The 72,089-nt window shown below is 42.4% G+C and overlaps 1 protein-coding gene and 1 non-coding gene across 2 annotated transcripts; both read right to left on the bottom strand.

Annotated features, from left to right (window-relative positions):
* Positions 1-12,421: 12,421 nt before the first annotated feature.
* Trnas-cga (transfer RNA serine (anticodon CGA)) lies at positions 12,422-12,496 on the bottom strand. Its single transcript has one exon. It is a non-coding gene; the product is annotated as a tRNA-Ser (tRNA).
* Positions 12,497-22,928: 10,432 nt separating this feature from the next.
* Positions 22,929-43,879, bottom strand: LOC126175031 (beta-1 adrenergic receptor-like). Its single transcript, XM_049921533.1, has 2 exons — positions 43,771-43,879; positions 22,929-25,855 (listed from the first exon to the last, which is right to left on the bottom strand). The coding sequence occupies exon 2, from the start codon at positions 25,829-25,831 to the stop codon at positions 25,286-25,288; it is 546 nt and encodes a 181-aa protein (XP_049777490.1). The 5' UTR covers positions 25,832-25,855; positions 43,771-43,879; the 3' UTR covers positions 22,929-25,285.
* Positions 43,880-72,089: the final 28,210 nt, after the last annotated feature.

Genomic DNA, 72,089 nt, shown 5'->3' with positions numbered 1-72,089 from the left:
CTACTACAGCTTCAGGTTTCCACCATACTTTCAGACACTGCCAAGTATATCTCGCTGAAATTAGTACTTCTCTACCGGTATGCTGCCTGCCTCCTGGATTACCGCAGTAGCAGCCAGAATGGTGCACTGGAGTGCAGCACAATGAGACTGGCGATACAGCCACTCAACCCTCCACGCTGATGTGGTACCAAGGCGCTGCACACCGCCGTTTGTTGTGAGCAACTCGGCATTCTTCAGTGCCACAGCTCCTACCATGTGTCCCCCCTGAAAGGGCTGGATATTGCTTTGTAAACCCTGGAGACGACATTCCTGGGTGCGAATGTCACACTACCATAGACATCATCTCACCACTGTCAATTGACATCCTCACCAGGTGTTGCCACTGCCACGACCGAAACACTACCAGTGTAGTCAAACATGTGCTGCTAATAAAATGTTTTATTTTTCCCTTTGATGCTAGGTGTCTATGTAACCAGTGGCCTGCTTCCTTGTCCTCGCCACATCACCATGACCCAACCCCATGCAGAAGTGGTCCTACTCCCCTGGACCGCTTCAGTTAGCGCCAGAAACGGGATATTCAACCTCGTCACCTCTTCAGTTGGTGACAAGAGTGGGGTTGACAACGCTTGCAACAACTGTCGGTTGATAAGGAAAATTACTTTAATTTCAAGGGACTACAGTTCGAATGAATGCAGTCATTTTTGTTGATATTTGTCATTGACTGTGAGCGTCATAGAGAGTCAGTGGGGCATACGACAAATGTGTAACTGTATTGGGGAACTCAGTATGTGGTGGGTAGTTGCAGGTGGTGTATGTCTTAAGAACGTTACCACGATCGAGGGGTGTGGCCCATTGTATAGGATTGTCAAAGGTGTTAACCATGTGTAGCAATTCTGAACGTGAATCTGAGTGCTATCAAGGGGTATTCATTATTTTCAGTGTGTGGAGTAGCAATTATGAGTAGCCACTCACAAGCAGAGTAGCTAGTATTAGTAAGAGGTTTTATGGCAGTGTTATGTTTAAGTATTGTGAGGTGACGGGGAAGTTGTGGCGCCCTGAAAATATTCTAAGTTTGGAGTTGGCGTGGCCGCATCGGCCGCTCGGCAAGCTGGGGCTCATCAGCAATCGCGTGGTGCCAAACATCAGCCGAATCAAGAAGGATAGCCCCAGCGCGTGGTCCAGGCCAACCACATGGCTGGAAATTCCATGTTGGCGCTGTGTCGAGAACTGTGCTTTGTGTCAATGAAGGAGGTTTACATGCCGGGAGTGCCAAAGATGGCGGAGTTTGTGAAACCATAATGGCAGATTTTTCACAGTTCATGAAGAAATTAATAATAGCCACAGGACTCATGATACCTTAAGAAGAAACATGTACATTACCAATATTTGCATGACGATTCTGATGGTGTAATCAGATTTTTAATATCTTTATTAGATTAAAATTTAGTATCTGACTGTAAATTATACAAGTATACGCAGCATCGAATATCCAAAATCTAAATAGTTTATCCGATTTTGACGATCGACGTGTCTCTAGAAAGATATTAGTGTAAACCTAAATCGGTGTGAATTCCAGGCATGTAACTTGAATAGTACATAAGTTATTGGAGGTCAAAGTGGGCAATTACTATTGATCCGTCACGCCATAAGTACTCCACACTTACACGAAAAAACGGTAGCAGCATGCTTACAAATATATTTATTTGTCTATGTCTTTGTTTATATACGACATATACTATTCATGAAGAAAATGGTCAAATATTTACTGTGTTTTAGAAAGCACAGAGACATTAGGGTACTGGCCTACTTTTGTTTCTATTCTTTTGATATATGTTTATTTGATTCGTTTATGTATTTGATAATGTGTGTTAGAGCGTGTTTATGGTCGAGCAGTAGGAATTTTTATTTAATTTCAAGTTATTTAAATGTAAATCCAGTATTTCGTATGTGTTTCAATATATTTGTGAGTGTGCGTTGGCTTGGAGGCATGGAGGGAGTGCTCTAGCGAATCACAGCGATTTTTACTATGGTAGGAAGTACCGAAGTCAATGGAGAGACTGGATGGAAGTGGGGGAGGAGCATTGGGTGGCGCAGGACACGGGGGAGTGCTGGACGGGAAAGTGAGACGAACACTTGCAGGAAATACCTGGAGAGTGCTGAGAAGTTTGCGCGTTGTCACGGGAGATAGAAATATTTTGTAGTGCCGGCTTGTGCATTTGTGAGATTTCCGTGGCTTCTGCAGTGAATACATAGTATGCGTTTAGAAGTGAATATCTAGCGAGCCATATTGTTGTTCATAACTAATTACATGAAGTAGGAATCTATTGTTTCTCTCTTATTCAAGTTATATTTTATTTAATTGCTCTACCATCGACACCAATAAGTGTTTTGCCGTAATAAATGGACTTCTTGAAAGTACTTCTCCTATCGTACTCATCATTTAAAGTCGTTAAAATAATACCTGCAGATTTTATTTAATTGTAAAAATTTCATTTACAAATTTCTACCTTATATTCAAAATTGGCAAATGCCGAGTGATAGGAAACTTCGACCATTCGATTCATGTGTATATTCATATTGTATACTGTAGACTTAGCAGTATTTGGCATGCAATGCAGCAACTACGTATCCCAGCCCCCAGACAGCGAAACCAGCCAAGACTTTTAATATTTCAACTCTTGAGTTTGAGGGTGAATAGTTGAGGGCCACATTTTTTCTCGTTTTCTTTTTTCTTTCAGATTTATTTTGTCTTGTTGCTACATTGTGTTTATTGAACAAAGTTGTCATGACGCCAAAATATGAGAATTGTAGAAAATATGTTTTAGTTTGCGCCTTTTAGAAAAGACAGTGGTTTTGAGCAAGGAATATGGCTCTGTATATAAGCATGCAAAGTAGTGAGAAGTGTTGGGATAGTACTACATTTTAGGGTCTTTATCGTATATCCTCGTACAACTGATAAAGTATGATCATGTCGTGATCAGTACCACAGTAACAACCGTAGCAACACTTCAGCTTTCAAAGTGAGAAGTTATTGAGAACTTTAAGAAGGAAGTAGTTAAGATATAAGCGTAAAATATGAATTTGTCTACGAGACTGGAAACGCCTCTGGATGGAAAGAAGGATATAGCTTCTAGCAAGTCATGGGAGTATGAGGAACATTTGCGGAGGAAATCTGAAGAAACAAGGAAGTAGATAAGAAGGAAACGATTAAGAAAAGAGCAAGCAAAAGGACGGAGAAGGAACGAGTCGAGAGTTGGGGGAACAGTCCTGTGTCTAGTTTACCTGTTCCTACAATACGTCAAAATATCGTTTATACAGTTAAAACTGTCAATCCAGTGGGGAAGCAGGCCGTAATTGGACGCCTAGATGACGTGTAGATGAATGGAAAAGTTAAGATAATAGATAAAAATGTTAATGACGTTGTCTAGAGGTGTTGCAGTACGTGGAGTGTTCACATTACTGAATTTAAGAAGAGAAATGTGAAAATATCACGTCCAAAATCGTATGAAATTATGGAGTGAGAATTAGCTGTCGTAGCAGACAAAATAAATTTATGTTGTGCCAAAGTGAATAAGTGTGAGGATAATAACATGGGTGATTTAAGCTTAATAATATGTACAACACTTTGTGGTAGTCGGTGTAGCTTAGATGCCGTGGAGCCTGGTCCAGATGTCCAGAGGGGGGCATGTGCAAATGATGTGCCAGAGTAGAACTGCAGACGATGATGTTGTACTACATAACTCAGGGAAGGTACAAGAAGCTATTGATGTTGATAGTTGTGTTGCAGATGTCGTGGAAAATACGGTACGGACACATGTATTTCCATAGAAGCAGGTTGACTGTAGGAAAAGGAAGAGGAGAAGATTTCGTAAAGTTAGCTATTGGACTGACAACGTGGAATCTGTTGACAATTTCATGTGTGAGATTCGCAATGTTGCTATACGAGGACTCGATGATTGTAATGTCAGTGAAAGATACAAGGAAAACCTGTGAGTAAATGTCTGTCCGAAGAGAACGCAAGGTGAAACTTGTAGGGACAAAATTCCGGCTAGGGAAAACTGTCACCATTGGATCACTGTTCCAAGGTTCGTCCACCTTAAGGGAAAAGATGATCATCCACTAGGAAAAAAACGGTAAGAATTCGTATTGTACAGTGGTACTAGGCACCAGTAAAATTGTAGTACCAGAATGCGGAGCGTTTCGAGGAGACTACAGTCTGTGATTAGCACTACAGTGCTAAGTGGAACTACCTGTCAATGTACTGTAAGTGGTAGTTTAATGTATGGTTCATGTATGAGGATGGGTTCGAGGATATATTTTCTGGGGAGCAATAAGAGGAACTTTTGCAGAGAAGTTGTGCATGATGTTCCACAATAACGGGTGAAAAAAATTATCATATTGATAAAGGAAATGCTGAGCTTAAGGTACGGTACGCTGTCGAAGATGGTTTCTTAAGGAAAATTTATTAAGACAGAAAGAGTTTTGCCATGTCTTTCTTTGTTTGCAAGCGATTAGTAAAAGATAATTATTACTGATTGGTCGAGCATTATAATGCAAGTCAAAATTAGCAGTATTATCCACAATATAAGATATTGTGAAACACTAAAGAGCTGGTCACGGGGCCGATGAGAGATGTGGGAGCTGTTAAACAACACATGGAGAGATGCCGTGATGGAATGGCTAAGTACAAAGAGACAATATCAGTTGTTACGGTACTTTTAAAATGTTATGAGGTAATGTCAGTCTGTTGAGAGCGAAAATGGAAAACGTAGTCTGTTAGTTGTAAAGGTAGACTTGGGATAATGGTGAAGTACAAAAGAGGGCGTGCTGAAAAGCAACATCCTTGAGTTTTTCTTCTGTTCCCAAAGTCGATTGAGGTACTACATGTCACATTTATTACTCACTTTACTTTCCCGCTTCGCTAACGCATGTTGCAACACTACGTCACCCGAATTTCAGTGCGTAAGATGGTGATGTGTAACGTATGTTGGTGCATGAGAATTATCGTACTGTAATCCACCAGAAAAGTGAAATAGCGAGTTCTGCAGCGCCCTGTCCTTCGGCATGACAATGGCAGACCACCTACAAATACTTCGACTAATGCAATAATACAACTGCTTTGGTTCACTGTAATTGATCCAGACTTGGCCCCATCCGAGTTTCGTCTTGCTCCAAAACTTACAGAATACCTTAGAGTAAATTTTCTGTCCGAACTGGACGCACACTGAGACCTGTACGGACAAAATTCCATCTAGAGGAAACTATTATGTTGAGGTCAAGCAGTGGTGAGGATGTGGCTGTGTCAACAAAGTCAAACATTCTACAAATGAGTTCCTAGCCAGGATGACTATGTTGAGAAATAAATATGTAGACATGGAGACTGAAGATACAGAATGCTAATAAAGTTTGCTTCGTTTAAAAAGCTTTAATAAATTTCACATAGAAAAAATTGGTGGTATAACATTTCACTTTGCCCTCGTATGAACATGGAACCAAAGGCGTAAACCTACAGAAGAGATCCACAGCCTCTGAAACTTCTGCTTCAAGCCACCTGGTCTTTAAGAACAAATACTTGTAAATATTCAGCCATGTTCTCCATGGATGCTGAATTCTGTTGCAGACCAGTCTATGGTAGAGATCCAGCGGCTTGGTCATGCAGAGAGGTGAGACAATGTAGCGCCACAACCATTTTTGTTGTGATGCACAGAAACCAACAGTTCAGCCGTAGCTGTTGGAGACAGCTGGCGGATGCTAAAGTGACGCCTTGACACAGTATCGGGGCTGTTTAGACCGCACGATGCGGACTAGTTCAAGCACTGAAATAATGGAAGAGGTTCTGCATGGTGAGCCAACCCGTCCACAGCTTTGTTGTTCTGAGCATTTCTGGAAGCAGAGATTTGGAACAACAAAAGAGCTATGAACGAACATTTCAGCAGAGGTGTCAACAGTCCAGCAGCGGCTATCTAGAGGGGAGGTTGACGCCGAACTACTGGATGATCTGGGCCAGCGTGTAACCGCTACACGTTAAGGTTCGGGCAGTGCCAAATCCTTCTCCTTGGTACTTCTCTACCCGTCGAATGCCTCCTGGCCCACCCCAGCAGCGACCAGACTCCAGACCTGGATGATAGCAAAACGATACCAGGACGGTACAGCATGCCAGTGCGACGAACTCACACATGCTAGGGCGACCACAGGAGGCTGGAGTTCCCTGCTAGCACCTTGGAAGTCAAGAGCTGTTTACCCCGCTGCTATATAAGCTCTGGAATCAGCATTCCGCGTCGCCAACCTAACTGCACGGTAGCCATCAGCTCAACACCACCATCTACATCTACATCGGCATCCATACTCCGCAAGCCACCTTCTATTCCAGTCTCGTATTGTTCGTGGAAAGAAAGATTGTCGGTATGCCTCTGTGTGGGCTCTAATCTCTCTGATTTTATCCTCATGGTCTGATCGCGAGATATACGTAGGAGGGAGCAATATACTTCTTGACTCCTCGGTGAAGGTTGTTTGTTGTTTGTGGTGGTCTTCAGTCCTGAGACTGGTTTACTGCAGCTCTCCACGCTCATCTATCCTGCGCAAGCTCCTTCATCTCCCAATACCTACTGCAACCTACATCCTTCTGAATCTGCTTAGTGTATTCATCTCTTGGACTCCCTCTACGATTTTTACATTCCACACAGCCCTCGAATGCTAAATTTGTGATCCCTTGATGCCTCACGACATGTCCTACCAACCGATCCCTTCTTCTAGTCAAGTGTGCCACAAACTTCTCTTCTCCCCAATTCTACTCAATACCTCCTCATTAGTTACGTGATCTACCCACGTAATCTTCAACATTCTTCTGTAGCACCATATTTCAAAAGCTTCTATTCTCTTCTTGTCCAAACTATTTACCGTCCATGTTTCACTTCCATACATAGCTACACTCCATGCAAATACTTTCAAAAACGACTTCCTGACCCTTAAATCTATACTGGATGTTAACAAATTTCTCTTCTTCAGAAACGCTTTCCTTGCCATTGCCAGTCTACATTTTATATCCTCTCTACTTCGACCATCATCAGTTATTTTACTCCCCAAATAGCAAAACTCCTTTACTGCTTTAAGTGTCTCGTTTCCTAATCTAATTCCCTCAGCATCACCCGACTTAATTCGACTACATTCGATTATCCTCGTTTTGCTTTTGTTGATGTTCACCTTATATCTTCCTTTCAAGACACTGACCATTCCGGTCAATTGCTCTCCCGAGTACTTCGCTGTCTGACAGAATTACAATGTCATCGGCGAACCTCAAAGTTTTTATTTCTTCTCCCTGGATTTTAATACCTACTCCAAATTTTTCTTTTGTTTCCTTTACTGCTTGCTCAATATATTGATTGAGTAACACTCCCTTCCCAACCACTGCTTCCCTTTCATGCCCCTCGACTCTTATAACTGCCATCTGGTTTCTGTACAAATTGTAAATAGCCTTTCGCTCCCTGTATTTTACCCCTGCCACCTTTAGAATTTGAAAGAGATAATTCCAGTCGACATTATCAAAAGCTTTCTCTAAGTCTACAAATGCTAGAAACGTAGGTTTGCCTTTCCTTAATCTTCCTTCTAAGATAAGCCGTAAGGTCAGTATTGCCTCACGTGTTCCAACATTTCTACGGAATCCAAACTGATCTTCGCCGAGGTCGGCTTCCACCAGTTTTTCCATTCGTCTGTAAATAATTCGCGTTAGTATTTTGCATCTGTGACTTATTAAACTGATAGTTATGTAATTTTCACATCTGTCAACACCTGCTTTCTTTGGGATTGGAATTATTATATTCTTCTTGAAGTCTCACGGTATTTCGCCTGTCTCGTACATCTGGCTCTCCATATGGTAGAGTTTTGTCACGACTGGCTCTCACAAGGCCGTCAGTAGTTCTAATGAAATGTTGTCTACTCCCTGGGTCTTGTTTCGACTTCTGTCTTTCAGTGCTCTGTCAAACTCTTCACACAGTATCGTATCTCCCATTTCATCTTCATCTACATCCTCTTCCATTTCCATAATATTGTCCTCAAGTACATCGCCCTTGTATAGACCCTCTATTACTCCTTCCACCTTTCTGCTTTCCCTTCTTTGCTTAGAACTGGGTTTCCATCTGAGCTCTTGATATTCATACAAGTGGCTCTCTTTTCTCCAAAGGTCTCTTTAGTTTTGCTGTAGGCAGTATCTATCTTACCCCTAGTGAGATAAGCCTCTACATCCTTACATTTGTACTCTAGCCATGCCTGCTTAGCCATTTTGCACTTCCTGTCGAGCTCATTTTTGAGACGTTTGTATTCCTTTTTGCCTGCTTCGTTTACTGCATTTTTATATTTTCTCCTTTCATCAATTAAATTCAATATTTCTTCTGTTACCCAAGGATTTCTACTAGCCCTCGTCTTTTTACCTACTTGATCCTCTGCTGCCTTCACTACTTCATCCCTCAGAGCTACCCATTCGTCTTCTACTGTATTTCTTTCCCCCTATTCCTGTCAATTGTTCCCTTATGCTCTACCTGAAACTCTGTACAACCTCTGGTTTAGTCAGTTTATCCAGGCCCCATCTCCTTAATTTCCAACCTTTTTGCCATTTCTTCAGATTTAATCTACAGTTCAGAGTCCACATCTGCCCCTGGAAATGTACTACAATTTAAAACCTGGTTCCTAAATCTCTGTCTTACCATTATATAATCTATCAAATACCTTTTAGTATCTCCAGGATTCTTCCATGTATTCAACTTCTTTTATGATTCTTGAACCAAGTGTTAGCTATGGAGGTATGTTCTCGAAACTTCAACAAAAGCCCGTTCCGAGCTACTGAGCGTCTCTCTTGCAGAGTCTTCCACTGGAGTTTAGCTATCATCTCCGTAACGCTTTCGCGATTACTAAATGTCCTGTAACGAAGCGCGCTGCTCTCCGTTGGAAATTCTCTATCTCTTCTATCAACCCTATGTGGTACGAATCCCACACCAGCGAGCAGTATTCAAGCAGTGGGCGAACATGTGTACTGTAACCTACTTCCTTTGTTTTCGGACTGTATTTCCTTAGGATTCTTCCAATGAATCTGTCTGGCTTCCGCTTTGCCGACGATTAATTTTATATGGTCATTCCATTTTAAATCATTCCTAATGCCTATTCCCAGATAATTTATGGAATTTACTGCTTCCACCTGCTGATCTGCTATATTGTAGCTAAATGATAAAGTATCTTTCTTTCTATGTATTCGCAGCACATTACAGTTGTCCACATTGAGATTCAATTGCCATTCCCCACAGCATGCGTCAATTCGTTGCAGATCCTCTTGCATTTCAGTACAATTTCCATTGTTACAACCCTTCGATATACTACAGCAGCATCCGCAAAAAGCCTCAGCGAACTTCCGATGTTATCCACAAGGTCATTTATATATATTGTGAATAACAACGGTCCTACGACACTTCCCTGCGGCACACCTGAAATCATTCTTATTTCGAAAGACTTCTCTCCATTGAGAATGACATGCTGCGTTCTGTTATCTAGGAACTCCTCAATCCAATCACACAATTCGTCTGATAGTCCATATACTCTTCCTTTGTTCATTAAACGACTGTGAGGAATTGAATCAAACGCCTTGCGGAAGTCGAGAAACACGGAATCTACCTAGGAATCCGTGTCTATGGCCCTCTGAGTCTCGTGGACGAATAGCGCGAGCTGGGTTTCACACGATCGTCTTTTTCAAAACCCATGCTGATTCCTACAGAGTAGATATCTAGTCTCCAGATAAGTCATTATACTGGAACATAATACGTGTTCCAAAATTCAACAACTGATCGACGTTGGAACTATAGGTCTATAGTTCTTGAAAACGGGCATGACCTGTGCCCTTTTCCAATCCTTTGGAACGCTACGCTCTTCTAGAGACCTAAGGTAAACCGCTGCAAGAAGGGGGGCAAGTTCCTTCGTTTGCGTAAAATCGAACTGGTATCCCATCAGATCCAGCTGCCTTACCTCTTTTGAGCGATTTTGATTGTTTTTCCACCCCTCTGTCATCTATTTCGATATCTCCCATTTTGTCATCTGTGCGACAATGTAGAGAAGGAAGTACAGTGCAGTCTTCCTCCGTAAAACTGCTTTGGGATAAGACATTTAGTTATTCGGCCTTTAGTCTGTCATCCTCTGTTTCAGTACCATTTTGGTCACAGAGTTTCTGGACATTTTGTTTTGATCCACCTTCCGCTTTGACATAAGACCAAAATTTCTTAGGATTTTCTGCCAAGTCATTACATAGAACTTTACTTTCGAATTCGTTGCACGCCTCTCGCATAGCCCTCCTCACACTACATTTCGCTTCTTGTAATTTTTGTTTGTCTGAAAGGCTTTGGCTAAGTTTATGTTTGCTGTGAAGTCCCTTTGCTTCCGTAGCAGTTTTCTAACTCGGTTGTTGTACCACGGTGGCTCTTTTCCATCTCTTACGATCTTGCTTGGCACATACTCATCTAATGCATATTGTACAATGGTTTTGAACTTTGTCCATTGATCCTCAACACTATCTGTACTTGAGATAAACCTTTTGTTTTGAGCCGTCATGTACTCTGAAATCATCGTTTTGTCACTTTTGCTAAACAGAAAAATCTTCCTACCTTTTTTAATATTTCTACACTCCTGGAAATGGAAAAAAGAACACATTGACACCGGTGTGTCAGACCCACCATACTTGCTCCGGACACTGCGAGAGGGCTGTGCAAGCAATGATCACATGCACGGCACAGCGGACACACCAGGAACCGCGGTGTTGGCCGTCGAATGGCGCTAGCTGCGCAGCATTTGTGCACCGCCGCCGTCAGTGTCAGCCAGTTTGCCGTGGCATACGGAGTTCCATCGCAGTCTTTAACACTGGTAGCGACAGCGCGACAGCGTGGACGTGAACCGTATGTGCAGTTGACGGACTTTGAGCGAGGGCGTATAGTGGGCATGCGGGAGGCCGGGTGGACGTACCGCCGAATTGCTCAACACGTGGGGCGTGAGGTCTCCACAGTACATTGATGTTGTCGCCAGTGGTCGGCGGAAGGTGCACGTGCCCGTCGACCTGGGACCGGACCGCAGCGACGCACGGATGCACGCCAAGACCGTAGGATCCTACGCAGTGCCGTAGGGGACCGCACCGCCACTTCCCAGCAAATTAGGGACACTGTTGCTCCTGGGGTATCGGCGAGGACCATTCGCAACCGTCTCCATGAAGCTGGGCTACGGTCCCGCACACCGTTAGGCCGTCTTCCGCTCACGCCCCAACATCGTGCAGCCCGCCTCCAGTAGTGTCGCGACAGGCGTGAATGGAGGGACGAATGGAGACGTGTCGTCTTCAGCGATGAGAGTCGCTTCTGCCTTGGTGCCAATGATAGTCGTATGCGTGTTTGGCGCCGTGCAGGTGAGCGCCACAATCAGGACTGCATACGACCGAGGCACACAGGGCCAACACCCGACATCATGGTGTGTGGAGCGATCTCCTACACTGGCCGTACGCCACTGGTGATCGTCGAGGAGACACTGAATAGTGCACGGTACATCCAAACCGTCATCAAACCCATCGTTCTACCATTCCTAGACCGGCAAGGGAACTTCCTGTTCCAACAGGACAATGCACGTCCGCATGTATCCCGTGCCACCCAACGTGCTCTAGAAGGTGTAAGTCAACTACCCTGGCCAGCAAGATCTCCGGATCTGTCCCCCATTGAGCATGTTTGGGACTGGATGAAGCGTCGTCTCACGCGGTCTACACGTCCAGCACGAACGCTGGTCCAACTGAGGCGCCAGGTGGAAATGGCATAGCAAGCCGTTCCACAGGACTACATCCAGCATCTCTACGATCGTCTCCATGGGAGAACAGCAGCCTGCATTGCTGCGAAAGGTGGATATACACTGTACTAGTGCCGACATTGTGCATGCTCTGTTGCCTGTGTCTATGTGCCTGTGGTTCTGTCAGTGTGATCATGTGATGTATCTGACCCCAGGAATGTGTCAATAAAGTTTCCCCTTCCTGGGACAATGAATTCCCGGTGTTCTTATTTCAATTTCCAGGAGTGTATTTACGGCTGAAATCACCGATCCTGTAACCACTTTATGATGGCTGATTCTCTGTTCTGCGTTAACTGTTTCAAATCGTTCGGGTCTGTTTGTCACCAGAAGGTCAAATATGTTATTGCCACGAGTCGGTTCTCTGTTTAACTGCTGAAGGTAGTTTTCAGATAATGCAATTAGAAAAATTTCACTGTATTCTTTGTCCGTAACACCCGTTATAAATGTTTTAGTCTCCCAGTCTATATCTGGTAAATTAAAATCTCCACCCAGAATTAAAACATGGTCGGGAAATCTACTCGAAATATTTTCCAAATTTTCCTTCAGGTGAAACTTCCTGGCAGATTAAAACTGTGTGCCGGACCGAGACTCGAACTCGGGACCTTTGCCTTTCGGGGGCAAGTGCTCTACCAACTGAGCTACCCAAGCACGACTCACGCCCCGTCCCCACAGCCTCACTTCTGCCAGTACATCGTCTCCTACCTTCCAAACTTTACAGAAGGTGCTCTGCCACAACAGCTGCTGAGCCAGGGGGCCTATAGAGACATCCAATTACCATGTTTGAGCCTCCTTTAACCGTGACCCAGATTATTTCACATTTCGGATCTCCGTCAGTTTCCTTCGATACTGGTTCAAATGGCTCTGAGCACTACGAGACTCAACTTCTGAGGTCATCAGTCCCCTGTAACTTAGAACTACTTAAACCTAACCAACATAAGGACATCACACACATCTATGCCCGAGGCAAGATTCGAGCCGGCGACCGTAGCGGTCTCGCGGTTGCAGACTGTAGCGCCTAGAAAAGCACGGCCACTCCGGCCGGCCCTTCCATACTATTGCGCTTTTTATCGCTATAAACACGCCTCCCCCTTCACTGTCCAGCCTGTCTCTGCGGTATACATTCCAATCTGAGTTTATAATTTCAGTGCTGTTTACATCTGGTTTCAGCCAACTTTCCGTCCCTAGTACTATGTGGGCATTGTGACCATTTATTAAAGAGAGCAGTTCCGGGACCTTTCTATAGACGCTCCTGCAGTTTGCTATTACAACATTAATATTGTCATTGCCTGTAGCGTTTTGCCTACTACTACCTTGCCGCGTCTCAGGAGGCGTCTTGTCGGGCCTAGGGAGGCAGTTCTCTAACCTAAAAACCCACGTGTGCACTCCACACGTACTCCTCTACCCATGCAGCCGCTTTCTGCGTGTAGTGCACGTCTGAACTATTCAGGGGGACCCTACTTTTCTCCACCCGATAGCGGAGGTCGAGAAATTTGAACCCCACATCTCCGCAGAATCGTCTGAGCCTCTGGTTTAAGCCTTCCCCTCGGCCCCAAACCAGAGGACCGCGATCCGTTCTGGGAACGACACTTCAAATAGTTAGCTCAGATTCCACCCCGCGAGCGAGGCTTTCCGCCTTCACCAACTCCCACAACCGGCTGTATGAACTGAGAACGCGCTCTGAACCCATACGGCAGGAGTCATTGGTGCTGACATGAGCAACAATTTGCAGTCGGGTGCACCCAGTGCTCTCTATCGCTTTCGGCAGGAGGTCCTCCACATCTCGGATGAGACTCCCCGGTAATAAGACAGAGTGAACACTGGCCTTCTTCCCCGACCTTTCCGCTATATCCCTAAGGGGCTCCATCACCCGCCTAACGTTGGAGCTCCCAATCACTAATAAACCCCTCCCCGCGTGTGCCTGCTCGGCCACATGTCCGCTCACAGGCAGAGCGCGCGACGCCACACGGCCAGCCTCCATATTGCCCCTCCGCCTGGTGCGACAAGAACGCCTTTGAACCCGCCGCTCCCCTTGGGGAAAGGGTGGCCCAACCGTGCCCGATGCCCGCGAAGATGTCTCGACAGCAGGGACTGTCGGTGAAGCATGTAACAGCTGGGGTGTACCATGCGACGCACCAGACTCCCCACTGCCGCCACACTCCAAGGCAGCAGCCTGAAGACGGCTGACCGAGGCCATCACAACGCTCAGCTGTTCGCGAACAGTGGCCAACTCCTCCTGTGTCCGTACACAGCAGTCACACATACTATCCATCCTAAGAAGTCAACAATTTACTATATAGAGTTAAGTAATCAACTTTTAACTAGACTGTTAATTCACTGAAGGCGGCTGATAGCAGACTAAACTGTGGTTACTAGACGCTTCTTGTTGGAAACAATGAAAATAAGCACTAACTGTCTCTGGACTACATTCAAAACAAACACGAAATCTATGGAACACTATTACTAGTACTCGAAAATTAAAGCTTCCTAAAAGCAAAAACACACTTAAAACAGTGATAAGTAAGAAAAACACAGTTAACACTGAAATTTACGCAGCTTGCTGCACAGGAGATGTGAAGCAGACGGCAGTTACGACGACACATGCCAACCTCACCACATGCCGCAATGGGGTGTGGCTGCTGTCTCCATCATGACGCTATCAGTGTAGTCGAATGTTTTTAATACAATATTTTGACTTTTGGTGCTATGTATCTAACCTATCAACTGCCTACTCCCACGACCTCACCAGACCATCATGACCGCTTCTGAACTTTCCTCATGCTCATTCTCAGCTTAACCTCTGGGTTAGATTATTAGTAATTATATGTAAGCATGTGTATTTTTTACTATTATAAAACTACTAAGTTACAGTAGTAGTGCCATATGTGGTTTGTGCTGTTACAGAAGATACGTTTACGTTTGCGTTTACGTTTACGTTGATGGATAATACAGACAAGTTGATGCACTACTTTGTTTTGCTGCAAAGGTAGAATTTTCGTTCAGGAGCAGATATATGTGAGGAACCACGTCCATCACTGTTCTCTGACATGCGCGTACCGCATTTGGAGCATTTCGAAGTTAACTCTTGCCTATCACGAAAGTATGCAATTTAAACGACGTGCATTGTACATTTCAGAAAATTGCGCACTTTTTAGCATGGTTAGTTGTGCCGTAGCGTCGGAAAATATGACATTGGTGGGTAAACATCTACATCTACATGATTACTCGGCATTTCACATTTAAGTGCTTGGCAGAGGGCTCATCGAACCACAATCATACTATCTCCCTACCATTCCACTCCCGAACAGCGCGCGGAAAAAACGAACACCTAAACTTTTCTGTTCGAGCTCGGATTTCTCTTATTTTATTTTGATGATCATTCCTACCTATGTAGGTTGGGCTCAACAAAATATTTTCGCATTCGGAAGAGAAAGTTGGTGACTGAAATTTCGTAAATAGATCTCGCCGCGACGAAAAACGTCTTTGTTTTAATGACTCCCATCCCAACTCGCGTATCGTATCTGCCACACTCTCTCACCTATTACATGACAATACAAAACGATCTGCCCTTTTTGCACCCTTTTGATGTCCTCCGTCAATCCCACCTTGTATGGATCCCACACCGATCAGCAATATTCTAACAGAGGACGAACTAGTGTAGTGTAAGCTGTCTCTTTAGTGGACTTGTTGCATCTTCTAAGTGTCCTGCCAACGAAACGCAACCTTTGGCTCGCCTTCCCCACAATATTATCTATGTGGTCTTTCCAACTGAAGTTGTTCGTAATTTTAACACCCAGGTACTTAGTTGAATTGACAGCCTTGAGAATTGTACTATTTATCGAGTAATCGAATTCCAACGGATTTCTTTTGGAACTCATGTGGATCACCTCACACTTTTCGTTATTTAGCGTCAACTATCACCTACCACACCATACAGCAATCTTTTCTAAATCGCTTGCCAACTGATACTGGTCTTCGGTCACCTAGGTCATTTATATAGTTCAGGAACAGCAGAGGTCCCAGGACGCTTCCGTGGGGAACACTTGATATCACTTCAGTTTTACTCGATGATTTGCCGTCTATTACTACGACCTTCCTGACAGGAAATCACAAATCCAGTCGCACAACTGAGACGATACCCCATAGGCCCGCAGCTTGATTAGAAGTCGCTTGTGAGGAACGGTGTCAAAAGCTTTCCGGAAATCTAGAAATACGGAATCAACTTGAGATCCCCGATCGATAGCGGACATTACTTCGTGCGAATAAAGAGCTAGCTGTGTTGCACAAGAACGATGTTTTCTGAAACCATGCTGATGCATCCAGTTAGCATCCAGTTAGCTCTGCTGACCATCCATGTTGGTGGTTTCCTTTCAAGTAATGCTCCATCTGGTAGATGGAGCAGCAGTAGGAAGTGGTCACTGGAATGTCATTCATCAGCTGCTTATCACTGAGTGGAGTCTGTGAGAGTTGGAGATCAGAAAGAGAAGTCATTGACTGAGGACAACACAATACCAGCTGAGAAGCGAATGCTATTGCTGATGTTGTGGATGATCAGTTCTTCAGACAAAACTCGACCCCTAGGGCAAGTAGAATTTGAGTTCCACAATGAAATGTGAGCGTTGAAGTCTCCCTGTAGGAGAGTTAGGTCAGGGGAATTGTTCTATATGGCCTGTGAGAGCCTCAGTTTCTATCACTTCCTGTGGAACTAAATACATTGAGCAGATAGTGATCTTCTTACCCACAGGAATTTCAATGGCTGCCGCTTGTAGGTCAGTGACCAAGGAGAGAGCAGAGGTGTGGTGCACATTACTGACAAACACAACAACCCCTCCCTTGGCTCTTCCTCCAGTCAGGTCACCCATACTATAAATATTGGTATTATTTAGAAGATGATTATGGAGATACAGGCTGTATACCTTTTTAGATACCTTGGCACCACAGTTATGATCAGTAAATACCACAGCAACAATAAACACAGTTCTGATCAGTAAATCCCACAGCTTTCCTCGACAGTTCATCTTTGTAATCTACTGCAACATAATCATTGGTAGGTGAAAAGTCAACATCAGTAAAGAAAGCAATAGTGGACCCCCAGTAGCGTTAATTATGTTTGTCTTGTGTAAATCATGATGAATTCTCTTCTTCCTCCTGTTATAAAACAACAATGGGCACAGTTCAGAAGTGGGAATTGCATTGTGCACTTAATTGCAGGGTGCACTCATTTCTTAGGTATGAGTTTGTCTTAATATGTAAGGTACCAAGTAACTGTTATTTTCCGATTGACACGGTACTTTAGTTAACATGTTTTGTGCAGTTAAGGAACTATAACACAAAGAAATTGAATGTGCAGATGTTTAGTTTGGGGCGCCATTGGGCCTTGCTTCAAGTGCGACACAAGGATTGAAGTATGCTCACTTTCCAGTGCAGCTTAACGAGTAAGTCTGAAAAGCACTGCCACAGGTACTTTTCATAAATCATATAGTCGTTTTGCACATGGAAATACCGGAACAGCTGTATTGTCAATGCCTTGATCTATATTTGATAAATAATAAACGTCATTTGTATACTTTTAATCATGGCCAACATGGTGATGCGCAGTCTTCTTTATGAGGTTCTGGTCATTCAGATTGTTTTGAATATGTCTGCAGTTTTACACAGTTCAGGTCATTCATTTATAAACTTTTGAACATGGGGCCATTATACACAGTTCAGGTGGTTCAGATAATTTTGAACATGGCGCCAGTTATCCAGTTCAGGTCGTTTGAATGCTTTTAAAATGCTCAAGTTGGCCGCTGTAGGGTGACATACTGAATGACTGTTCTCTCGTTTTAATGTAGATTAAAATACTGGGCTTTGATTGGTATATATGTATGCGTGTGTGTGTGTGTGTGTGTTTGTGTACGTGCGCATGTGCATGTGTGTTACGTATGTTGTGTTAGAAGTTCTGTATCTTAGAAAGGGGTGTGGTTTAGGGGAAGGAAAAGACATGATGAAATCATCCCGTCGCTCCTACTCCTGCATGTAGGCAAACCACACGTGTGACATCACGGATATGACACTAATATCGGTATAATACATGTATACGTCCAAACAGCGCATTGCAGTCGCCATAGGTACACTATTATGATGAATAAGGAACATATGCTTGAAGAACTGGTAACGGATAACAATGGTTGTAATTCGCAGAATGTGAATTATTGGTAACGAGGTGTCAAAAATTTATTGTTGGTGTGCTATGGTGACGAGGTGGCAAATATTTGCAAGGAAACGGGACTCTCGGACTGCTCACTGAGAGGGCAATGCCGGCCCTGATGCCTGCTGCAGTGGCAGAGTAAGTGCATCATCTGCCTCACAACATAGAGTATGAGATGAATTAAACTTGTTATTTAATCGAAATGAGTGTCAAGAAAATAGCTGTCCACCAGTTTCATTCTCAGACATGAGCAGTTTTATTCCATTTAGCTGAACTTCGGTTTAGTTTGCATAAACATCTGCCAGAGAGACCATGTTGTTGAATAAGAATTGCTATTGGCAGAGCATTTATAGGATACCGAGACGGAAACGTCAGAAGCATAATGAGCTGCAGATATTCGTTAGTAGTAAAATGTGGTTATTTTTGTTCACTTAAAAGATGGTCAATTGTGGTTCAGAATAAGTGCAGCCAATCTCGTCATTTGGACTTGTCTTTTTACCAGGGCGATCGTTATAACTGCAAACTTGCGGGTATTTCACAGAAATGTAAGTGAATGCAGTTTTTATATGTAATACTAACACAATATGTGGGTCAGTTCTTAAGATCTATGATTGATTTCAGCTCTGAAAGAGTAAAATTGTGACCTTCCCGTAACACGTAATGAGACTTATGTGTTGGCTTCAAACCTCAATTTTGCTGAGACAGGCAGGCACGATCTGTATGTGTTTTTGGTATAAGCCTATAATGGTATACTAAAACTAAATGGACCTCCGAGGAGCTTGCTTTGCAAACCAGCCACTGTGTCATCAACTTCCATATGGAGTTATTTGCTTGTGATATAGAGGGACACACCATACGATGAAAACGCAAGAGGCAAGACTGCTGATCAGGTGTTTTACACTTGTGATTCACTATTATCTTACAGATGCATTTATATCTTCTTGCGTTTATTTTATAATAACTGTATGTCTTTTGCAATTATTTTTACTCCTCAGTGGTATTTCAAACTCTTTCACGTACTTCAAAATTTTATACTTCTCTTTCGTACGGGATTTTGCATCAGAGAGAACCTCTGGTTGCATCTGCGTTTCCAGTAGGCACCTCCGTTTCCTTCGAGAATGATGAAAGGAGAATGGTATTACTTGAGTTTGTAAGAATATATACAAGTACATACCCTTTACTGCTCTGTTATGTCATTGTGACAGAAATGCAATGTAATTTTCATTTTTTGGCCTTTTTCTAATGTAAAACTCTTTGTAATATTCTGTGTTTATTCCAGTGAGTAATATACCTGTAGGTAATTCATAACCCAATATTCCAGTTTTTATGTATTTCTTTATTTAACGATAAAACGTTACTGCACTTTGTGAAATTTCAAACAGTTTACAGAACAGATCTTTTATCTACTTTAGATGGTCACCGTACACGTGTGGAGTCCGTAGGCAGTCACCAGACATTCGTTGTAGTTCCAGTTGTGTAGTTTACTAGCTTCGCCTGTTGTAATGTCTGTGAGTGGTGTGAGCTAGTGTTTTTCCACGTAATTTTGCATGTTACTTCAGTTAATACCACTATAAGCGACGAAGAAAGTAGCTAAATAAAAAAATTTGTATATTTTTCAATAACTGAATGTAAGAGAACTTACCTGTACTTGTGGCGAGTAATCACAAGTGTCTGTTATTCACAATCCCTAACGTCCTGGGTGTCCTTCTGTCGTTCCTAACTCAGATTAATTCATAGTCCAGTATCTCTTTTACTCTGCACTTCAATGACAAATTAAGAGTGTGGAAATGGGAGTGTCAGACTGAATATTAAAATCTATCTTCAGCATCTTTTTATGATGGCTTCGATGATACATTGCATCGGACTACCACTTCAGCTTGCACTTTTAATCTGTACCAAAGATTTGAAACATTTACAAACTGTTCTGTGTGTGAAAAAAGAGTGCAAAATGTTGGTAATATCCTTTTGTTCAATACTATATTTGAAACACGAACGTCATCACTGTGGCCGATAACGCTCTCTATATTGGATATCATTCTCTCTAATTCTTCACAACAAAGTAATAAAGGAGAAAGCGTAGAAGTAAAGCTTACTAGCATAGTAGAAGAATCTTTTCTTACGATATCATCACTGATTGATGTGAATCAATGCCCAGTCAATTTAAATGATGGATACACCGACCTTTAAAGTAGTACGTATGATTTAGTAACAGCATCCTTGCAGCTTATATAGGTAGTAGATACAAAAGAGGTTTTAAATGCTACCACAATTAAAGGTCTGCTCGGGTGAGGTGCAGGGAACGTGGAGATCAAGGAATTTGTCCACCTCTTCCCATTAATCTGTCACGGAAACTTTTTTATTTTTAGATGACAAGTTTCGATCTTCTAATAGATCGTCTTCAGATCTTACATTCCTTGATAAGCACAGGGACCGTTGGCTTGGAGCCAATACTTCTTACAATCATCAAGGAATGTAAGCTCTGAGGACCATCTCTTAGAAGATCGAAATCGGTCGTCTAAAAATAAATATAAAAACTTAAATAAGTCAAGACTGTGTGTATTGAAATAAGTTACAAGATTATAAAGATCGTAGTTTCTCGTGGAAGAATGATCAAAAAGATTTTAAAATAACAAAATGATTGACAGTTAAGCATGGAAGGGGAGGGGACAAGTTGTTGTCAGTAGGCCGTTGCGTTCAAGTATAATATGCACCGGTTACAGCAGCTGTGATGTTAAGTACGCTCATACGTTTCTGTTAACTTCCATTGGGGAGTTCAGTTTGCGTTATCCTAAAAGCCTTGCTACTTTCCTACACCATTTCATAGTAAGCTTTTTGAATGCTGAAAAGAAACACACAGCTCAGCGCTACAAAGCATAGAAGTACAATTCATAACAATTATGTTACACACCGTAATTTTACGCAGCTGATAACCGCCACATACGGTACCAGAGTGATATGACAACTGTGCACAGGACATAAGGTGTGACCGAACTCCTGATATGATTGTTTGATGCTATGGCAGCTGTCCTGTATAAAAATAGCTGATAGTCACTTTGTTCTTCTGATTGAGAGGTAGAAACGGACGGCCTTTAACACAGAATTGAAGCGTGTTTCTATACTACATGAGACACATGTTTCGATGCTCTGATTTACGCACATCTTCTACGAGATTAGGTATTCTCTAAGAAAGCACTGCTTGGTTCGTAGGTTGAGGATATATGGAAGTACATGAGGACCGAAGAGTCTCCAAAAATGGCGGCCTAAAAATTGACATCAGTCTTTGTTGATAACTGTTTCCAACACTTGCATGATGAATCAGGCACAGGTTCCCTAATTAGTGTACTATTAAGAGCTATAGAAATTTCTGTTACTGCTGGTTCATGATACGCGAGTCTGTGTTGCAGGGTGCCTACCAAACGGCTTCCAGGGGCAACAACAGAAAGATTTTCAGTATTTCATATAATTGTTGAGTGACTTTAAGTATGTAAAATCGTGACATTATCTACTCATTAAAGTGTACACTCAAATATTAGTGTTAGAAACTGTGCATACATGTCACGAGAGAGGGTCAAGTCATGGTGCGCAGATTTTATTCACCCAGTTTTTCTGAATGAGAGCCCTTAGTGACTTGTAACAAACCTTATGATTTCAAACCGATTCCTAAGTTTTTCTCGCTTGTATGCATAATGTGAAATATATAACGCATTAACGTGTCTGTAAAGTAATTGACGTTTGAAGTGTCGCTGATGAATTTGGGGTGGGACGTATCGTAATTGAGTTCGAATATAATTTCCAGACCCATGTCCACATAAGTTATTTTAGATTTCAGTGTGGGAGAAGTATTAGGTCAAAGTTTGACCACAGCTCTCTGTTACATCCAGTATATAAACAAAAATGCTAGAATGGACAAAAAGATTAGAGAGAAGAATGTGGAACGAATCGTGGTGAAATACGTGTTTCAATAAATAGTTACAAAAATGATGTAAGCTATTTTATGTTATGATAGTTGCAGCTTCATTGCCAGGAGATTACACTGCTGACACCTGACTCTTATTTCAGCTCAGATTACATTTTATCTCAAATAACTATATTTATTCAAACAGATACGTTTTGCAGCGGTAACAGGTCCCATTTTTTCATCCGGCGTCATCTCTGTCATTCCACTGCATCTGCACTTTCATTAAAGATGTTCTGTTTTAGGTAACATGACTGGAAATAAAACAGCAATTTATTGTAAATTCTCACTTAATACAACAGTCAAGATCGCACACATTTATTAAAAATTACAACCGGTTTCCGCCACTGTGCTAGCCATATTGAGATCACGGAACCATATGGCTGAAGTTTACCACCGCTTCAGCAATATAGTGCCGTGAAGACGGCCAGCATAAAGGGCGAAACCCGTCATCATTTTTAAATAAATGATTATGAGCGATTTTGACTGTTTCATTAAGTTATAAAAATATTAGAGCTAACAAAACGATTGCGTAAATGTCTTTCCCTTATATTTTAGCTTATATCGCAAATATCACTTACCTTGACTGAACAGAGGCTCTGGTAAGGTTACCTCATCTACCATTCCGACCTCTGAAACAAAGTTATAATGTATTGGAAACCTAATTAGACTGGGTCCTCTTCTGTTCAAGATGACCTTACGAATGCTATACGAAATGTTGTGAACAAGTAGGAAAATAGTCTGAAAAGGCCAGAGGAAAACGTCATTCTGTAAATACATTTTCATTTTTATTTCCAACTATACTTTTCACAGACGAAAACAGGATATTTACTTCTATTTCCATCGAGTGCTCATCACACATTCATATTACAGTAACGATTTGGGAATTTATTGTAGCAATAAATAAAATAAATGATTCATTTGACGAAAACACTGATTGAAATTATAGAAAACATCATATAAAGAGTTTATCTCTATTTTACACTAATATATACAAGTAACATTCTTTGGTTTTTTTGTAGGAGAAATCTGAGTGTAGGCAAGATGAATCGGCATTGACGAATAATCTCTTCGTGTTTCGTGAAAGACAGGAGGTATTACACACGAGGAGCCAAAACTTGAATGCCTCAGTAGAAAGAGTTACGATAGCAAAATACGGGAAATCACGTTCATAGTATTGCTTATGATACATATAACTCGTTAATTTTACATGTACTTAAACGTCATTCTCATACACTTTTAAGATTCACCCAGAATCCCACCCACGCCCCAGTATCCTGTTGGTCAGTTTACGTAATTAATCATCCAAGCAATACGTCCCGAAGGTTTTTTTCCATTCGAAAAGGACGCTCGTCTCTTTAAAATTATGCGTACTTCTAGTAGAAGAGAGACAGAGTTAGCTTACGACAGTTAAGTCACAGGATGTGGGTCTGGAAGAGTACTCACAACACAACGCAAACACGTCAACTCATCGTTAATTTCACATCACTAAATACACGAGTCCGTAGCTTTCTTTGCAAAACAGTTACGGCTCTACCTTCTTCCGCAAATACAATATATGTGATGAATCGTACACATAATTCATCTTAAATATGCATGTAAATGGGTGAAACAGACGTGGCGAAAATTAAATTAAAGCTTTCGTGTTTAGCATCCACATTAATAATTCGTAATTATTCGTGTCTGTATTTTTCTTTAATTTTCTCCCTTCAGGAGAACAATTTACAATTCTCACTTATCCGTTTATCATGGTATGTCATCACTCTTGTTCCCAATCACATTTGCATTCCTGACACCTAACACGAATAACTTTCGACGATAACTAAAAGCAGTAATAAATTACGTGTGGCAAAAACGAAAAGAAACAGGTTTTTCATACCTTACTAAAATGCAGCACATGAAAACCGCTTTTTGGAAACCGAAAATGTATTTATCTGGCTCGTACAACCAGACTGCAATAGTTCAGAATATTTAGAAGGTTCATTCCAAATAACAGTAATGTATCAGTCTTACTTCGTCATTCCTTCACGAATACTAGAGTATAGCTTTTTGCCGGAAAGAAAATATTTTAGTGAATGTAATTGATAACGTTACGATTATATAATTTCTTGGTACTTCGCAACGTTTTGATGTAAGGGAAGCTACACACGGAATGAAAATTAGCTACAGAAGAATTTGCTGTTGCCGTGACGTAAATAAGCTGCAGCCAAAGATGTGCGCTTCAGTGAGGTCCAGAAGTGTCAAGCACTTTTACGATTTCGTTGACACTGACGTCATAAAAGGACGAGCTACCCTGTCCACAGCGGTAGGTTAAGTACGCAGTACAGTTCGGAGACTTTTACAAAAAATGTACTAAATAAATTTAGTTGATTGTCCTGCAATTTTCTTCCAGATTTATCTACGTCAGTGAGTAAACATTTAGGATTTATGGTTCAGGGATCTCTTGTAGCTATAGCCTTCTACACACTTGCAGTGTTACGTCAGCCTAGAGAAAAATCATTGATATTTGAGTACAGGCAATATTTTATTTTATTTTCACTTTACAGCTGTATCCAAAATGTTCTTTGGTAGTATCAGACACAATCTTTTCCTTCAGCTAATGCGTCGTCCATTATGAGACAAAATGTCCTTTGCATGAAATTTAGAGCTCTTCTTACAGAAACTAGATATTAGTGTACCATTTCCTTTTGGCTTATTGCTTAAGCTGTTCAAGAACTAATGACCCACTGTTTCTTCAAGCGATTACTTCCTGCCCCCCTCCTAACTAGAGACCTGCATCCCATGTTCCCTTCAACGTGCATAGCTTCTCGCGAACGGATGGGAGCCTGCATTTCACGTAGTCTTCCGTAAACAGACAATTGACGATTTAACTCGCGACTGTTCATGTACCAGAGCTCAGAAACTGACACTAACAGTAAGTGTAGGTACGAATATTTAGGAAACTCGAGATGAACGATCAACGATAATTTTTGTAGTACTGGACGTTAAAACTGCAAACACACCACAAATCAGATGAAACCCTTTATGTGACAGCACAGTTTCTTCTAAAAATTTATCACCACACTGCCCAAGACTTTACAAGCACACCTGGTGGCTTTGAACGTTTTTCTGACCGCGTGGAACGTACTAGTCTTTGTAGTCAGTGTATGGGTTGGGCAGTGGGTCTGTTCCGAAACGCGGCTTGTCCTTTAGTGCGGTCAGTCTATTGAGGCAGTTTCGGCGTCCTCTTCAGGACTGGCCGGCCGTGGCGCCGGCGCATGCGCTTCTCGGGCTCAGAAGCGGTGCTCCTCGTATCACAGGAAAGACTCATCGGCCAGCGCCGTAGTGGCGTCGCGCTCCTCGTCGTCGTCGTCATCATCGTCGTCGTCGTCGACGACGAGGCCCCCTGCCGACTGGGGCGGGCCGTCTCCGGCCGCCGACAGCCGCTCGTCGTCCTCGCGGTAGTCTAACGACGGCACCGCCCCCGACGCTGCCGACTGCGGGCGGCCCCCGATGGCGCCCCCACCGAGACCGCCGCCCCCGCCGTCGCTGCAGCCGGCACCCGTGGCAGCCGCCGCCGTGTTGATGACGTAGTACTGGTGGTGGTCCGGGTCGCCGTACTGCGAGTGGTAGAACTCCTCGCGCATCATGTGGTTGAGTGAGCTGCAGCGGAAGTACAGGATCTGCTGGAAGGGCTTGCGGAAGTCGCGGTTCAGCGTCGCGTAGATGATGGGGTTGAATAGCGAGTTGGCGTATCCCAGCCAGAGGAACAGTGACGACAGCGAGGGCGGGATGTCGGTGAACGGCCGCACCAGCGCCAGTACGAAGAAGGGCAGCCAGCAGAAGGTGAAGGCGCTCATGATGATGCCCAGCGTCGTCGACGCCTGAAACACAGGCAACAGTACTGCAGGACGCCGCTCTAAACAGAGGCCTGCATTGAGACCTTCGCTCTCACAAACATCTGCACAAACAAAGAACAAACACACTTAAAAAATGGAACGATGCACTCGGAAGAAACCATATGAAGAGACGGAAATCTGTAGATGTGACGACCGTGCGCCGGCAAACCAATAATTACAGTTTCAGAAAAATTCGATGGTTTATTTAGTAGGAAGAGCTTAACGAATTGAGCAAGTCAACAACGCGTACTACTGACGGTAGGAGGGAAGACAAGGAAGCATATTTGAGTGACAATAATTTTTTATCATCTGCGAACAGATTAGAGTTGGAAAAACTAATATAGATCTAAGTAGCTAGCGACTGTAGCTAGCTGACTAGAAATGCTGTGACGAAGAAATTATCTCGTGTCTCTGAATTATCTCTTTTAATATAGGTACACTCTCGCTACGTCAGTGTCAGTGGTTTGGACGGTATTACACGGTCAATGGGAAAATTTTAATTATTCTGAAAAGAGTATTAAACAAGAAATGGAACAGAAATATCTAAATCCAACTGCCACAATTGCCACACTGACTTTAAAAAAAATATGAACGTTGAACTGACTAGGTTGGTGGATAAAGAAATGGACTTCGAGTTTCGTGACAGACCACGAAATTATTATAGACACAGCATGCAACAAGGCCAGTCAACGGCCTTGGCGCAGTACACCGGTTCCCGTGAGATCACCGAAATTAATCGCTATCGGGCGTGGTCGGCACTTGGATGGGTGACCATCCAGGCCGCCATTTTTCGGGGTGCACTCAGCCTCGTGATGCCAGTTGAGGAGCTAATCGACCGAATAGTAGCAGCTTCGGTCAAGAATCCCATCTTAAAGACAGGGAGAGCGGTGTGCTGACCCCACGCCCCTCCTATCCGCATCCTCCACTGAGGATGACACGGCGGTCGGATGGTCCCGGTAGGCCATTCGTGGCGTGAAGACGGAGTGCTTTTTATGCAACAAGGCCGAACCAGTACGATCTGAGACTGAAAGGCGTTCAATCTCTCGCTGAACAACCGATCCACGGATAAGGCGATTGCATCAGATAACGAAGAACGACCAGACTCTAAGTTGAGAGGCGTGTCTTAAGCAGAGGAAAGAAAATACAGAGACAGTTTGTAAAGAAAAGCCACAAGCAAGGAAGAAATATTGGAGCTACTTGTCTGGTAACAATCTAGGGAATGCAATGTGTCACTAAGCATCAGAGAAATTAAGGAAGGCTTACTTCCTGAGGTCTCTACAAAACCTAGATGGTACGATGACATTAGACATAGAGCATACACTAATTTACATGTTATTGTATATTAGTGAGCCGTGAAAAAAATTTGCTTTTTTGAAGAGCGCCCCGCAGCACGTTGTGTGAAGCAGTCGCCCGCCGTATCTGGCGGTGGCGCCACTGAGGCAATCGCAGCTTTTGTGTCTCCCTCTGGTGGGAAAGGGGAAAGGTAGGCTGTTCACGTGCATGTAAGGGGCGCTATGAGTGCGCTAGAGGGTCAGTCGGTCAGTCTGGGTGAATCTGGAGTCAGTCTGGGGTCAGTCTCCCGTCCCCAGCTTGCTAGTCTGTCTCTCGTCCGAATTTGTGGCGCAGTGAGAGAACTCAACGAGTGGTCGCCCGGTCGGGGCCTTTGTTCCTGCATCTGAGTCTGCGCGTTAGGCCGCCAGTCTGCTCGAGTTACTCAGGCAACGGTCATTGGCGGTTGGATCGATCGGTTGGTCGGTCGCGCACAGAGACACAAGATGACTTGTCCGCCTTGAGCGTCGGCGCATGTGAGGTCGCCACGTGAGTCCAGTGGGCCGCGCCGTATAGCGAGGGGTAGTGGCTTCGCGACAGACACGAGAGCAACAGGAGTCAACCCACGACATCGGTCTGGCCGGTGCGAACTGCGACGCCGTGAGACGGGAGATCGGAGCGCCTTCCTGCGTTCGTTGAAGCGGCAGGCAGCGGACGGTTCGGGAGAGCGTTTTGGGGGTGCTGCGCCAGGTCTTCGCCAGAAATCGCAGTTTATTAGAAGTTAAGTGATTGGTGATATGTTGTTTCCTTTAATTGTTAAATTCGACTTGTTTTCTTGTTGAGGTCACCAGCCGCTTTGTTTGGGGGTCGTCCCACCATTCTTCCCCGTTGCTCACCCGAGGGAAGGTGGGTATTTATGAATTGGGTGGTCCGTTTTTCCCTTGTAGAGTAGGGGCGGGTTAGAGCGACCTGCGGTTCGGGTAGTTCGGTAATATCACTATAAATCTGCCGTGCGCTAATAGCTGCCTCTGCCATGTTTGTCGGATTCGGTGTGTTAACGAATTTATTGCTTGAAGTGTAACGGCCTAATTCCTGAAATAGGCTTATATCTTGCCTATCATCTTGAGAGGCGGTATATGTGTACTGTAGAGCATGTTTGGCCAACCTTGTATAAGTTCTAGGGGACTTATGACCACAGCAGTTGAGTCCCATAGTGCTCAGAGCCATTTGAACCTAATACAGTATTTCATTCCACTGGGAAGTCTGAGATTATATTTAACGTTCTTTGCCACGTCATTATTATACAATTTTAACGACATGAGAGCCAACAACCTGGCGCTCGTCTCAAATTACTTCTAGATCTGGCGATGACTTTCCTTACACGATTACATTCTGCGTCGTCCCTATCAAGGAATTTCCCCTAAAAGTGAAAAATTTCTTTTGACAACCTATTTTAATAGCAAGGGTGCCAACAAGCTTCCTAAGGAGCACCTGAAATTACTTCTAAATAACCTAAGGACATCACACACATCCATGCCCGAGGCAGGATTCGAACCTGCGACCGTAGCGGTCGTGCGGTTCCAGACTGTAGCGCCTTTAACCGCTCGGCCACTCCGGCCGGCGGAAATACGGTATTAGGAAAAGACTACACGTGTACTCATACGGATTTTAAGGTAGCTAAGGCGCTTAAAACTATAAAAAATTTAAAAGTATGGCCTTCACAAAACGAAAAACTGCAATTGGGAACAGTCAGTCTGTAAAAATACGTTGATGTAGCAATGTATAGAGTCATGAACGGTCACGTAGCCCCAGTTGTGGGTGAAACATGTGGTAGATTTGAGGTGTTTCGTTGAATGCAAGGAAAATACAATCAATTCGCAAAGCTGATTGCGAACAAAACTGTCAAGTCACCCATCATACAATATTGCTAACTCTTGGGGAACCAAAGCAAATAGGGTAACACGAAGAAGAGTAACGCGTACAGTCATATGTTTCTTTGTCTCTCTACCATGGACTATATAGTTGTTTGCAATATACAGATGTAGCTGTAAACGTCTGACTCTGAAGTGACTTATTTACAACAATTACCGAACAAATAAAAGAATTAAGTCTCATCAGCTGGGTATTTATTACCTGCGGAGTAACAAAGGACATTAATGTGTCACATATCCAATTCTTATGTTTCATGAGAACTAGTGTATGTCAGATTTTTCAGTGGTACTTATTGAATGTATATGAAGTGAAGCCCAGGACCAAACATGTTCATGGCAATTGTTGTCTCACCACACACATCTTTATTTGCTTGAATACGTTGACGAATTAATATTCTACTTCTCGAAAACATCTACATTTCAGTTGATACAAACATGAAATACTGACGAATAGCAATTCTTTTGTGAGCCATAATGTAAACTGTGAGAAATCCTTGCTATCAAAAATGGTTCAAATGGCTCTGAGCACTATGGGACTTAACATCTGAGGTCATCAGTCCCCTAGAACTTAGAACTATTTAAACCTAACTAGCCTAAGGACATCACACACACCCATGCCTGAGGCAGGATTCGAACCTGCGACCGTAGCAGTCGCGCGGTTCCGGACTGCAGCGCCTAGAACCGCGTGGCCACCGCGGTCGGCCCTTGCTATCAAATAAGGACATCTGTACATCGTGACTGAATGACAACTACAATGCTAGGCATAATAAAGTAGGACCACAAAACATTTTCTTCCACGTTACCACTTACATTATTTTTAGTACTCACAAGGAATACCGTCCAAAACCAAGTCTAATCTCAGGATAGACAAATATGAAATTTGATCCAAAGAATCTCCTTCTCAAAATAAATACTACGAAATTAATGACAAACATCGTCTGAGCCACAGCATTCATCTTATTTTTTGTGCTAAAACTGCTATCGACGATCGTAATTTCAGAGGATATTTAAAGGATTTTCTCCTTACGTTTTCAAATCAAAATCTCTTTACGTAAATTTTATCTAATAAAGTACGCAACACAACTGTCTGTTTTGAGGATTACAACAAATGGCCCTCACCAGATCTAGCCAACTGAATTAAATTCTGAGATGAAAACGTATTCACAATACATTAGATCCCTGCACTTCAGAGCACACTTCAAGTTAAGGCGATTAAGGCGACGGTATTACCACAGATCGTAACACGGAGTGAAGTCTAGTGCTTGTAAGACCTTCATAAGCAGCTTTAAGCTTTCTGGCGTAGTAAACGACTGTAGGGCAGTAGACACTACTTCATTAACGTGTTCCATAAAAGCAACGCAGAGATTTCACTCAGCGCCCCGGTTAACTGTATTTGCAGCTTGCAGTAAACCTGGAAGAAGTACATTAAACGTTAAGGCGTTGGGTCGACCTCCTCCTCCGCGGTGCCCCTTTCTTGCTAGGCATTACTGTGGCTGGATAACGGGAGGAAAGCGGAACTTTGCACGGGAAACATGCGTCATAAATATGTTCCTATCACAGTACTGCACCAGTAAACACCCGTTTCCTGAACGAATTGAACTCTCATGTTCAACAGCCAAGCGTCTGAATACTTTACTTAGGTTCAGCATGAAAGCGAGACAAAGTTTAGAAGGCGTTGGAAACTATTTTTAAAGTTTGTTTGGAGTTGTTAAGTGCTCTTATTCTCTAACACTGAATATATTCAGCGTGACCTGCGCACCACGGGATACGCTGCCTCAAGAGATACAGAGTTTCTAACTGTAATACACACCTTACTTTACGTAAGACTATACCTTTTAATGAGTAGATTATGATAACAAGTCATATTTTTAACTACGTTACATAAATATATGAAAATATTGAAAATAAATTTTTGTTGCACCTGAAAGCTGTTAGGTAGGCAAACTGGAACTGGGAATTTGCACCGTGACAATGAAATAGGATAGTTGTTTAATAATATAAATGGAGCTGTCATAGTTGAATAGGAAAGTCTGGGATTTCTGCCGGTACATAATTATGAAGTAAGTGCTACCTCAAACATCCTATGCACGTCAAAAGGGGTATGGTTCAAATGGTTCAAATGGCTCTGACCACTACAGGACTTAACTGCTGAGGTCATCAGTCCCCTAGAACTTAGAACTGCTTAAACCTAACTAACCTAAGGACATCACACACATCCATTCCCGAGGCAGGATTCGAACCTGCAACTGTAGCGGTCGCGCGGTTACAGACTGTAGCGCCTAGAACCGCTCTGACATTCCGGCCGGCGAAAGGGGTATGAGTGCAGATATTTTTGTTGGTGACTAGGGATGGTGTACTGAACAACATTACACCAGTAACTACGTCATTTGGCGATTAATAATTACAAGCCATATGTTCTTTGGTTAGGTAGTATCTCTAAGTACACGTGGCACAGGGAAGCCCATAACATTCATTTTCCCCGTGGCAGCAGGTGAGAGACTGAGGTGTGGAAGCATGAATGCAAAACGGGTAGCCTATACGGACAGACGTCGCTCACTTCGCGGCCCAGTACGGCCGTGCAGAAAACATCAAGGCGTCATGTTTTTGACATCTTTTTGCGAAGAGGGCTCGACGTAGAGAAAAAAAAAACAGCCAACGCTCTGAGGTGTGTACATATTAAGGTACCACATAGAAAAATAACTTCTCTCACATCTGTTACAACCTGTATAATCTTCAGCGCATGTTGAAGGCTTTTCTGTACTTCTCCTCATTCAGTGACAGGTTAACTTACGATTCTTCGATGCTGCAGCATACATCCCTCCAACCTGTCTCTTCCTGTGGTAAAGGTCTTCCATAAACTTGTTCCTTCAGGTATTCTTGTTTCTACTTTATTTTGTTCCTTATCTGTCCGCTTCAGTATCTTTAGTTTTCCGATAACTACAATATTTCATGCACATTAAGTTTCTTCTTCGCGTTTTGGTTCCGCAAAACGCTGTGCTATTGACCCATACTTTCAGGGATCATTGTCCTCAAATTCATAGCAAAATCTAATAAAAGCTGAGCTGTCTGTTATGGGGCAACAGAACAACCGTATCATGGTATCACTAGAGGCATTGTACACAGCAGTTGTTGAAATGTTCAAACTTGCATTACTTGCTTATTTTTGACTCTGCTTAATGTTCATAATAATACCAAGAACTTCATAATGCGATCATGTCTTCAAAGACACATTGCGGCTACAGCACAAAATGAGTGTGTTTATTCATCTACTTCCTTTTCCTCGAATTATACCTTGTTTACTGTGGGTGACAATACTTGTATTTGTTATACTCTATGCGAATAAGCTCTAACCAGTTCCGATAATTCAGTGCAAGCTTTGTAGCAAACTGTTTGCTTGGTTGTTATGAAAATTGTCCTCGGCGATTCTTTTTGGTCTGCAGCTCGTGGTCGTGCGGTAGCGTTCTCGCTTCCCGCGCCCGGGTTCCCGGGTTCGATTCCCGGCGGGGTCAGGGATTTTCTCTGCCTCGTGATGATTGGGTGTTGTGTGATGTCCTTAGGTTAGTTAGGTTTAAGTAGTTCTAAGATGGATTGATGACCATATATGTTAAGTCCCATAGTGCTCAGAGCCATTAGAACCATTTGATTCTTTTTGCATTCGACCAACAGAATTTTTTCGCGAACTGTTAGCCATGTGAGCTTCCCTGTTTGAAGCAGAAAGTTCCACGGGACTGGAAGTAGGCCCAGGTCATAGCAATCTACAAAACGGGTAGAAAATCGGATGCACGTAATTACCGGCCAAAATCACTGACATAGATTTGTTGTAGAATCATGGAACATATTTTGTGTTCAGACATAACGACCTTTCTAGACTGTGAGAAGCTCATCTGCAGAGACCAGCACGGTTTTAGGAAAAAGCGGTCACGCGAGACACAGCTGGCCCCCTTTGTGCGTGATATACAACAGGCTCTAGATACCAGCTCCCAGGCTGCTGCCATATTACTCGACTTTCGAAAGGCGTTCGACTCAGTTCCGCACTGTCGCTTGCTCCCAAAAAGTGCACGCTTACCGTCTATCCCATGACATACGCGGTTGGGTAGTAAGTTTTCTAACAGGCAGGAAGCAGTATGTCGTCCTGAACGGGGTGACTTCAACAGGAACAGGCGTGTCCCATGGCAGCGTAATAGGTCCGCTGCTTTTTACGATTTACATAAACGAACTGGTTGATGGTACTGACAGCGGGATTAGACTGTTTGCAGATGATGCTGTACTCTACAGGTAAGTAGTATCACACGAAAGTTGTGAACAAATCAATGAGGATTTGCAGAAAATAAATGCTTGGTGTAATGACTGGCAGCTATCTCTCAGTATTAGTAAGTGTAACCTACTGCGTATAAAAAGGCGAAAATCCCCATTAATGTAAGAGTACAAAATAAATGCCCAGTCTTTGGAAGCGGTAACATCCGTCAAGTACTGACTATGATCTCAAACGCTCAGTCCGGAACCGTGCGAATGCTACGGTCGCAGGTTCGAATCCTGCCTCGGGCATGGATGTGTGTGATGTCCTTAGGTTAGTTAGGTTTATGTAGTTCTAAGTTCTAGGGGACTGATGACCACAGATGTTAAGTCCCATAGTGCTCAGAGCCATTTATGATCTCAAATTGAATGATCAGATTACACAAGTAACGGGCAAGGCAAACTCTAGATTGCGGTTTATTGGTAGAATCCTGAAGGGATGCAGTCCTTCAACATAGGAAATAGCTTACAATACGTTAATTCGTCGAGTCTTAGAGTATTGTTCGTCTGTATGGGAACCTTACCAGTCCTGTCTGATTCAAGAGATCGAGAAGCTCCAAAGAAGAGCGGCAAGATTCGTGACTGGTACATTTAGCCATCGGGAGAGCGTTACAAATCTCATAGAAAATTTGAAGTGAGACACACTTGCAGATAGATGGCGCGCTAAACGGATGGGGCTGCTCACCAAATTCCGAAATCCTATCTTCACCGAGGATGCAGAGCATGTATTATCACCGCCAACTTTCAAATCGCGCAATGATCACCATTCAAAGATACAGGAAATTTGAACTCGTACTGAGGCGTTCAGACCGTGGTTTTCCCCCGCGCGATCCGCGAATTGTACCCTCCGCCTCACACTGCTTGGTGGCTAGCGGAGTATGTATGTAGATTTAGATGTAGAAGAGACTTAGCCATTCTGTTACTGTACTTGAACTTCATGAACTACGTTCAAGTCTACGTTGCGTCCTCATGTTCGTCAGAAGGATGCCTTTGTTTGGAGGATGTACATACTGTTCAGGAGATACTACAGTGCATAAGGAATCGGCTGAGATAATTAGGATTTATTTTCTGTGATGACGTTCACCTACGGTGGTGAGGTTATTTTGGCACTGTTAGTGAAGATATTTCCGTGAACAGGTGTCGGGTCGTATGCTCATATGCGTTGAAATAGGGCTCGTAAGTTGCACTAATGCACAGTCGTTTGAAGCTGATTGTGGCATCTCTCATACATTATTTTGCTTAATTTAGTGACAGTTTTTCTCTCAGCTGTAAACTTATGTTACGATGTTCTTCTACTTAAATTTTCAGATCTTGCGTTGTAGGTTTAAATATCCCTACGGGGCTCGGAAGCAGCCTGGAGATACTGACAGGTTTCAGATAGATTATATAATGGTAAGACAAAGATTTAGGAACCAGGTTTCAAATTGTAAGACATTTCCAGTGGCAGATGAGGATTCTGACCACAATCTATTGGTTATGAACTGCAGATTAAAACTGAAGAATCTTCAAAACGATGGGAATTTAAGGAGATGGGACCTGGATAAACTGACTAAACCAGAGGTTGTACAGAGATTCAGGAAGAGCATAAGGGAACAATTGACACGAATGGGGGAAAGAAATACAGTAGAAGAAGAATGGATAGCTTTGAGGGATGGAGTAGTGAAGGCAGCAGAGGATCAACTAGGTAAAAAGACAAGGGCTAGTAGAACTCCTTGGATAACAGAAGAAATACTGAATTTAACTGATGAAAGGAGAAAATATAAAAATGCAGTAAATGAAGCAGGCAAAAAGGAATACAAACGTCTCAAAAATGAGACCGACAGGAAGTGCAAAATGGCTAAGCAGGGATGGCTAGAGGACAAATGTAGGATGTAGAGGCATATCTCACTAGGGGTAAGATAGATACTAAGTACAGGAAAATTAAAGAGACCTTTGGAGATAAGAGAACCACTTGTATGAATATCAAGAGCTCAGATGGGAACCCAGTTCTAAGCAGAGAAGGGAAAGCAGAAATGTGGAAGGAGTATATAGAAGGTCTATACAAGGGCGATGCGCTTGAGGACAATATTTTGTAAATTGAAGTGGATGTAGATGAAGATGTAATGGGAGATATGATACTGCGTGAAGAGTTTGACAGAGCACTGAATGACCTGAGTCAAAACAAGGCCCCGGAGGTAGACAACATTCCATTAGAACTACTGACAGCCTTGGGAGAGCCAGTCCTGACAAAACTCTACCATCTGGTGAGCCAGATGTAAGAGATAGGCGAAATCTCCTCAGACTTCAAGAAGAATATAATAATTCCAATCCGAAAGAAAGCAGGTGTTGACAGATGTGAAAATTACCGAACTATCAGTGTAATAAGCCACAGTTGCCAAATACTAACGCGAATTCTTTACAGACGAATGGAAAAACTAGTAGAAGCCGACCTCGGGGAAGATCAGTTTGGATTCCGTAGAAATACTGGAACTCGTGAGGTAATACTGACATTATGATTTATCTTAGAAGAAAGATTAAGGAAAGGCAAACCTACGTTTCTAGAATTTGTAGACTTAGAGAAAGCATTTGACAATGTTGACTGGAATAATCTCTTTCAAATTCTGAAGGTGGCAGGGGTAAAATACAGTGAGCGAAAGGCTATTTACAATTTGTACAGAAATCAGATGGCAGTTATTAGAGTCTAGGGACATGAAAGGGAAGCAGTAGTTGGGAAGGGAGTGAGACAGGGTTGCATCCTTTCCCCGACGTTATTCAATCTGTAAATTGAGAAAGCAATGAAGGAAACAAAAGAAAAATTCGGAGTAGGTATTAAAATCCATGGAGAATAAATAAAAACTTTGAGGATTGCCGATGACATTGTAATTCTGTCTGAGACAGCAAAGGACTTGGAAGAGCAGTTGAACGGAATTGATAGTGTCTTGAAAGGAGGATATAAGATGAACATCAACATAAACAAAACGTGGATAATGGAATGTCGTCCGCAGCTCGTGGTCGTGCGGTAGCGTTCTCGCTTCCCGCGCCCGGGTTCGATTCCCGGCGGGGTCAGGGATTTTCTCTGCCTCGTGATGACTGGGTGTTGTGTGCTGTCCTTAGGTTAGTTAGGTTTAAGTAGTTCTAAGTTCTAGGGGACTGATGACCATAGATGTTAAGTCCCATAGTGCTCAGAGCCATTTGAACCATTTAAACCAATGGAATGTCGTCGAATTAAATCGGGTGATGCTGAGGAATTAGATTAGGACAGGAGACACTTCAAGTAGTAAAGGAGTTTTGCTATTTGGGGAGCAATATAACTGATGATGGTCGAAGTAGAGAGGATATAAAATGTAGACTGGCAATGGCAAGGAAAGCGTTTCTGAAGAAGAGAAATTTGTTAACATCGAGTTTAGGTTTGAGTGTCAGGAAGTCATTTCTAAAAGTATTTGTATGGAGTGTAGCCATGTATGGAAGAGAAACATGGACGATAAATAGTTTGGACAAGAAGAGAATAGAAGCTTTCGAAATGTGGTGCTACAGAAGAATGCTGAAGATTAGATGGGTAGATGACATAACTAATGAGGAGATATTGAATAGAATTCGGGAGAAGAGAAGTTTGTGGCACAACTTGACTAGAAGAAGGAATCGGTTGGTAGGACATGTTCTGAGGCATCAAGGGATCACCAATTTAGTATTGGAGGGCAGCGTGGAGGGTAAAAATCGTAGAGGGAGACCAAGAGATGAATATACTAAGCAGATTCAAAGGATGTAGGTTGCAGTAGGTACTGGGAGATGAAGAAGCTTGCACAGGATAGAGTAACATGGAGATCTGTATCAAACCAGTCTCGGGACTGAAGACCACAACAACAACAACGGGTCTCTAACGTTATCCGCTTATATTTACTGACAATATATTGCTTTTTAGTTCACGAACCTTGTCATTTATTTTGTCTTTCGACTACTTGAGTGTGCCACGTGCTTCGCCCCCAATTTACTATATTACAAGAGCTAACTTCACGGCTTACAAGTGCTGTGATCAACAAGCACTCACCTGCAGACGTGCCACTAAACAACGGTAGTAATAAAAAAATCATTGTCTTTATGCTTTCAGGTTCTGAGAACGGTAGGTCGAAATGTGCTCCATTCATACTACTGTTGGTGAAGTATTGTGTTGCGTAAACTAATTTACAATTACAGTGTTTCAATAACGCTCAGTCAGACCTTAAAATTTGATTTACTTATTGACGACATTGTATATTAAGTTCATGCTTACACAAACGGGAAGCAATCCCATCGCACAGCTGTATTCTATAAGTAAAAGGCTAATTCATGTGAAATTCAGTCCATTACCTTTGCGAAGTAATATATTCAATGTGTAATAAGCAAATATCCGTTGCACCAAATTTATGAAAGTATATCTGTTGTGTGACTATTTCCTATTCAATTCATGAGTCAGATCGCGATTAAAATTTCTTTCTGGGTAATTATAATTACGCATCCTGCAATCATGAAAGTAGCAAGGCTGATTATCACTACTTTGGGAGTAGTCTATGCTTTTTTAACACACGCTTCTTTCAAAAATAATTAGAACCAACATTTACAAGTATGTTGATTAGGGCTGATATCGATAGTATGTAAACATGATATTCCTAAATCGAAAAGAATTAGTAACAACTGGCCTTTAAGAATGGCTTTCTGAAACTCTCTGAAAGCGCACAGGTGGCGACCATACAGACCCACCTGCTAGCAAGGACCACAGCGGCTCTTACAGTCTCGATACAAAAGACTAGAATCATGATGAATGAGAAACATGGATCCAAATTTCTTGAAATTGAAAAAACGGCAATTTACGAGGATAAAGAATTTCAAGCACCAAAGAAGAATTTCAAGACAATATGTGAAAATGGTCCAGAGAATGTGATAGGCGATCAGATCTTAAAAACGGAGCGATAATATCGGATAACTAAAATCTCTTACTACTAAACTGTATATTGCAGTTTGCGAAACCAAGACATTATAATACTGTGGTGGAAGCAGAGTGTTAGTACAGCAGTGAATGACTCTCGATGAACTACAAGATAGAGAAATTGTAGATCATATAAAGCAGAATCATACGAAATGTCCTGGGTGTAATCCTATGTGGCACTAGCTGGAACTTGACTAGCAACAAAGGAGTCTTTCAGCATGTGGGGATCATCTCGTAGACTATAAGGAAAAGGAGGCTGATATTTCTTGGACAGCTGTACGGAATGGACAAAGATGGACAATCCCAACAAATAAAAGTGAGTCATAAAAACATTAAAATACCTTGGAGAAGAAAGGTAAGCAAGGCTTTTGTTCCGCAATATTTAAACATGATCAATGAGTTATCTAAAGGTATGAAATTATTACCTGTAATTTCTATGTACACTACTGAGTTTTTGATTTTAAATAAGCTGCTTTTGTCTGTCCAGGCATGTAAGATATCCTGATGTAGTACGATCAAAGTCTCTCTTACTCATACACCTCAAATATCTCTTATAAGTTCTCAGTCTGCAACAGAAGAAAGGAAAAATATAAGTGTATTCAAAGGAACAAAGGCCGTGGCTGATTTATGCCATGCAGTATTTCGTTTGAAAATCCACCCATGTTCATCAGTTGCAAAGCAAAAAGTCCGGTTGACGAAGTTCCCATTTCTTCCTCAACAGCAAAGGTAGTTTCAGCTTTGCAACAACTTATCCCAAGAAAGGTATTATGTAAGAAATGGAGGTCGACACTGTGTCTTTTTCCTTGAATTAAATTCGTTAGCCTCTTGCGAATTCCATAGTCATAAAAATGATTTTTAATGATTAATAATTCAAACATCACTGCTGTATTTCTGTATTGTAATGTCACAAATAAACAGTAGTGCATCCGTATTAATGGCACATTCAATAAAACTTTGTTCTTCGCACTTGGAACCTGTTTGTTCCCTGGTGTGGAGCCCAAAACGCTATTAACAAATTGTTTCCTAATTTGTCTCCTTATTTCTCGGAAAGGTGGGGTGAGGAACGTACCTGTGAGGTATCTACATCTATACTCTGCAAACCACCGTGAGGTGCATGGCAAAGGGTACTTCGCATTGTAGCAGTTAATAAGGTTTCTTCCTTTTACATTCACGTATGGAGCGTGGGCAGAAAGACTGTTTGAATGCCTTTCTGCGTGCAGTAATTATTCTAATCTTGTCCTTACTATCCCTGTGTGAGCGATATTTACGGGGTTGTAGTATATCCCTAGAGTAACATTTAAAGCCGGTTCTTGAAACTCTGATAGACTGTCTCGGGATACTGTACATCTATCTAAAAGTGCCTGCCATTTCAGTTCCTTCAGTATGTCTGTGACACTCTCCTATGGATTAGACAAACCTGTGACCATTTGTGCTGCCCTTCTCCGCATACGTTCAGTATCCCCTTTTAGTCCCATCTGGTATTGATCTCACACTCTTGAGCAATATTCTAGGTCAGGTCGCACGATTGATTTTTAAGCAGTCTCTTTTGAAGGCTGCACTTCCCCAGTATTCCACCAATAAACTGAAGTCTACCACCTGCTTTACCCACGGTTGAACCTATGTGGTCATTCCATTTCATATTACTACAACGTGTTACACACAACTATTTATATTAGTAGGCCGATTCCACCAGTCACTCATTGATGTTATATTCATAGGATACAACGTGTTTTCGTTTTACATTTCTGAAAATTTACAGCAAATTGACAATCTGTGCACCACGTAGAAATTTTATCAAGATTTGATTGAATATTTATGCAGCTTCTCTCAGATAGTATTTCACCATAGATAACTGCATTATTTGAAAAGAGCCTGATTTTGCTGTTAACATTGTCTGCAAGGTCATTAATACACAACAAGAACAGCAAGGGTCCTAACCCACTTCAGTTCCCTTGGGCACACCCGAGGTTGCTTTTACATCTGGCGATGACTCTCCGTCCAAGATAATATGCCGTGTCCTTCCTACCAAAAAGTCCTCAATGCAGTCCAAATTTCTCTTGATACCCCATATAACCGCATTTTTGAAAATAAGTGTAGGTGCGGTACTCAGTCAAATGCTTTTCGGAAATCAAGAAACATTGCATCTGCCTGGTCTCCTTGATCCAAAGCTTTCATTATATCATGTGAGAAAAGTGCGAGCTAGGTTTCACATGATCAATGTTTTCGAAAACCAAGCTGGCTGGCATTGAGAAGGTCATTCTGTTCAAGATACCTCATTATGTTTGATCTCAGAATGTGTTCTAATGTAGTACAACAAATCGATTTCAAGGATACTGGACGGTAGTTTTGTGGATCACTTCTAATACCCAATTTGTAGACGGATGTGACCTGTGCCTTTTCCCAAGAACTGCACTCGGTCTTTTGTTCGAGAGATCTAAAATAGGTTACAGTGAGAAGAGAGCCTGACTCAGCCGAAAATTCAGGAAAGAATCTCTTCAGGGGTTCCATCGAGGTCTAGAGCTTTGTTCAATGTTAACGATTTCAGCTATTTCTCAACATCACTGAAACAAATACTTATCTCATTCGTCTTTTCAGTGGCACGAAGTTTAAACTGGGGTAGTTCTGGGTTTTCCTTTGTAAAGGAATATTTGTAAACGAGGTTAAGCATTTCAGCTTTTGCTTTGCTATCCTGAATTTCAGGATACATACGACCAGAATTCTTTTGATTCTGTGAAATGTCATTTGACAATATTCTGCTACGACAGTCATTGAAGGCACCACACACTGTTCTCTAGACAGCCAAATGTTTCATTCAGTGCCTCTCTATTTATAGCCCTACGCTTTGTTTTTTACCTGTTATGGAGTAATCGCTGTTTCTTTAGAAGTTTCTTTAGAGTGACTGTATACCACGGCGGTTCCCTCCTATTATGAACTGTTCTATTGGGTACATACCTACCAAGTGTGTAGTCAACTATTCTTTTAAACTTGAGCCAGAGTTTCTCAGCTTTCTCCTAACGTGTGCTGTAAGTTTCAAGTCCCTCTCTGAGAGGTGACATTACTGATTTAATCTAGTTTACTGAATATACATATCTCTCTGCTTGTTTTAGTCGTCCTTTGCACTTTGGTAACCATTGTTGTCACAACCGCGTCATGGTCATTGATACCAGTTTCGATGTGGGCATCCTCAAAGAAGTCAAATCTATTTTTTGCCATTAGATCCAACATATTTCCGTCGTGAGGAGGTTTCTTAACTATCGGTTGTAGCCCGTTTTCTGACAAGGCATTTAGTAAAGTTTCATAGGCTGTCTTATCAGACCCATTACTAACAAAACTAATTTTCCCAATTAATTTTTGGATTAATAAAGTCTCCACCAATGATTACAGTATGACTGGGGAACTTACGTACAAGTGAAACGAGGTTTTCGCTGTAGTTTTCAGTTACATCAGGATATGAGTCTGGTAGGCGATAGAAGGACCCACTTAGCGTTTTATGCCCGCCCCTGATACTGAGTCTTACCCAAACAATCACACATGCAGCTTCAGTTACTATTTCGGCGGATTTGAGTTCTATTTCTATTGCAATAAATACACCACCTCCATTTCCCATTTGCCTATCCTTTCGACATACACTTAAATTCTCCCCAAAAATCTCACTGTTATCAATTTCAGCTTTCAACCAGCTTTCTGTACCTAATATTATGTAAGCTTCACTACTTTTCGTAAGCGCTTCCAACTCTGGCACTCTGTTGCGAATGCATGGACAGTTAACCAGTAGGATTGTAATACTCTGGCCTATGGGACGCATTTCTTTCATCTTATACTGATACTTCTGGGTTTCCTAGAGCTGTCGTTATCGGGATTGGATGAAGAGTCTCCTATCTAAAAAAAACCTTGTGTGCACCTCACAGACAATCAGCAGGCTCTGATATGTACTGCACACCTGACTTATTTAGGGGAACCCTACAGTTCTTATCCCTATGGCGCAAGTCCACGGAGTCGCAGCTTAGCTTGTCACAAAACTTTCGAAGTCTCTGGTCCAGTCCTTACACTCGACTCAGAACCAAAGGGCCACGATCAGTTCTGGAAAAAAAATGCTGCAAATTGTGTGCTTCGTTGAAACTCCACGCACAAGACTGATCTTATCGACCTCCTCTGACAGTCGCTGGAATGACCCAAGGACGACTTCAGAGCCCAGAAGAAAGGGAACATATGTTCCAACGTGCGTCACAATCTGCAGTGGGTTGCGTCCTGTTGCCTCAATGGCTGCCGAAATAGCTTCTTCAGTATGTTGAATGAGGTCCCCGGGCATTTACACTGAGTGCGCCTGGTGCCCTTTCCTGTCACTTGCTGCAATTTCCCTAAGGGGTACCATCATTCGCCGTACGTTTGAACTACCTACCATTTTACACTTGCCTCCTTCTGTCACCGGACAAAACAGGTTTCCACACAAAAGGTGAAGGAAGTCCCACTGGGTGAGTTTAAATTTCAAAGAAAGACAGGGCCTCAAACATGTTGATTAGTGGGATTGATAAAACACCCTGAGTCATCTCTGGCCCCCGACCTACCTGTACAGGACGTCTAGATCTACCATTGGTGCGCCACTCGAGGTGAAATGGACGGGTAATGAGAGGTCCTGTACTTTCTGCAGAGGATACAGGATGCACTGGAGAGGATGGCACTTGAGGCATTTATCGTACAGGTATGACAGGTACACGACTCTTGGGAGGTCTTCCAACACACCGATTCGCAGCAGCTGTCAGTCGTTTGCAGTAGTCACGGCGATTTCCAGCTGCTTACAAAGACAACCAAATCATCCCGTATTTGAGAACAGGATTCATGGAGGAGATGCCCTTTGATTGCTGCGATGTATTACAAGGTATCAGAAAATCATCCCAGTTTTTTTTTTTTAGATATAAGTAAGTTAAGTTCAAAAAGAGATATATTGTTTTTTTCATTACAAAAATGAGTTTTGGCACTTAGAATGTTTGACAATCCACTCTCAAAAGGAACTCGGAAAGCCCTTCAGTGGTGTAATACCCCGGACGCACACGTCGGAGAATGGGATGTGTTTCAAAACAAAATACAAAGTTCATAAGGGCTACAAGTCGAAAGAAGGACTAAAAAGGCCAGAAGATCAAAGCCGGAATAACATAGGCGACAGCCTAGCGATGTTATGAAGAAGATTTGGAAACAGATTAATCTCCGCACAAAGGGAACAAACTGAAGTTGTAGCGTGATCCTAAAGTGGTCAATTAGCCAATTAAAATTGCAGCTTAGTGGAAAAAAGGTTAAACTAAAAGAAATGGAGAAAGAATTGGTAAGATATTTCTTCTTCCTCCGTGAAATATTTACTCCGTTCTTTCGACTGCATGACGCCACTTGGCTCTCTCCTTGAATATGTGTCTGTGCTTTGTGTGACCTAATCCGTAGCCGAGACAATCTATACCAATCGCATACACGAAACCTACCTTTCTCTCTTTGGCGAGGGCGAAGCGCAGCCTGCGCTGCTGCGTCTGTCGCGGGGGCGGAGACGACTGTGACGAGAAGCCGGCGGACGGCGGCGGCAGCGAGCCGGTGGCGGTGGCGGCGCCGCCCCCCGTGGGCGTGACCGGCAGCGGGAGCGCCGGGGGCGGCTTGCGTCGCCGCGACCGGAAGGCGCCCAGCCCCACGACGCCGCCTCCGCCGCCCCCGGCACGGGCCCCCGGCGACGACGACGCCGCCTTCTTCTTGGACCGCGAGCGCGGCGTCAGCATGGGGCACTGCGACTCGTTGGAGCGCCGCGGCAGGCTGGACGTGGCGAAGCAGCGGGTGCTCGAGCCGGTCTGGCCGCTGCACTGCGACCACAAACAGAGCGACCTCAACCTCCAGAGCTGGACACCGCACCGCACCACAACACACGTGTCAGTGTACACACATTAAGGGGACATGCTTGTGAAAATGACCAAAAATTTCAAAAAAAAAAATTCTTGGTGTATAGAGAAGAGCATTTGATGCTGATTTCAAAAATGTATAGTTTATGGGCATTATCATTTTCCGTTCGTTCTAAAACTGAGGTTGAACGTAATGTCTCACAGGGTCACGCCCATCTGTCAGTTTGAAGTGCGTCAGAATACGTTTTTTTCCGTCGTTAGTTACGGATCGTTAACACAGGTGTATTACAGAAAGCACTGACTCCCGGAACCAAAGTACAGGCATGTGTAGAAGGCTATGGTTCGAATGTAAACAAAGATCTGAGAATATATTGTTTCGGAATTTCATACACGTGTGGTTTTGTAGTCATTGTGTGTTGTTTTGTTTCTGAGTGTGTATGTTTCCTGTGCTACAAATGCCGAGGTTAAAGAAATGTAGCCCCAAACGGAAGTTCCGCGGCAACCAGCTCCAAACACAACCGAATAATACACATCAGTTGTTTCAGAAGTCGCCCACGAAAATTGTGTCTACAGGCAGTGCTTCTATACGTTAATTTTCGCTTTCTGAATGTAATGAGAACAAGCCTAGTAGTATTGTGAGCAGCAATAACGACGAAAATTTATTGTGAATCTAAATGTGCTCTAAAGACTTTTGAAGAGTGCTGTGAACTGTAAGTACTGCAATTGTGAAGTTAGTATTGACGTTTCTGAGGACTTTCTGGAAGGAAGGATCTTTCAAATCAGTTAGTGGTTGCCTGTAACTCGCGTAAGATGCACAGTGATACTATGACAACGCAAGTAACTGATAGTCGAGGTTACAGTGTAAATATTCAGCTTGCTTAGGCAATGCGATATACTGGAAGGGGAAGGAGAGCTGCTCAGACTTTCGTGCAGTGATGATTTGCCTCCAGCTCCACATAGGTTTGGCAGATACAATAAATTAATACATAATGCCTTAAGTGGTGTAAATGGACATTCAATGAAAATAGCAGCAGCCTTGTCTGAGAATACAGATATTGTAGCAGCCTTTAATGGATCTTGGCAGAAGAGAGGTCATACTTCTTTGAATGGAGTTGTAACTGCCACATGTATTGAAACGGGTACGAGATTAGATTATGAATGTCTAACAAAGCACTGCCAGGGTTGTTCAAGTAAATTTATGGGCACCCATGGTTGTGTAAAGAACTTTGATGGCCCAAGTGGAAACATAGAAACGAAAGGAGTACTAAACATTTTTTAGAAGATCAGAAGTTAGTCGTGGTTTGAGGTATGTCGGCTACCTCGGCGATGGAGACTGTAAAGGACACACTGTTTGTAATGAGAGACCATATGGGGACACTCTGATAGAACAGCCTGAATGTGTTGGGCATATACGAAAAAGAATCGGAGCTTAGCTGAGAAAATTATGTAAAGACTTCAGTCGAAATCAACTGTCAGACAGAAAACACACAGGTGGTCCAGGTCGTCTTACAAAAAGTGAAATTGATTCTTTGACTCAATATTATGTACTAGCAATAAGGAGAAATGTAGGATATTTGGGGAACATGAGACGAGCTGTTTGGGCAATATGGTTTCACTGAGTGTCAACAGATGAAACCCCACAGCACGGTTTGTGTCCAAAAGGGGAAGATTCGTGATGCAAGTATTGGTTGAGCAATGCTACAGGCATACAATATAACCACAAGCAATCCTTAACACTTGCTGTAATGGAAGCAATAAGGCCTAAATAAAGGGATCTGGCAAATAAAAATCTATTTAGGCAATAAATGCATGGGGTCTCTCAGAACGCAAATGAAAGCTTCAACAGCTGTATACGGGAGAGAATACCTAAAACTGTATCTGTTGGGCTGACAGTACTGAGTATTAGTGTAATGGATGCAATAACAACATTCAGTGATGGTGAAATTTCAAGGATCAATGTCATGAAGAAATTCAACATCCAGAGGGGAAGGAATATGGCTTCACCTGTAACTGCTATTGATAAGTGGCTGGTAACCGAAGCAGAGACAGCTGCAGAAGCTGCTAACAAAGAGTCAAGGATAAATAAATGAATGAAGAGAAGGAGCATGGAGGATAAGGAAACAGGAGGACAACTGGAGTATGCAGCTGGAGTGTTCTAAACGAGCACAGTGGTAAGTTTCTTTTGCGATTTACCGAAAACTTGAATTTTCATCATTAAGGTATACTTTTATCCTAAATTACTGAAGTTAAACTCACAAAAATTGGTACAGATATTTGGAATGACCTCCTCTACCTCCCTCACCTACTATTTCTTGCAAAATTTATTGCATGACGGTGATATCGGTGATATTTGAGTTACGTTTTTAAATATTTTTGTTATAGTAAAATATATTACTAGTCCTTTTGATAGATCACCATCAGGGAAGGAAATTGGAGGCATAAAACACTTACGTGAATGCTGTCTTTACTCTGACTCCTTTTAAAATGGTGTTCCATTTTTATACTATTATAAATATTGCTGTCAGTACCTAAATATAATAAATATCTCAATACTTTTTTGGGAAATGCTTTGACAAATGATCCTAATCGAGTATAAGAATTTTGAGCTATCCCTCATTTGTAGATCAGTTGCACTATGAGGGTGAAGATAATGCAAAAAATGCAGCCCGTTCAGGGGCATGTACCATTAATGCCTCTACATTCATACAACAAGTACACTCCATGAAACAGAACATTAAATCATAGATAATAGCCTAGTGAGCGTGAGAAAATTACGAATGACAATGAAATGACATAAATAACCGAACATGAAAGAATACAGCAGCCCCACCAAAATATTGTACATCATACATGTTTATAAAGGAAAAGTACAAAACTTTAGATGATCTACAGCATTAATTTAATTTGTCAAGAGGTTATCGTCCGTATAATCTAAGAATAAATTAATTTATCAAATCTGGATATAAAATCATCGCTAGGAGTCATCCACATTCTTCATTTATAGAAAATATGCTGATTTTCTGCATGTCAATCGTTGGATTTCATGCCCTCATTTGGGCAATGTTGCCCATTTTCAGGTATGTTAAACAACAAAAATAATGACAACTCGGTTCTACTCTTCTGTTTACAATATTACAAAACTGTATGGTGTCACTTAGTCCTCTATTTGAATATGTGTAATTGTTTTCTGCATACCTAATCCGTCGCTGAGACAATTTTTATGTGCTTATAGTAAAAAAATCTATAACATACCATATTTCATAGTTACTCAGTAAGAAGTCTCAAAAGAACTGTCAGATCAACGTCATTTATCAATGCCCAATATCCATGCTGGCTTTTCTATTAAAATTTGAAGAAATTTCGTTTGTCTGAATCTCCTGTAGTGTTATTAAAGGCCTTCTTCAATTTTAAATATAATGTGTACATAAAACATTTCAATGCATTAAATATGAAACATTAATGAGGATTTTATAGACTCACACGCCTCTCTCTGTGATGATTTAAAGGCAAGAATAAAGGATAAGTTTAAAAATCTTAATTTTCCCATAAAACACATATTTATAACTCTGTCCTTACTTTTATCGTTGAAAGATATGAAGGTGGACGACGTTGCACAAAACAAGTAGTAATGGGGCCGCACCTCCGTGTTTCCTGTGCTGTAATGGATAGCGATAAGAGTGTGTCAAACCTTACTGTTATACAGGAAGATTCAGCTGCACCTACGTATAGGTTTTATGCAACGTGCAACTCCCCCAACAATCACATGCGAGGTTTTCACATTCTCTCGCTCGCTGCATGGGAACTATTTGTCCTACAGCTAAAACGAATGGGACTTTTTTTGTAGGAAATTTAATATAGTTAAATTTTATGCTGGGACACATTTTCGCTGTAGGCAACCGTTTTCGCGTTTGAAGATCACTTTTATACGTTTTTCTTGAGTAATTCGAAAACTATGGCTCGTAACGAAAACGTATCCCAGCACAAAAATTTCCTACAAAAAGATCCTGTTCATTTATTCTCTAGGACTAATAGTTTTCATGTAGTGAGAGAAAGAATACAAAAATGCTTGACATTTCAATCCGTTAAACGTTGCATAAAATTCTTAGGTATGGACAGCTTAATCACTCTGTATGTCTGACGATGATGATGATGCTTGGTTTGTCTGGCGTTCAACTGCGAGGTCATCAGCGCCCATACGAAGTCCCAATTCCTTTTTTTTACACAGTCCTATTTTTTGCATAATCCAATTGAGCCTCAGTCACGAATGATGTTGAAATGATGAGGACAACACAAACACCCTGTCCCCAGGCATATAAAATCCCCAACCCGGCTGGGAATCGAACCAGGGACCCTGGGATCCACAAGCAGCAACGCTAGCCACTAGATCACGAGCTGCGAACTGTATGTGTGATGACTGCTATTTCGGACATTTCTGAAAGAACAGATATTAGACACACAGCAGTAATATCTACACTATGATTGCGATTCATAATAAATATTCAGTGTGGATGCCGCCAAAGTGCGGCCTCTAGCAGAAATCCAGCAAAAGAACCACGAGAAATGGGGTCGAGGACAGAGGGCACTATGGAAACAGTGTGCAACAAGTTGAGATTCGAGTTGGATGGGAGTCGTGCTCGGGTAGCCGAGGCAGTCAAGGCAACTGCTCGTATCATGTGAGAAATCAGGATTCACATACTGTTCCCACACAAATTTTCACTTGTCCCCATAGAATTCTTTCAATGTCCGCATTTGGCTGAGCTCAGTAATTAACTTTCCACTTGTGTCTAACGTACATCTTGATACAGTTCTTGTTCTTATGATATTTCTTAGCTGTCGGAAAACATTTGTTCTCTATGTTACTTTGTGAATCTATCTTGATGTTTGGGGGCCTATGTTCGATTTCATTTATTATTTTATTTCATTTTATATACTTAAATTTCATACACAATCTCGCCTGTGATGTGAAAGCTTCAATTGGCTCAGGTGGACTATCTTGTGTACTACACCAGTTATCAACAGCTGACATTATTCTCAACAAACACAAATTATTAAAGATCTGATATAAAAACCTATATTTAATATCCTAAAAAACTGTATTTTACAAAATGTGCTCATGATTTAAACAACAATTTCTGTGTAAATATCATTCCAGTTAAACTATATCGGTTGGATAAAATATGGTTGTAATTCATACCAGACTTACGTGACAGAGGTCCACCATATTACATGCCCTCCATAAAATCTCCCCACATCTCTATTACCTCCCTTCACAGAGATGGAGGACAACACAGCGAGCAATAACATCTATATCGACATCAAGAGAAATTAGATGGGTATGACTTTTAACTATTGACTTTACAAACAATTTAGGCCCTGTTGTTCTGTAAGCTATGTCCTGAAAAGTAAACAAATAATTTCTGTGCCTATTTCTCTTGGACAGAAATGTTAGTGAATCTTTTTCTTTTGCAGTTAATCAATAATATTTGTAATTAGACAATGTGACAGGGTTGTTAAGAATATCATGAAATAATAAGAAAACAGCGACCGATAGACAAAAATTAGCATACGTTGTGTAAGTAAATTAATTCTGGAGAACATTCACAGTTTTCTCCTAATCGTTTGTACCAAGCGTCGGAAGAACCTGTTACTGTACAAATTTCTTTTAACAGTTTTCATGTTTACTGTCACCCCTTACACCCTGAGTGCGTTATTTGGATTTGCACTAGTGTAACAACATCCTAAAATTCACACAAGTGATGCTTGGTAAATAGGTTGGAAAGAAACGTATATGGCTTAAAAACAAACAACTTGTCATTTAGTTTTCATACAAATTGAAAAGTACTATTTTAAAACGAATAGATGTCGTTTCTCGGACATATAAGTACACAGGTTTTCTGCACTTGTAATGTCAGAATGGTTTATTCTCTTTTATAAATCATTGTTTACTACTGATGCTATTTTACTACTTATCTCTGCATACTGGCATTCAATTAGTTGTCGAATTCTGTGAAGGATGTGTCAAAGTCAGGAATTTCTGATTAAAAAAAAGTGAATTTCATGCCACGGACTTTTCATGTTTCTTTGTTTTTAACTATACCTCCGGTAAATTAATTCTTTAAATGCAATCGCTGGGAAATCGGGATGACAATAAACTGCTGTTTCACCGAAAATTAAGGAACAGCTGCTTAAAAGATTTTATGAAAAACTGTAGGTCGAAACGGATATCTGCAGGAGCCTTGCTTTGTTTACTCTACACAACCGACGATAAATAAAAATAGATATCAAATTGAGCGCAGTATGTTCGAGTCATGGTGTAGATATGGAGTGGTTGTGTGGGTCATCCAAACCGTACTATGCAACACAGAGAAATGGGCGCTTTTCTGAAACCCCGCAATTGTCTCCCTTCGCGACGCAGTTGTTCGAAATTTGGACCAAAGATGGCTATAACATTCCTCTATAATGATACAGAAGTGTGGCTCTCTTTACCTCTCGGTATGGCAACGCCTCAGACATTGGGTTTAAACGCAAAAAAAGGCTAGAGCTCAGAAGTGTATAACGTAGGTTAATGATGTCAAATTGGCAATATACTTTCACCAAAATTCTGCCCAACGCCACAGTGGACCTCTCATACAAAGAGAAGGTACACAAATCCACCCCTTACCCACATTTCATCCATCCTTTTCACGCGACTGCGATGGAGGTCAGAACGCTGAGTTCCAATGTTGAAATCATGTGGTTTTCTTATGGGAGCCCGAGGGTAAACGTTTCACACTCATTGCTGCACAGAATCTAAAAGAAAACTATGTAGCAGGTGGCACAAAAGGCTTCAATGAGACAAGCCTTTTCCTTGGGGCGTTGATTCCACACATTTCCAGCTCTAAAACGACAGTTCGCTCTGAATGAGAAGGAGGACAACATTAATAACAACGTTCCATTAAATTTCGGGTGTGCAGCCGCAAAGAATACTTTCTTTATCTAATATTTCGGCCGTATAACGTTCCGCCATCTTCAGAGTGAGCCGCAAGACTGCTGCTCCAGTGCTCGCTGCGTCCCTTTATTCTCGTGTACCGCTCCACTGTGCATGCGGCCACAGATGCAAATGAGCCAGAGACGTTGGTCGGCGGCAGAGACGTGCACTATGTGCGAGTACATCTATGACCCCGCAGTCGATCTGTGTTGGCATGTCGATATATAATTGTGAGCTGCACTGTGACGGCGTCTTTGTGAGTTTATTACAGCAAGTGCCGGATTCCATGATTTATCAGGGTTGAAACCACTATCTCTATTAATTAAATTCGACGTCAAGAGAATTTCTGTTGCGTCCTTGACTCTCGAGTCCCAAAAATATGATGTAGTTGCAAAAATTTCGACGTTATCATACAACATACTTTGACCAGCGTCAATACAGTGTTCTGCCACTGCCGACTTGTTAGGTTGTAAAAGTCGCGTGTACCTCCGGTGTTCTGTACATCTTTCTTGGACGTACGAGTTGTTTGTCCAACTGAATTTTGTAAATTCCAGATTTTTCGGAGCAGAAAATCATCTTTGACGGAGCCCACGAGTGCAGCTGTCTGGAGGACGAAAAATCAATTTTACTTTGTGTCTGCTGAGAATACGTCCTTTTATAAATGCCAAGAGGAACAACACCAAAAATGCAACAGGAGCGTAATATGCAGAAAATCGTCCACGCATCCTGTAAGTATAATCCAAAATATCACCGGCTGACACTAAAATCACAGAGAAGTTAGAGATCTCGCAATGAGACTGGTGGTTCCTTTATCATTTATACATACTAAGAAAATTTATTTTCTAACCCGGAAAAGCCACTCTATTGTTGTTCTTATTGGTATCGCTTTAGATAGAGGTAATATTCTATTATCGCTCAGCGGCTAGACTACGTCAATGGTTAACACACTTGAATTGTAGTTCATACAGTTTCTGAGCGGTAACTTACGTTTTAACGTCATCTTTCGTAATCTGACGGCGTGTAGTTAGCAGATCCTACTCACCTGTCGTGGCTATTGTAACCACGATCTTAATACCTGCTATAGAAAGAAAACGTTTTATTTCAAAATTAAAACTACCACATGCATGAGGTGACCTATCACGATTCTACGCATGTTCACCGTTCCAGTACTAGCCTATTCCGATACAACTTTTATTATTATCAAAAAGTCTCTCGTGGTTGATCACCGGGATTGTACCATTCCTAATGAAGCTTAGAGAGATTATTAATGTCTATAGCACATACACATCTGTAATAGTTGTTTTAGAAAGGACCTTCCACAATTTGTGCTTCATGTACCTTTGATGAGATTTATTACGTTACTCGGGGTGCTCATGTATTTTGAATAAATTACTTCAACCTGTTACTGCTGAGTGTCACGTCGAATGGCGTCTTTCTCCTATGCTACAGTGTGGCAATGACATATTTATTTTCGAATAAGGAGAGGTGATGGCTACTGCTAATTAAAATACCACTATTGTTTTGATTAGCGTTTGCATACAGCCTTGAAGTGAGACCATGCCTTGCGTCATGCAGCCTCTTAATATTCCATCAGCCGCTTGTGGACATAAAGAAGATAAAAGAACGTAATACATCCACAGCACAAGCTAATGTTAGGAAAGATAGGGTTTCAAGACTTCATTCATCACGCTTGACACCACACTCTGTCTTAATAATCTCTGCAGGTGTCTGCCCGTTTACGGTACACAGGAATATGTAGTTACATTATTATGAACGACTTTAACATTTTCATTACACACTGCCTCAAACTCAATGTAAGATGCACTCAATGTCAAAAGTGTCCCATCACATAGATGTTTGCCTCTGGACATCTTTTCGAACTAAGCAGTGTGAGATAGGCTAGATATAATTAAATATTCAAAACGAACAATTTTTAAATAATCTCTAATAATTGAACTGCACACATAAAGTATTCGAATTCGTTGTTTGGCTAGGAATAGATAATAGGGAGAATGTAAGCAGAATCACACCACATGCACGAAAACTTGTCACACTCCCACAGTCTTCTTGATTTTGGAGCTTATATCCTGAAATTATTTAAAGATAGTACGTAGTTTCACAGTATTTGGTAACTACGTTGTTATAGCCGCAATATCAAATTCTGCAACGGATATATTTTTAAGCATCCAACACACATGATATTGGTATCTCTTATGCAGTATATGAAAACTGCGAAGCACCCAAGTTTCAGTATATTTCAAACATACTGCAGCCGGCCGCTGTGGCCGTGCGGTTCTAGGCGCTTCAGTCCGGTACCGCGTGACTGCTACGGTCGCAGGTTCGAATCCTGCCTCGGGCATGCATGTCTGTGATGTACTTAGTTAGATTTAAGAAGTTCTAATTTCTAGGGGACTGATGACCTAAGATGTTAAGTCCCATAGTACTCAGAGCCATTTGAACCATTTGAACCAAACTTACTGCAATGACAACACTTTAGAAGCAATCATAAAATTACTCACTGAAACCGAAAGTTTTTAGCATTTTCAAAATGTGAGTCATCACAGCCACTGATCAAATACCTTAGTATGTAAGCAAATTCTCAGTTCCTCGTACACGTAAGAGTGAAATTTGAATATACAGGATGAGTCACCTAACATTACCGCTGGATATATTTCGTAAACCACATCAAATACTGACGAATCGATTCCACAGACCGAACGTGAGGAGAGGGGCTAGTGTAATTGGTTAATACAAACCATAAAAAAATGCACGGAAGTATGTTTTTTAACACAAACCCACGTTTTTTTAAATAGAACCCAGTTAGTTTTGTTAGCACATCTGAACATATAAACAAATACGTAATCAGTGCCGTTTGTTGCATTGTAAAATGTTAATTACATCCGGAGATATTGTAACCTAAAGTTGACGCTTGAGTACCACTCCTCCGCTGTTCGATAGTGTGTATCGGAGAACACCGAATTACGTAGGGATCCAAAGGGAACGGTGGTGGACCTTAGGTACAGAAGAGACTGGAACAGCACATTACGTCCACATGCTAACACATTTTTATTGGTCTTTTTCACTGACGCACATGTACATTACCATGTGGGGTGAGGTACACGTACACACGTGGTTTCCGTTTCCAATTACGGAGTGGAATAGAGTGTGTCCCGACATGTCAGGCCAATAGATGTTCAATGTGGTGGCCATCATTTGCTGCACGCAATTGCAATCTCTGGCGTAATGAATGTCGTACACGCCGCAGTATATCTGGTGTAATGTCGCCGCAGGCTGCCACAATACGTTGTTTCATATCCTCTGGGGTTGTAGGCACATCACGGTACACACTCTCCTTTAACGTACCCCACAGAAAGAAGTCCAGAGGTGTAAGATCAGGAGAACGGGCTGGCCAATTTATGTGTCCTCAACGTCCTATGAAACGCCCGTCGAACATCCTGTCAAGGGTCAGCCTAGTGTTAATTGCGGAATGTACAGGTACACCATCATGCTGCTACCACATACTTCGACACGTTTCCAGTGGACATTTTCGAGCAAAGTTGGCAGATCATTCTGTAGAAACCCGATGTACACTCCTGGAAATGGAAAAAAGAACACATTGACACCGGTGTGTCAGACCCACCATACTTGCTCCGGACACTGCGAGAGGGCTGTACAAGCAATGATCACACGCACGGCACAGCGGACACACCAGGAACCGCGGTGTTGGCCGTCGAATGGCGCTAGTTGCGCAGCATTTGTGCACCGCCGCCGTCAGTGTCAGCCAGTTTGCCGTGGCATACGGAGCTTCATCGCAGTCTTTAACACTGGTAGCATGCCGCGACAGCGTGGACGTGAACCGTATGTGCAGTTGACGGACTTTGAGCGAGGGCGTATAGTGGGCATGCGGGAGGCCGGGTGGACGTACCGCCGAATTGCTCAACACGTGGGGCGTGAGGTCTCCACAGTACATCGATGTTGTCGCCAGTGGTCGGCGGAAGGTGCACGTGCCCGTCGACCTGGGACCGGACCGCAGCGACGCACGGATGCACGCCAAGACCGTAGGATCCTACGCAGTGCCGTAGGGGACCGCACCGCCACTTCCCAGCAAATTAGGGACACGGTTGCTCCTGAGGTATCGGCGAGGACCATTCGCAACCGTCTCCATGAAGCTGGGTTACGGTCCCGCACACTGTTAGGCCGTCTTCCACTCACGCCCCAACATCGTGCAGCCCGCCTCCAGTGGTGTCGCGACAGCCGTGAATGGAGGGACGAATGGAGACGTGTCGTCTTCAGCGATGAGAGTCGCTTCAGACTTGGTGCCAATGATGGTCGTATGCGTGTTTGGCGCCGTGCAGGTGAGAGCCACAATCAGGACTGCATACGACCGAGGCACACAGGGCCAACACCCGGCATCATGGTGTGGGGAGCGATCTCCTACACTGGCCGTACACCACTGGTGATCGTCGAGGGGACACTGAATAGTGCACGGTACATCCAAACCATCATCGAACCCATCGTTCTACCATTCCTAGACCGGCAAGGGAACTTGCTGTTCCAACAGGTCAATGCACGTCCGCATGTATCCCGTGCCACCCAACGTGCTCTAGAAGGTGTAAGTCAACTACCCTGGCCAGCAAGATCTCCGGATCTGTCCCCCATTGAGCATGTTTGGGACTGGATGAAGCGTCGTCTCATGCGGTCGGCACGTCCAGCACGAACGCTGGTCCAACTGAGGCACCAGGTGGAAATGGCATGGCAAGCCGTTCCGCAGGACCACATCCAGCATCTCTACGATCGTCTCCATGGGAGAATAGCAGCCTGCATTGCTGCGAAAGGTGGATATACACTGTACTAGTGCCGACATTGTGCATGCTCTGTTGCCTGTGTCTATGTGCCTGTGGTTCTGTCAGTGTGATCATGTGATGTATCTGACCCCAGGAATGTGTCAATAAAGTTTCCCCTTCCTGGGACCATGAATTCATGGTGTTCTTATTTCAATTTCCAGGAGTGTATGTTGCAACTGTTTGGGCCCCTGCAATGAAAAGTGAGGACCAATGAGATGATCGCCAATGATTCCGCACCATACATTTACAGTCCATGGTCGCTGTCGCTCTACCTGTCTGAGCCAGCGAGGATTGTCCACGGACCAGTAATGCATGTTCTGTAGATTCACTGCCCCGTGGTTTGTGAAACCCGCTTCATCGGTGAACAGGTAGAACTGCAACGCATTCTCTATTAATGCCAATTGACAGAATTGCGCTCGATGATTAAAGTCATCACCATGTAATTGCTGATGTAGCGACACATGAAACTGGTGAAAGCGGTGACGATGCAGTATGCGCATGACACTACTTTGACTCAGTCCACCGGCTCTCGCAATGTCCCGTGTACTCATGTGTGGGTTCATGGCAACAGCAGCTAACACACCAACTGCACCCGCTTCTCCTGTGACGGGCCTGTTACGGACCCGTTTGCGTGCTACGACCATACCTGTTGCATACAGCTGGCGGAAGATTTTTTGCAATGTGCGGCACGTTGGATGCTCTCTGTCCGGGTACCGTTCTGCATACACCCTGCAGGCTTCAGCTGCATTTCGTCGACACTCGCCATAGATGAGTATCATCTCCGCCTTTTCAGAGTTCGAATACACCATGGTCACAGTTCCTACAACACTACACTATCACAGACGTCTGGTAACACGGTGTACTACAGTTGGTCTGCGTGCGGAGACGAATGAGAATAACAATAGCAGTAAGCGCTACATGCGGACACTGCGACAGCTAGACCAAACTACAACAGTGCCCTACAGCCACACTCGTAAACACGGTCGTCATCGTAAACATGTCCCTGCAGATGCTGCTCGCCGACCGTGGCCCGTGTTTGTTACAACACGCAACTGAACATCGGAGGTTTCAAGCGTCAACTTTAGGTTACAATATCTCCGAATGTAATTAACATTTTACAATGTAACAAACGGCACTGTTCACGTATTTGTTTATATGTTCAGATGTGCTAACAAAACTAACGTGGTTCCATTTAAAAAAACGTAGGTTTGTGTTAAAAAACATACTTCCGTGCATTTTTGTATGGTTTGTATTAAACAATTGCACTAGCCCCTCTCCTCACGTTCGGTCTGTGGAATCGGTTCGTCAGTATTTGATGTGGTTTATGAAATACTCGTAATTTCGTTATCAGGCGTCAATGTGGTGTTGTTGTCAAAAGTCGAGGCACCCTAACAGACAATTTGACACCACACCGACAGTTCTGCCCACATACAGAATGAGAAATGCCAGTCAATTTTGCTTGATGCACTAGACAATCTGAGCAATTACTTAGATTCCTTGGAAATGATGGTGTCGTTTACAGCCTACAATAGTCATGAGAGGATCAAAATTAATCGTAAAATGATTTAGACTAGGTATTCCTATTTCATGAAAAATCTTAATTTACCCGAACAATAAAAATGTCAGATCCTCCAAATGAGTATAAAATATCCGTTTAACTTCATTTATACGACAAATTACACAAATTGCAAAGTTGACGATTCAACTAAGTATCTAGTGATTACATTTACGAACAAACAAAATTGGAACCAACAGATACAAAATGTTGTGTAGAAGCCGAACCAACGACTGTGCTTTCTTGCAGAACACTTAGCAGATGCAATAAATCTGCAAAAAAGTCTGCCTACACTACGCGCGGTATTGGATCCTCACGAGGTAGGAATGGCGGAAGACATCGAAAAACTTCAAAGGTGGACAGCGTGTTTGTATTATTTTTAATGCGTGCTATTCGTGAGTGAACCGGTCGAGAAGTAACACGAAAGTGCGATATTGCAGTGGCTGTGTTGTTCAGATGTACCGATGCATTGTCGCTTCGGACATGCCTGCGTGTCCGAAGGTACACTGCACCGTATTTCTGAAGAACAGGCACTGCAATATCATATTTATCTGCCAACGTTGTGAAAGCGACTTTTAATTAGAAAGTCTCCCCTGTCAGGGGAACGTACGATTGCAGGTTGTAGTCACATGGTTTATGACATATTGAAGATTGAGATCTGACAGTGAAGCGTGTTTGGGTAGCTTAATATTAAGGCGACCACACGCGATAAGCAGTGGATGTCCAAATCCGCAACTACAAAAACATTTCACGAATACATTTCATGCATATCACATGAAAGTTGTCCTGTTAACCCTCGGCCAAGCATTTATATGTGAATTTCAGAGTATTTACGTAAACGCAGCTGTAGATCGGTGCTTTTGGGACAAAAAAATGGCGGAAGTCATTCTTTTTGGATTAAAGTTTGACAGCTGTAACGGGCAAATCAGTGAATCCCATATGCTGCCATTTTGTATTTAGGGTGAGCTCTAACTCTGTTTACTGACTGCCAGTAACTTTATGCACAAGGAATCGACGGTATTATACTACCAACAAAGGATTTAAACCACTGTATTTTGTCCGATGAATATGCAAGAGACATTCACTAGCGCCTATATGAATCAAGTTTGCTGTGAGGCGCCTACTGAATGTATCTATTGATGCTTTCACTTCCTTCGTGAAGGAACATTTAAAAACGTTGATAAGCATTTTTGTCTTCAGCTTGAAATAAAATGTAAAGCGTATGGCATTAATGACTGGGAGACTCCAAAGAGCACGTGCAGCCGCCTAATTGGAATTAATCCCGGACATTGGCACAACTGCTGGTGAACTTGGACTTTACGCTACCACCTGTTCTCTCATCTCTGCCGTAAAAGCAAATAGAAAATTGTTAATAACGCGCGGTGTGTCCTAAGGCTCACCCCAAGGCACATAACGAAAGGAGGTAGGCCATTCCAGCTTCCGGCGAGCAAAAACTTCCCAGACATAGATGCGCCTTGACGTCACTTTGAGAGCTGTTGGGCTGTGCATTCAGCAGAACACGGAAGACGTAGCGTGCATCCAAAGAGAATAACTCATTTCGCGTTCACCATGAGTAAGGGTCAGTGTAATTGCATCCTGGCACAGCGCATTAATACTGCTCGAAAGACGACAGACGTTATTCAACACGGTTATCCCAAAGATGAGACTTGCAGTGTGGATGGATAGTCAGATGCAAACACGCGGATAAGTAGAATTTGAAAACCGCACGTATGTGTTTCGTATATTTTTGGCCTGAAGATTACGAGCAAGGTTTGAGAAACGAAGGAGTACGGTTGCTTCAAGAAAGAAGTTACTACCTCAGCAATCACACCGTAAACATTTTAAACTGTAATGGAGAAGAAATTACAGAAAGCAGGAATGCAAGCAAAAAAGGTAAGAAGTCAGTCCACAAAATATAACTAAAACCACTTATAACTCAAGAATTATCTTAAAATAAATTAATTCAAATGAATTTAATGCTTTTTCTCACGTAATTCTGAATTACTCAATGAAAGACTCGCTACACTTTGTAGGATTATTAGCTTTTTCTCCTGATATTATGGCTTCATTTCTCGTGTAAATAGCCATTTAATTTTTCCTGTTCTCAAGATGAGTTAATTATTTCGACGTAAGAACGTCGTACAACTTCCGATTGAAGTCATTCAGACACTAGCCACGCCTAATGCTTAATTGTGGTGATCTGACGGGAACGGGTTTATCCATCTCGGCAAGGCCGTTGACGTTCTGAAGTTCTTTATTTCAGTCACTGTGGTATCAAGAAATGGTGAGACACTGAATGATTTTATAGCTTTCGTAACAAAGCGTTTTAACACATTTGAATCTGCAATTCTACTGCATAGCATTTTACGTCTTGTACGGCAGCAGCCGATGCATAAGTTTCCTGCTACCTACAAAATATGACAAGAGGGGTTTCACCAATTTTCTCTTTCAGTCATGTTTGGATGTTTCTAAGGGAATCACGTGTGATCAAAATGGTTCAAATGGTTCTAAGCACTACGGGACTTAACATCTGAGATCACTAGTCCCCTCGCTACGGTCGCAGCTTCGAATCTTCCCTCGGGCATGGATGTGTGTGACGTCCTTAGGTTAGTTCGGTTTAATTAGTTCTGAGTTCTAGGTGACTGATGACCTTAGATGTTAAGTCCCATAGTGCTCGGAGCCATTTGAACCATTTTGAACCAGTCCCCTAGACTTAGAACTACCTAAACCCAACTAATCTAAGGGCGTCACACACGTCCATGCCCAAGGCAGGATTCGAACCTGCGACCTTAGAAGCAGCGCGGTTCCGTACTGAAGCGCTTAGAACCACTCGGCCACAGCGGCCGGTCAACACGTGTGACATTAGCGCGAGTACGTGACAATAAATCACGAAAACAGCGATAACTACGAAGAATGTCGTTGACATGTACGTAGTTTCCTACGGCTCTACCTTAGAAACGAAGGGCTTTGTAATCAGATGGCACCATATATGTATACATATTTGAGCACTTGCTGCCCTGACTCTAGGATTAGACAGCTGGGGTCGAAAGGGGAAGAGATATCATTTACCAGATGAAATACGATACAGGGTGATCACCAGATACGAGGCCGACCACACACAGAGCAGCCGTTATGTCGATAAACGACAGTCCATCTGTTGTTCTTAGACTGCAGAAATAATTTCTAATCACAAGTTCTACATCCAAAAGTACGTATGACTCCAACGAACAACAATCCTGTTTAGTGTGGCGTCTAAGAATCACAACCATAGTCATTTCTCGTGTTCTTATGCAGATAAAATGAATGATGAGTCAGTCCTCATAGAAGACAAATATCTGAGACTAGGAATTCGTCTTTTGGATGAACTATTAAACTAGTCGACTAGTGAGCGTACGGAGCGACCAGCTCAATCGGGCTAAATGCAGTAGTTCATGCTTGAAAAGAAGTGAAGTAAGAGATTCCAACATTTCTTTACATCATTGCTGGGCGCAGAAGCACAGACAACAAGTGAACACGTAGTGTAAATTATGAGTTTCTTAAAACTAGAACAGAGTTCATTCACCTACTAGCAATTAAATACACAAATATTCATAAATGTGCAATGTTCTGCATTTCATTTTCGTTTTCTGAGACAGTAATACTCAAGTATTTTAAAATGCTTGCTGATTGAGTCGTTAGCAATCCGGAACGAATTTACTAGAGCTGCATGATATTCACGACTCCTTCACTGAAATATCAATATAAATTGTTGACTGCAACCATTGTAAATACGTATTTGGCACGTGTTTTACTACAATAAATTACTAATTCCTTTTCGGATCGCCATTCATGATGTCCCTTGCCAAATGAATCCCAAAGAGACAGAAAGAATCTTACCTGCTGCATGTGACGCTCTAGGCCTCTTCGCTAGTGATATTTTAGTTGGAGAAGGGACTTCTACTTGATCGACTGCAGCGTCAGCGACAGTGCACAGAAGCTATGCACCAACAGGACAGGGATACTGACAGAGATGTGAATAGCCTAACTCATTCCGGAATGATTTGTGTGGAACAGTTTTAGACATGTGGGTATTTTCCAATGTGGGGAAAACGCTATTCTAACAATAGTAACAAGATTTCCAGTTGGTAGCATGATGGGCTAGGGGTAACGTCTGTGATCATTGACTACCACATAGTGTCAGAACCACGCCACGCGCAGGCCCAGCACCGCAAAGTGGTGCCGATCAATATAGGCCTCAGCATAAGGAATAAATTGCTGAGAATGTACGTTTGGAACATAGAATTTTATGACAATGAAACATGGACTGCGAGGAAACCAGAACAGTAAAGAATCGATGCATTTGAGATGTGGTGGTACAGACGAATGTTGAAAATTAGGTAGACTGGATAAGGTATGGAATGAGGAGATTCTATGCAGAATCGGAGAGGAAAGGAGTATATGGAAAAACTGACAAGAAGACGGGACAGGATGGTAGGATATCTGTTAAGACACCAGCAAATACCTACAATGGTACTAGAGAGAGAGCTGTAGTGGCTAAAAACTGTAGAGGACGACAGAGATTGGAATACAACGAGCTAATAATTGAGGACGTAGGTTGCAAGTGCTACTCTAAGATGAAAAAGTGAGCACAGGAGAAGAATCATTGCGGATCACAGGAAATCAGTCTGAATAGTTTAACAAAAAAAAAATAATTAGAGACGTTTAGATGGGGAACAAAGAGTAAGGCGATACGTACAGAAAATTCCTTATAACATCTGGGAATATAAGAGAATGTGATGCTCTCCTGCAGTGGGACGCTATGCTTCATGTGGGACACATCAGTACCTACGGACTTTAACATGCAGAGGTCTGTCTCTAATAAGCAACAGAATCGTTGTTGCTAGTCTGGTTGCGCACGCACAACTACCTGCAAGCGCGTGGAGTAAGTATAGCAAAATATACTGTAACTATTTGTCGACATACCAACCAATGCTATTATTATGCCGGCCGTGGTGGCCGAGCGGTTCTAGGCACTACAGTCTGAAACCGCGCGACTGTAGCAACCAATGCTATTATTATGCCGGCCGCGGTGGCCGAGCGGTTCTAGGCACTACGGTCTGAAACCGCGCGACCGCTACGGTCACAGGTTCGAATCCTGCCTCGGACATGGATGTGTATGATGTCCTTAGGTTAGTTAGGTTTAAGTATTTCTAAGTTCTAGGGGAGTGATGACCACAGATGTTAAGTCCCGTAGTGCTCAGAGCCATTTTTGCTATTATTACGACCGTACCTATGATTTTCTTCGTACGCCGAATGTGCCTATCACATAGTGTCAGAAGCACGCCACGCGCAGATCGAGAAACGCAAAGTGTGCCGAATCGATCGATGCCAACCCGACCCGCTCAGCTACATGGACGACAGTAAGCAATTGTTCGAGTACGAGCAAAATTTCACGAAATTCATGGAACAATAAAACGACGACTCTACCTTTAAGTAATTTTTGCCACATGAATAGTGGACAGCTAATTTCAAATAACAGAAGAATCACACGAGAATTTTCGGATTTATTGAAACTGGCAGACTATTACTTTGTAACTTCAGGCCACAATGCCAATGTCGAAAGTATGTATATTCTGTTTCATAAGCCCCCACTGGACAAAGGAACGCAATAAACTGCAAACCAACACAATCAGACAATCAGAAAGATGATGTATTTCTTCTTCTTTCGATTTCGGCCATCTTTGGACCACGTTCAACAATTCACTTGCCCGGCTTTTTGATCTTTTTTTCTCTCTTCCCAATATTTCCTCATCATTTTCGAGTGGTTCCTCCTCCGCTCTTCCGACCATTTCCTGTTATTATTCTTTAGTTTCGTTTCTTCTGGAAAACACTTAATTTCGTTCACTATTTGTCTAAACTTTTCCCTGTCCCTGATTGACTCACGGGTGACATTAAAATAGGCCAAATCCTTTTTCACCATCTGTATCCATTTATTGTTGGTTTTTTCGTTCCTGTTACTATGTTCAAACACTTTTCTTGTTAGTCTGTTTCCATCCATCCTCGACAGGTGACCATAAAACGTTAGTCTGCGTTTACGCATTGCCTCACTCACTTTCTCAATAGTTTTGTATATTTCCTTATTACTCTTTAGCTTGTACTCTTCCCCAATCTTTCTCGGTCCTAATATTTTTCTCAAAATTTTCCTTTCTTTCTTTTCCATGTTTTCTATTTCCCCCTTTTTGTTAAGAGTTAGGCACTCCGATGCATACAGGCATTCTGGTCTAATGACAGTTTTATAATGTCTTAATTTAGCTTGAATCGAAATGTTTTTTTTGTTATATATGTCTTTGGTTTTTTGAAAAGCAAATTCCATTTTCCTTGCTCTCGCCTGGTTTGCACTCTTGTCTAAACCATTCACTTGAATTATTTCACCTAAATACTTAAATTTTTCTACTCTCTTAATATTGCCGTATTTAGTAATAAGATTTTTCTTGTTATTTCTATGATTAGACATATACACGGTTTTTTCAAATGAAATCTGCAGTCCAGCTCTGGCCGAAACTTCTTGTAGTTTCTCCAAGTAGTTCTGAGCTATTTCTTCGTTTTCTGTAATTATTGCCAGATCGTCTGCAAAAGCTAAACAGTCCACTTCTATTTTTTCTTTTTTTGTTCCAATTCTGATGTCATTCTTGGTGCCTTTGAGTTCTTCTTTCCATATTCTCAATATCTTTTCCAGTACGCTGTTGAAGAGGATTGGGGATAAACCATCACCTTGTCTAACACCTGTTTTAATTTCGAACTTCCTTGAAATTTCACCCATAAATTTAACTTTGGCCTTACTGTTTGTTAGCGTCTGTTTGATAATTTGAATTGTTTTCTTATCGACCCCAAATTCTTCCAATACTTTCAGTAATGTTTCTCTATCTACCGAGTCGTATGCTTTTTTGAAATCTACAAATACTATTGCAAATCTCCGGCCTCTTGAGATTCTGTAACGAATTAGTGTTTTCAGGTTAAATATTTGTTCAACACAGGATCTACCTTGTCTAAAACCTGCTTGATATTCACCTATTTTTTTATCCAGAACTGGCTCCACGATTTGAAGTAATTTCCTTGACAAAATTTTGTATCCTACTGGTAGTAGCGAGATCCCTCTATAATTATTAACATTCATCTTATCCCCATTTTTGTGTAGTGGGTGTATCAGGGCACACTGCCAGTCTTCAGGAATTCTTTCTTCGTCCCAGATCTTCTTAAACATATGTATTTCAATTTTAAACTTTTTCTTTTTTTTTAATTTGCTTCCAGCATGTCACTGTATCACTAAGATTATCCTGTTCCGTGTAATTATTTCCGAGGGGAAAAAGAAAACATTTTGGCCACAGTGTTATTTCTTTACAAGTCTAGTTGAAATGACCATAATTATTGAACATCTCCTTTTCCGTCCCAGAAGAACGTAATAGTCTTAGGTGGAGATTTCAATTTACCAGATATAGACTGGGACACTCAGATGTTTAGGACGGGTGGTAGGGACAGAGCATCGAGTGACATTATACCTCGAGCAATTAAACAGAGAACCGACTCGTGGAGATAACATCTTGGACCTACTGATAACAAACAGACCCGAAATTTTCGACTCTGTAAGTGCAGAACAGGGAATCAGTGATCATAAGGCCGTTGCAGCATCCCTGAATATGGAAGTTAATAGGAATATAAAAAAAGGGAGGAAGGTTTATCTGTTTAGCAAGAGTAATAGAAGGCAGATTTCAGACTACCTAACAGATCAAAACAAAAATTTCTGTTCCGACGCTGACAATGTTGAGTGTTTATGGAAAAAGTTCAAGGCAATCGTAAAATGCGTTTTAGACAGGTACGTGACGAGTAAAACTGTGAGGGACGGGAAAAACCCACCGTGGTACAACAACAAAGTTAGGAAACTACTGCGAAAGCAAAGAGAGCTTCACTCCAAGTTTAAACGCAGCCAAAAACCTCTCAGACAAACAGAAGCTAAACGATGTCAAAGTTAGCGTAAGGAGGGCTATGCGTGAAGCGTTCAGTGAATTCGAAAGTAAAATACTAGGTACCGACTTGACAGAAAATCCTAGGAAGTTCTGGTCTTACGTTAAATCAGTAAGTGGCTCGAAACAGCATATCCAGACACTCCGGGATGATGATGGCATTGAAACAGAAGATGACACGCGTAAAGCTGAAATACTAAACACCTTTTTCCAAAGCTGTTTCACAGAGGAAGACCGCACTGCAGTTCCTTCTCTAAATCCTCGCACAAACGAAAAAATGGCTGACATCGAAATAAGTGTCCATGGAATAGAAAAGCAACTGGAATCACTCAACAGAGGAAAGTCCACTGGACCTGACGGGATACCATTTCGATTCTACACAGAGTACGCGCAAGAACTTGCCCCCTTCTAACAGCCGTGTACCGCAAGTCTCTAGAGGAACGGAAGGTTCCAAATCATCGGAAAAGAGCCCAGGTAGTCCCCGTCTTCAAAAAGGGTCGTCGAGCAGATGCGCAAAACTATAGACCAATATCTCTGACGTCGATCTGTTGTAGAATTTTAGAACATGTGTTTTGCTCGAGTATCATGTCGTTTTTGGAAACTCAGAATCTACTATGTAGGAATCAACATGGATTCCGGAAACAGCGCTCGTGTGAGACCCAACTCGCTTTATTTGTTCATGAGACCCAGAAAATATTAGATACAGGCTCCCAGGTAGATGCTATTTTTCTTGACTTCCGGAAGGCGTTCGATACAGTTCCGCACTGTCGCCTGATAAACAAAGTAAGAGCCTACGGAATATCAGACCAGCTGTGTGGCTGGATTGAAGAGTTTTTAGCAAACAGAACACAGCATGTTGTTATCAACGGAGAAACGACTACAGACGTTAAAGTAACCTCTGGCGTGCCACAGGGGAGTGTTATGGGACAATTGCTTTTCACAATATATAGATAGTGTCGGAAGTTCCATGCGGCTTTTCGCGGATGATGCTGTAGTATACAGAGAAGTTGCAGCATTAGAAAATTGTAGCGAAATGCAGGAAGATCTGCAGCGGATAGGCACTTGGTGCAGGGAGTGGCAACTGACCCTTAACATAGACAAATGTAATGTATTGCGAATACATAGAAAGAAGGATCCTTTATTGGGTTCAAATGGCTCTGAGCACTATGGGACTCAACTGCTGAGGTTATTAGTCCCCTAGAACTTAGAACTAGTTAAACCTAACTAACCTAAGGGCATCACACACATCCATGCCCGAGGCAGGATTCGAACCTGCGACCGTAGCGGTCTCGCGGTTTCAGACTGCAGCGCCAGAACCGCGCGGCCACTTCGGCCGTCGATCCTTTATTGTATGATTATATGATAGCGGAACAAACACTGGTAGCAGTTACTTCTGTAAAATATCTGGGAGTATGCGTGCGGAACGATTTGAAGTGGAATGATCATATAAAATTAATTGTTGGTAAGGCGGGTACCAGGTTGAGATTCATTGGGAGAGTCCTTAGAAAATGTAGTCCATCAACAAAGGAGGTGGCTTACAAAACACTTGTTCGACCTATACTTGAGTATTGCTCATCAGTGTGGGATCCGTACCAGATCGGGTTGACGGAGGAGATAAAGAAGATCCAAAGAAGAGCGGCGCGTTTCGTCACAGGGTTATTTGGTAACCGTGATAGCGTTACGGAGATGTTTAATAACCTCAAGTGGCAGATTCTGCAAGAGAGGCGCTCTGCATCGCGGTGTAGCTTGCTCGTCAGGTTTCGAGAGGGTGCGTTTCTGGATGAGGTATCGAATATATTGCTTCCCCCTACTTATACCTCCCGAGGAGATCACGAATGTAAAATTAGAGAGATTAGAGCGCGCACAGAGGCTTTCAGACAGTCGTTCTTCCCGCGAACCATACGCGACTGGAACAGGAAAGGGAGGTAATGACAGTGGCACGTAAAGTGCCCTCCGCCATACACCGTTGGGTGGCTTGCGGAGTATAAATGTAGATGTAGATGTAAATGTTGATTTTCTCTAACGATGACTTTTTAGTTTATTCTGACATAAGACTATCTTAGCAATAAGAATGAACAACTAAGAATACTGGGCTACATAGGTGCCATCGTAATTACCGAATTAAAGGCTGCTTACCAATTTTTTTCGGTTTAAGCGCTTTTAAGACTGATCTAGGAATAACTGATTGTAACTCATAGCTTATAAAACACTGACAATGCCGAATAGACACTATTTAAAATAGGAGTCCTGCCTTTAGGGCAAAATGTCTCGCTCAATATGACGTCGAGTCCGGACTTTCTATTTTTGGACCTGGCAACCCTAGACACAGACACGTCATGGCGACAGCGACACCAGAACACTATTCATTCATGACTGCATGATGTATACGATATCTGTCTGTACAACTTCTTTGTTTTATGTAGCTATCATGATTTCGACCTTAAGGCATTATCAAGTACAACGCAGTTGAGTATATAATTATACCAAAAGGGCATTTCATTACAAGTGCAAATACTGTATTGGTGTTCACTCTGTGGCTCAGTTGTTCTATGGCTGGAAAGCATAGCTGCTACCTGTCTGCCATATATTTCGTTGATTTTGTGCTTATCTGCACTTCAGGACACGAAGTTCAATAGATCCTGACGATAACATCACTGAACATAGTCTAATTATTTCCAACTTTGTTGTACTTCATTATGACTCACGACCGACGTAATTACAGGAATATAAAACATAGTTGCACAGTAACATCGCGGAAATATCATTCAATTATTGTTGGACGACTGTGGCCCAAAAATATGAACATAATGTTCCTGACTGAAAGCACACATAACAATCTTTTGAATTTTATTTTATTTTATTTTATTGTGACAACAATCACAAAAACAATTTAAAATGTTGTTACCAATTTTGATCAGCCAATAGTCATCATCAGTCGGTATTTATTTTGTTGTAAGCAGAAAACAAAACACGGTAAGTCACCAGTCACATGATCAGTGTTTTCAATACGTCTTTCCTTCCCAAAATGTTCTGCTTGACTCAGAGTAAAAGCTGAAACACATAGCAGAATGTGTAAAAGAAATTCCTTGACAGCTAGTAACACTGTTGCCTGATTTTAACTGCGAAGCGGTAACAGCTGCGAGTGGAAACAGCGAACCTGTATAGAGCGGTGACAGTATTCAGGCATGGACATAGAGATGTAACCAAAATCGCGTACGTGACTGGTTGAAGTACACGTGCGAAGCAGCTGCGCCATACTGAACTTCGTTCGCTCACTACAATAGGAAAGAAACTTTGACGTTACCACTAACCTTTGACTACGTTGCGCGGTGATTTTGACCGTGCTCTTTTGTCAACTGTTGCGATTTAGCCAGTTCCCTTCCTATTATCGGGTTCATTAGTTCGTTAGATTCCAGTACAGATGCGAGCGCGCCAGCAAAATGTTAGGTGTTATTCCAATGCTTCTATAATGTGAGTGACGTCCTTTTCAAAATCGCTCGTGATCATTTTGATCGCTCTACGTTGTTTGCGTGATTTCCCCTGCTTCTGTTTTAGTTGCGTTTTCTTGAAGTTACTTAAATCGTAGCATCTGAAACGTGGAGGAACCTAGTGATACTGTACTTAAAGAATCTTATTCACACTAAAGATAATGTGTAAAAGCTTCAGACGCCGAATTTCAAGAAACTGTGAGCTGAAGTTTAGAGTAAGCAGACTGTAGTGACTGTGATGATAATCTTGATGAGACTGAACCGTTTGTCAGTAGACGCTTTTTCTGACGCAAAATGGAACAAAAAGTTACTCTGTTGTAACAGTGATCCATGTGATGACCAAAGCAAATGCAGTTACTTCTGTGGCAAGAATCAGCACAAATGTGCCAAAGCACCCTCGATGTGTACGGCAGAATTGCTCGCCATAAAGTCACCATAAAATTTCCATCCTCCAAGTTGATTAAAGGAGATCCACAAGATCCATTTTTATTGTGGCATTTCTGTTTTTAGGATGAAGTTCTTGATCACATCCTACTAAGAACAAATGAAAGAACATATTGCGTCACGTAGAACTATTCTGACAAATACTAAGCTGAATTTCAGAACCTGGATTTGGATAAACTTTTGGCTTTCTAAGGGTTTCTGGTATTTTCTTCAGTCCTTAAATGAAGCGACGAAAATAAATTATATATTCGCAATTTATGGTCTACCTGCGTAATACAGCTTAATACAATGGGCTTTTTATTGCTTTAAATTTTTACTTTGTGATTTAGAAATGCGTTTAAGAGTAATAATAATCCAACAGTCCTCTAGCTGGTTAGATGTAGACTACAAAAATATCTCCCGTGCCAAAATCTCCAAATCCTCATGTTTGTCTTCTCCTACAGATTTTATAACCTCTGTAGCTCCCTCTAGTACTATGGAAGTTATTCCCTGATGTCTTAACCGGTTATCCTGTTCTTTCTTCTTATCAGTGGTTTCTCTATCCTGCGGGGAACCCCCCTATCAATCCATCTCATTCTCAACATCTTTCTGTAGCTCCACGTTTCAAACGGTTGGCTTCTTTCCTTCTCGTGTTTTTACACTGTCCGTGATTCGCTATCATAAAGTGATGCCGGCCGGAGTGGGCGAGCGGTTCTAGGCACTACAGTCTGGAACAGCATGAGCGCTTCGGTCGCAGGTTCGAATCCTGCCTAGGGCATGGATGTGTGTGATTTCCTTAGGTTAGTTAGGTTTAAGTAGTTCTAAGTTGTAGGGAACTGATGACCTCAGAAGTTAAGTCCCATAGTGCTCAAGCCATTTTTTGTGATACGAAACGGATTAGTCAACTTGAAATAAAATAAAACGTGAATGTATTTCATATGCTTTCCTACATTGGTACACCGATTTATTTTTAAACCGAAAGCCACTGTTGAGTGAATTAATTCAATTATGCTTTTCGAAGTCAGATAACTGCACTAAAGTGTATTATTTACAATTAACTGTTGTGGTTAGCGAAAACAAAGCTCGACAGCGTGCAGAGCACTATAAACGAATCACCATAAATATGGCTTGCACGTAACGGATACCACAGGGAATAATGCGGTGGCTAACAAATTGCACACCAAACACTGTGGCTTCTGGCCAGCAATAAAATTACCGTGACTCGTGCCTTCTGCTCATTGATTCTACCATTCCGCGTGACTTTCATCAGGTTTCCTGTGGGCAGGGGGAAGGCGGGGAGGGGGGGGGGGAGAAGAGCGACTGGGTAGAGGTGTTGGCCGCAGATTTTCGCAGGGGTGGTGACAGCGGCGCAGAGACGCGGCAAGCAGCCGACCCGCGAGGGATTTCAGCGGGGGCGGCGGCGGCGGTGTCGGCGTTGGCGCCGCTCTGGGCTGGCAGTTTTCATTAGGCGCGCCCCGGCGTCGCGCCGGCTATCAGAGGCGCGCGTAATTGCGTTGCTGAGCGCCGCGACGCTTTCTTGTCCCGCGGCCGACAGCCGCACAATGGACGCAAGCCGCTAATTAGCGACACGTCAGGCCCCCCACCCAACTCCAACCCCCCCCCTCCCATCACCCTGCGGCTCCATATATAACGTCCCTCTGCTACTCGTATCCCTGGGAGCAGGCGACCAAAGTGTTCCCGCAAAAGCAACCAAAGAGCTGAAATGATCGTGATTACTCTCACACCAGTCACTTCAACGTTTGCTCTAGAATGTAGAATCTGACCACGTGATTGAACACACAGAGGTGATGCTTGGCGCACGTCTTTCGAACTGGACCAAATGTCAGTCACCGCCTTTTTCATTCTTTAACACTCCTATTACCAGGATTTTTTTGTCTCACTGAGTACCGCTGGGGTCATATGGACTGCAAGTACTTGACACCAGATTTATTGCCTGGATTTTAATGAACTAACATAAAAACTTACATTACAATTGTTTAACTTAACAGTAAAGATTCTACGTTCGTAAATACCAGGGCTATCCGGAAAGTAAGGTCCGGTCGGTATCGTAATGGAAACCACAGTGAAAGACAAAAATGTTATACTTCCAACTGCTTGTTGCACCTTCCAGATACGGATCTACATAGTCGCCGGTCCAACTTTGACGTCTATTGTAGCATTGTACGAACTTTCCAAATCCCTCGTCATAGAAGGCAGTCGCATGTGCTTTCCGCCAGTTCTCTACGCTGGTCTGTCGTTCGACGTCTGTACCAATATGTTGTCTTCGTAACGGGCGATTCACGTGCGCAGAGATGAACATGAGATGGAGCTTAGTCCGGCCTGCATGGTGGGCGATAAAGCAGTTCCCATTGAAAATGCTGTGTCCTCATTGCCCCTACACCTGTAGTTTGCGCCCCATAATCGTCGTGAAGAAGTATGGAGACCAGATGCAGTTGTTTAAAAAAAGAGGACAAACAGCTTCAAAAAGGAGGAGAAAGGAAGAAAAAAAGAGGACACATCAATGCGATGCTCATGATCTGGGCCACCTGTGCAAGAGATTCAACATTTCAGTGACAAAGCAACATGCATTTCGTTTTATAGCGTTCAGGCAGCCAATAAGATTGCGTGTTTCTGCCGGGAATT

This window comes from Schistocerca cancellata, chromosome 3 (genome assembly GCF_023864275.1).
Source record: "Schistocerca cancellata isolate TAMUIC-IGC-003103 chromosome 3, iqSchCanc2.1, whole genome shotgun sequence".
Lineage (NCBI taxonomy): Eukaryota > Metazoa > Arthropoda > Insecta > Orthoptera > Acrididae > Schistocerca > Schistocerca cancellata.
The sequence above is the reverse complement of the archived record's forward strand: the minus strand, read 5'-3'. Positions and strand labels throughout refer to the sequence as shown.

Bases quoted from the DNA above. Each gene is read 5' to 3' on its own strand.
- LOC126175031 (XM_049921533.1), bottom strand. From the start codon at position 25,831: ATGAGCGCCTTCACCTTCTGCTGGCTGCCCTTCTTCGTACTGGCGCTG.